The sequence below is a fragment of the Nicotiana tabacum genome, chromosome 5 (assembly GCF_000715075.1).
Source record: "Nicotiana tabacum cultivar K326 chromosome 5, ASM71507v2, whole genome shotgun sequence".
Lineage (NCBI taxonomy): Eukaryota > Viridiplantae > Streptophyta > Magnoliopsida > Solanales > Solanaceae > Nicotiana > Nicotiana tabacum.
Window position 1 is genome coordinate 159,489,932 of NC_134084.1, and position 72,089 is coordinate 159,562,020.

The 72,089-nt window shown below is 36.7% G+C and overlaps 5 protein-coding genes across 8 annotated transcripts; 2 read left to right on the forward strand and 3 right to left on the reverse strand.

Annotated features, from left to right (window-relative positions):
• Window positions 1-2,734: 2,734 nt before the first annotated feature.
• On the forward strand, window positions 2,735-7,461 carry LOC107785445 (polyadenylate-binding protein RBP47). The gene is given in 7 exon segments (XM_016606755.2): window positions 2,735-3,170; window positions 3,985-4,498; window positions 4,889-4,971; window positions 5,049-5,179; window positions 6,013-6,109; window positions 7,121-7,171; window positions 7,174-7,461. Coding segments are annotated over 7 exon segments (1,311 nt in total). The 5' UTR covers window positions 2,735-2,852; the 3' UTR covers window positions 7,291-7,461.
• A 1,330-nt stretch (window positions 7,462-8,791) lies between these two features.
• LOC107785452 (uncharacterized) lies at window positions 8,792-15,303 on the reverse strand. The gene is made up of 17 exons (XM_016606767.2): window positions 14,737-15,303; window positions 13,680-13,784; window positions 13,484-13,555; window positions 13,231-13,378; window positions 12,956-13,038; window positions 12,791-12,846; window positions 12,567-12,703; window positions 12,362-12,452; window positions 12,214-12,279; window positions 11,903-12,125; window positions 11,046-11,147; window positions 10,717-10,802; window positions 10,503-10,625; window positions 9,989-10,058; window positions 9,811-9,902; window positions 9,448-9,552; window positions 8,792-9,228 (listed from the first exon to the last, which is right to left on the reverse strand). Exons 1-17 carry the CDS (start codon window positions 15,041-15,043, stop codon window positions 9,115-9,117), a joined length of 1,980 nt encoding a protein of 659 aa, XP_016462253.1. The 5' UTR covers window positions 15,044-15,303; the 3' UTR covers window positions 8,792-9,114.
• Window positions 15,304-22,784: 7,481 nt separating this feature from the next.
• LOC107822946 (uncharacterized) lies at window positions 22,785-26,473 on the reverse strand. 4 transcript variants are annotated; one of them, XR_012709957.1, is made up of 5 exons: window positions 26,114-26,473; window positions 23,866-24,306; window positions 23,576-23,640; window positions 23,404-23,475; window positions 22,785-23,211 (listed from the first exon to the last, which is right to left on the reverse strand). XR_012709957.1 is itself a non-coding variant. In XM_016649536.2 (4 exons), the coding sequence occupies exons 1-3, from the start codon at window positions 26,288-26,290 to the stop codon at window positions 23,593-23,595; spliced, it is 666 nt and encodes a 221-aa protein (XP_016505022.1). In that variant the 5' UTR covers window positions 26,291-26,473; the 3' UTR covers window positions 22,785-23,475; window positions 23,576-23,592. The 4 variants fall into 4 exon arrangements, 1 of the variants encoding a protein (XP_016505022.1); XR_012709955.1 differs by having other exon boundaries at window positions 22,785-23,285; XR_012709956.1 differs by having other exon boundaries at window positions 22,785-23,288.
• Window positions 26,474-28,376: 1,903 nt separating this feature from the next.
• Window positions 28,377-30,293, forward strand: LOC142181282 (delta(24)-sterol reductase-like). Its single transcript, XM_075254248.1, has one exon. The coding sequence runs from the start codon at window positions 28,438-28,440 to the stop codon at window positions 30,139-30,141; it is 1,704 nt and encodes a 567-aa protein (XP_075110349.1). The 5' UTR covers window positions 28,377-28,437; the 3' UTR covers window positions 30,142-30,293.
• A 97-nt stretch (window positions 30,294-30,390) lies between these two features.
• On the reverse strand, window positions 30,391-32,371 carry LOC107822938 (uncharacterized). Its single transcript, XM_016649528.2, has 2 exons — window positions 32,032-32,371; window positions 30,391-30,842 (listed from the first exon to the last, which is right to left on the reverse strand). Exons 1-2 carry the CDS (start codon window positions 32,285-32,287, stop codon window positions 30,577-30,579), a joined length of 522 nt encoding a protein of 173 aa, XP_016505014.1. The 5' UTR covers window positions 32,288-32,371; the 3' UTR covers window positions 30,391-30,576.
• Between the last annotated feature and the right edge of the window lie 39,718 nt (window positions 32,372-72,089).

Below are 72,089 nucleotides of genomic sequence, written 5' to 3' on the forward strand. Positions count from 1 at the left end.
GACCCTCGAACACGATCCCGGCTTAATCCTTTGGGCTTTTACTCGAACTTCAAAGCTCCAAATATCTCGAATCTACATAATTCGGAACCACTTTTACAAGACATAAAACACATACTAAGTGCAAAACACTAACAATTAAAACTCAAGCACAATTAAAGTATAGTAAATTAGAATGCAATAAGCGACTAAAACACGAGACAATAGCCTACCATCGTAAGCCGAATTCGTGACCCAAAATTCATGTTCGGGTGAGATTCTAAAAGTAGCTAACACGATTAATTCAATTTTTTCGAAGAAAATTATTAGAGTAAGATACTTTCTATCAAAATACTATGACTTAATTATCATATCGAGACCTCTTTCTAGGTAAAAATAGCACGGTATAGTCAGTTTTTGGATTGGTCATTCAAAAATAGCCAGCGTTTACGAAGTCAATGAATATTTTACTGCAAAAAAGGCCGGTCCAGAATAATATACTGGAGTTCGGTGCACCTGTGTATGAACTCCAGCATATTATGCTGGACTCGGTATACTTTGCTGACTCCTGTATAATATACTGGAGACTAGAGCATCGGTGCTCGAAACTCCAGTATATTATACTGGACAATTATACTTGCTGGAACTCCAGTATATTATGCTGGAGTTCTAGTGTACTTATGTTGGAACTCCATCATATTATGCTGGAGTTCCAACATACTTATCCTGAAACTCTAGTATAATACGCTGGAGTTCAAGCATACTTATGCTGGAACTCCAGTATAATATACTGGCGTATTTTTCGGGTTTTGAACAGTATTTTTGCTCAGATTTATCTTTACATGAAAAGTGGCTAAATTTCGATTACTTTTGAAACTGAGCTATTTTTGAACGACCAGTTGTAAATCTGGCTATTTTTGAATTTCTCCCCTTTCTAGGAAATATCTCACGGATTGCAGCAATAGTCACTTTTAAGTTTGTTGTTTAAAATATATCAACAATTTATAATTCATTCAAACTTTAGGACTAAGAGTTGTTAATTTGAAATTCAGGACTAAGTGTTATGAATTTCTGAACTACTAATTTTAAAATTCAAGACATAGGTTTCGAACTTCTAGACACAATTTTTGAACTTTAGGACACGATGTCCCGAAATTTTAACTTTGAGGTAGCTGGTGCCATTTCCACAAATATATCACACCCTCCAATGGATCGTCTATGTTTGACCTCAAAGGTAAGTTTTCGAGAAAACTACCCTCTGTAGCCCTTAAAAATTTTATTAGCCCATGTTTTCCCACATGGACCCGAAATAGCCCTTAGGCCCAATGTATTGACAAGTTATAGCCACTATTTCCAATACACTTTCACTCTCTTTCAGCCGCCTGCTTTCCCTCCCTCTCTCTTCTCATCTTCTCCGATCTTTAATCTTCCAACTTTTCCTTTCTTCTTATCTTTCCCTTCTTCACTCCCTCCTTTTTTTCTTTTTTCTTTTCTTCTCCTACAGTGACATCAACACACGTTTTTTTAATTTTCTCTTTTTTCTTTGCGATCTCCTCCTCTTTTACTTAGATACAGAAATATCTATCTTCTTTGAGTAATTTCTAGCAAAAGTCTGGCGGAGGTTGTCGCTTTCTTCCCTTTCTGTCCACTTTCAGATCTAGTATTGTGTGATATTTTTTCGGATGACTTTTGCAAGAAGATGTAAAATGGAGAAAATAAAATAGACGCTGCCAGAGAAAAGCTTTTTCTGGCCAAGTTTAGTGTCCTCCATTATCGTTAACACTCCTTTATGTATACGTTGTGTAATCAGTGTATAATAATTGTATAATATAGTGTATAATTGTTGTGTATACATTATACACTAATGATACACTTATTATACATTTATTATACATGTATTATACAAAACTGGACGTGAAAGATTACGGTGATTATGGTGAGTGTTGAAAATATTGTATATAATATGTATATATAATGTACCAACATGTATATGAAAGGTGTATCTACACTGATATAATGCATATACACTTTTTAAACAAATTCAATGTTCATATAATTTTGTACATATTTTGTATATAAAGTATATATATATTGTTCGACGATGTACAAAAAGTGTATATACACTTTATACTAGTGTATAATGTGTACAGTACGTGTAAAACCTATACATCACCTTTTTCCTATTCTTATATCATGGGTATTTTTGCTTATGCAATGTCATATTTTTCTAGATTGGATCGCTAAAAATTTATTTTTTTTGTAAAAGATATAAAGGGGATTTTGGAGGTTATGGAGAAGACGGTTGGGTTTAATGAAATTTTTCGGCTGAAAGTGTGGATTTGACGTGGATTTCACTAGGTTTGAAGGATTTTTGGGGTGATTTGGCAGGATTTTAAATATTTTGACTACTAATATTAAGTGTAAAAGAAGGTTGCGTTGAGGAGCCAGAGTCTCTGCTGGTTTCTTGGGTTTCACTTGCTAGCCCTTATAATTGGTTTGGAGCTATAAATTGTATGCCTTATTTTATGGCTATCGGTTGTCATTAATTTTCACCGAAGGGCTATAAATGATTTTTGCTCTAAGTTTTCTGAAGAGACAAATAAGGGACCCATATATCCACCACCCCCTATCAGCAGTCCAACTCGATATCGTCATCAAACTCCAAATCAACGGCTATCGTAAAACCCTTTGAATATCAATCCACGGTCTAAATTCGCACATCGTTGCACACGAAGACTGACCCTAGATTCCCTGTAGAATCTTTCTCCATTTAGCTCGTAAGCCGATTTCTCTCCATTTTCTCTCTCTTCCCCTTCCTCTTTTTCTCTCTCTAAAAAACCATAGCCATACTAGAGGAAGGGGTTAAATTTTGAAATATGAATGGAGATATGAACCAACAACAACAACAGCAATTGCAGCAACAGCAGCAGCAACAATGGCTGGCGATGCAGCAGTATCAGCAGCAGTGGATGGCGATGCAGCAGCAGCAGTATTCACCAATGGTAATGCAGCAGCAGCAGCAACAGATGATGTACGGTCAACAATACATGCCGTACTACCATCAGAAGCAGCATCAGCAGATTCAGATTCAGCAGAACGGCTCAAGCGAAGATAATAAGACGATCTGGATTGGTGATCTCCAGCACTGGATGGATGAAACTTATCTTCATTCTTGCTTCTCTCAATCTGGCGAGGTTTGCCTTCTCTCTCTCTCTCATTTGCTTATTTAGATTTTGTTAAGACTTATATACTTTTTGTGGAATGAAATTAACCTGAATAGAGCATGGATATAGGATTCATAAAGTGGATCCTGACTAGTTTGAGATTGAGATGTAGTTTCTAACATGGTTCTCGGGATTGTGATAGACCCGAATAGAGTAACAGCTTGTTTGGATGATTGTTATGTATCGTTTCATAATGTATGAGTATTGTATTGTATTGTACTGTATCGTTTTGATGTATACAATGTTTGGATAGATTGTATTGTTTTTCGTCGTTTCATATGTCATTAGTTTGAAATTGAGGATTCATAAAGTCTGCCATTAGTTTGAGATTGAGGTGTAGTTACTTTCATATTTCAAGGGGACTGGAATAGGGTGGAATGAACAAAGGATTCATAAAGTTGATCCTTACTAGATTGAGAAGTGAGATGTAGTATCTTACGTATGAAGTGGACTTGAATAAAGTAGAATGAATAAGGATTCATAAATCGTTACTGACTAGTTCTCGATTTCCCCTTCCCCTATAAGTAAAACAGTGAATCCTGGTTATCATGACAATACAAGCGTGGATTATGGTGTTAACCAGCTAGTGTGCGTGTTACTTAAGCATGTGTCTGTGTCATGCTCTTGGTTGACCAACATCAACAACAACATCGTACCAGTGTGGTGATCCCACAAGTGGGGTCTGGGGAGGTTAGTGTGTATGCAGACCTTACCCCTATCTTGTGAAGGTAGAGAGGTAGTTTCCAATATGCTCTTGGTTGACCACATATCATAAAACATGCAGGTTATTTCTGTGAAGGTCATTCGAAATAAGCAGACTGGTCAATCTGAGCGTTATGGATTTGTTGAGTTCAATACCCATGAAGCAGCAGAAAAAGTTCTACAGAGCTACAATGGCACTATGATGCCAAATGCAGAGCAACCCTTCCGCCTAAACTGGTCAGCTTTTAACGCTGGTGAAAAGCGTGCAGATGCTGGTGCTGGTGCTGGTGCTGGTGCTGGTTCTGGTTCTGGTTCTGACTTATCGATTTTTGTAGGAGATTTGGCTCCTGATGTTACTGACGCAATGTTGCGTGACACATTCGCCAGTAGATATACATCTGTTAAAGGTGCAAAAGTAGTAATAGATTCAAACACGGGTCGTTCAAAAGGCTATGGCTTTGTTAGGTTTGGTGATGAAAATGAGAGGTCTCAGGCCATGACTGAAATGAATGGTATATATTGCTCTAGCAGGCCTATGCGTATTGGTGTTGCTACTCCAAAGAAACCATCAACACTGCAACAATATTCTTCACAAGGTATGAGATATTGTATCCTGTTTTGCTGCAAGTCATTTACTACACTGAGTATAGTGTATACTGAATCTGATTACCATATCTTTCTGTAGTTTATAGTCCCTCATTGAGCTGCTTTCAACAGGGTCATTCTTAATAATTTTTTTACTAAGTCGACATTTCTATGTCTTACTGTTCTTCAGTTATAGTTCGTATATCTCAGTTTTACTCGTTTACTTTTTTCCATTCACTCTGAAATTTTTCAACTTGAGTAATGATCAACGTAGCAGGACATTTAAGTAGGCCAGATATTTCATACCAATGTGCCTGCAATTTATGTTTGCCGTCAAAAATTTGGATGTTATTCTTGTATTTTCTTCCTGAGGTGTTGAACTAGTGAAGCTCTTTTTCCAGCTGTGATATTAGCGGGAGGACATGCATCAAATGGTGCTGCAACCCAAACTTCCCACTCTGATAGTGATTTGTCAAATACAACAGTGGGTGCTTCTCCCTTTTGTCAAGATTGGTCCTAGCTAGTTACTCAATTAGCTCTCTAACTTTTGATCTACTGTAGGTTTTTGTTGGAGGACTTGACTCTGATGTTACCGACGATGAACTCAGGCAGTCATTTAACCAGTGTGGCAATGTGGTCTCTGTGAAAATACCAGCCGGGAAAGGATGTGGCTTTGTACAGTTTTCGGACAGGTAATGAGTGATATTGCTAAACATGATGTTAGATAGTTCATGTTTAACTGAGGAAATTAGTATAATGTATGGGTGTATAAGGCAATGAGGAGAAGTGACTCTCACGACTGAGGAATAATGGGGATAGATTGATGAAGTTCAAGAGTTATTTTTTTGGTACCTACTAAACTATCAATGAGTTAAAACGGTTGGAGCTTTTAGGTCAGTTATTAGTTTAGCATATTTGTTATTTGGTTTGGTTTTGTTTTGTTTGTGATACTAGAGAATCTGCAACCAGATTTATCAGGAGGAATGTACTGATCATAACAACTGATTTGAAAGAAAATGTTTTACCTGTTAACTAGCAACTGAATACCTGAGAAAGAAGAAAAGGTCCATGGACTCACTCATCTGCCAGGTTATAGGTTCACAGTTTGATATAGAATTTTATCTTGGTTACTAAATGTGAATTTTATCTTTTGTGGTTGAATGAAAAGGAAAACATTGTTTTTGGATCCATAAGAACTCTTTCCTTGGGCAGAGTTTAAAACCTTGCGCCATGCTCTCGGGGATTTCTCGGTTATGAAAAAGATTTCTTTTTTGGTTATGAAATGGTCCTATAGTAGAATATATCATTCATAACCTACTTGAAATCACTAGAATAGGTAATCATGTTATCAAACCTAACCAACAGTAGTAAAATGAACTTGCTGCTTGAACTCACTGATAAACTGAAGCGATTACGAGTGTATATATAGCGCATTTTTGGTTATTACTATTGTTTCAGTGGATGTTTACTTGAAACTTTAAATTGCTAAACGTTGCATAACTTACTTGCCTCTTATGTTCCATAGGAGTGAAGCAGAGGATGCGATACAAAAATTAAATGGAGCAGTTATCGGGAAGCAGACGGTTCGTCTTTCCTGGGGTCGAAATCCAGCAAACAAGCAGGTATTTACCAAAATGTTAAATGTGATTTCTGAAAAGCTTTTACTTCATATATTAAGTATCTTGTGCCAACATCTGTTTCGTGGAGTCTGCATATTTGCTGTAAAGTTTTCAGAAGTTCTGTATTTTGAGCAAAATGAGAAGAAGGGCAACAATGCTTCCCAGAAAATCCTACTAGTGTTCTGCTTTTGTATGCTGATGAAAGCCCCCTTGCATCGTGTATCTCTAATAAGCCACTTGCCAAGAAAGCAAAATGCTGAAAAGTTGACATATCTATGCTTTTTGTTCATGTGTGGTTCCCATAATATTTATTTACATACTCAGTTTGCAGAAATATGTAATCCAATTGATAACTGTTGCAGCAACTACACATATTACTAGGCTGATGTTTCAATAGCCCTGGAACTTTAAGCAATTAATTTTCTGTGTTACTTTCATTATTGATTACATTGGATGCTTTCTTCTACAATCTTTCTCACTGGTTCTGGAGGACCTTCTGTAAAATAACATATTTATATTACTATTTGGGGTCGTGTGGTTGCATTACTAAGATGTGATAATACCTGTATAAAACTCTACATTAGTAATACGATGTCTGGTTACCTTTTGAAACTTGCATAAGATTCAGCATTATATAATACTAAACATTGTTTGGTTGGCTTTTTTGTTGCCTGCTAAACTAACACCACACCTGCATAAGTTATGCAGAAATCTATGTATTATTAATTTCTGCATTACAATCCCAGCATATGAATCCTTGCATTACTAATCCCTATATTTTAATTCATGCACTATTAATCTCTGCATAACTTGTCTCAAAACCAAGTTGGCCCCTTTCTTTTTTTTTATTTTACCCACTATTATGTAATTGGAACTTTTAGAGCTTAAAAGTGACAATTTATGCATCTTATGCTCTTTATTAATAGTTGGCCTATATTTTTGGATTTTAGATTCCATGAAGGTTCTTCATAAAACGTCTGTATATTCAACTTATATTTACTCTCTTTTTTGCAGTTGAGAACCGACTCTGGTAGTCAATGGAATGGGGTTATTATGGAAGGCAAAATTATGGGGGGTACGGATATGGTGCATCGCAAAGTCAAGATTCTAGCATGTATGCTGCTGGAGCAGCTTATGGGGCATCTTCTAATGGCTATGGCAATCACCAGCAGCCAGTTAGCTAGCTGAACTATAGTCTGAGTGTGCTATTTAGTTAGAGTTTGGCCAACTTTTTGTTTTCTTATAATTTTTATTTCTGGTGTGTTATTTAAATTGATTTACAGGTTATAGTGTTTGATGAGGATTTGTAGCTGTAATTGCCTTTATGATTTGATGAGTGGTGAACTTATTCGTCATCTGTTTCTCTTTCCTTCTCTCTTATGTGTCTCTGTCCAGCATTTTATCTTTAATTGGCTTCATAAAATTTACAGGGTAGGATCAAACAATGAATAATGGCAAACACAAATTTTAACACACAGGTGGCTTTTGTTTCGAAAGTAGTTGAAATTTTTTTCCAGCTGTTGGAAGTTATGTTATTAATGCCTTTGCCATGGATATTGAACTCAAGCTGCAATTCTCTTTTTTTTGGATACACCAATGACCTCCCTGAACACGACTAATCATTCCATCTCTGTTTTTTTTTCTTTCTAAATTGAATTTAAAAAAATGATTTTTTCAAGTCCTGGCGGTAGTTTCAGCTTATATAATGACATTTATCATTGAAGAAGATGATTCCTCAGAAAATTTACTGAGGAGAATTCCGTACATGGTAAGTGGTAAGATAAAATCTTTTTCATATGGACTTTGGTTGGTTATAGTTGTCTTTAGTTGGGAGTCTTGGAGGGGAGAAATTCAAAAATAGCCAGATTTATAACTGGTCATTCAAAAATAGCCCAGTTTCAAAAGTAATCGAAATTTAGACACTTTTTATGTAAAGATAAATCTTAGCGAAAACACTGTTCAAAACCCGGAAAATACGTCAGTATATTATACTGGAGTTCCAACATAAGTATGCTTGAACTCCAGCATATTATACTGGAGTTTCAGGATAAGTATGCTGGAACTCCAGCATAATATGATGGAATTCCAGCAAGTATAATTGTCCAGTATAATATACTGGATTTTGGAGCACCGGTGCTCCAGTCTCCAGTATATTATACTGGAGTTAGCAAAGTATACCGGTCCAGCATAATATGCTGGAGTTCATACACAGGTGCACTGAACTCCAGTATATTATGCTGGACCGATCTCTATTGCAGCAAAATAGTGGCTATTTTTCATTGACTTCGTAAACGCGGGCTATTTTTGAATGACCAGTCCGAAAACTGGCTATACCGTGCTATTTTTACGTCTCGGAGAGAACAAACTTTAGCGGCAATACACTATAATTAGGAAGAAAAAGTTAAGAGAAAGTAAATAGAGGTCCAACTATAACTAGAAATTTTCTGTTATCTCCAAAAGGAAAATTAAGCAAACAGTATTACCAAACTATCCAGACGGCTGATTCCATTTACCAAGCTATATATAGTTCTAGACATTTATCTAAACTATTGTTCTTATTAACTTGTTAATTCTTATATTTTATACTTGGTTCCTTCGACTATAAATATTTTTATGAGATTTTCAGAATCTACGTAGATTTAGTTATATTTGACAACAACAAGCAACTCGAGGAGAATAAGAAAATACTAACCAAAATAGTAAGCAGTTACTTTTATATGACTAGCCTGAGTATCTCTTTTGTAAATTATAACTACAAGCCCTTTATTTGAGTTGCATAATCCAAGATTTGATGGAAATGGTAATTGCTGCTACTAAGACTTAAAAGTAAGCTTGCCAAACAAGATCTTCCACGTAAAAGTAAGCTTTTCTCCAAGCCCAGCATTACGAAACAGCCACTGCTCTCTTTTCAGTTGAGATTCTAAGTCCGTTAAATGATTGATTAGCATGCAGCTTTTCAGTTAGAAAAACTGCAGGCAAATTGTTGGGATACAGGATACTGGTTGTACTTAATCAAAGTTGTCGATGTGCACGGGAGTTATGTCATCAGCCACTGCAAAATGTCCAACTGTTCGAGCAAAGAACAGCATTTGTTGCTCAAGAGTGAATTTTATGCTCTCCGCCTGTGAAAAAAATCTTGTTGGTTAGGAACTCTCAGAATTCCATGCTTCAATTTCATCATGGTAACGCAGACACTCATTTGATTGCTTTGGACACGGTAAAGCCACATTAAAAAGTAGCATCATATAATGTTTTATCAGTATGGAGAAATGGTAGAAGTAAACAGTCAATAAACACCCTAGACATAATCCATATACATGTGATAAATACTTAGTTCTCACCTTCCGAAATCCATGAGATTCTCCTTCATATTCCACATGAGCTACAGGTAACCCCTTTTTCTTCAAGGCCTGGTAGATTTTTCGAGCCTGCTCTGGCTGGACAACCTGTTTAACAAATATTTCTGTTTTCCTTACAACTTAAATAATTGTAAAGTTGCTCATCACGAGATACTAGCTTTTCATCGCAAAATGAAAACTGAAAATTTTTAAGCTCTGTCGAGATACAAAATGTAACAACGGGGTTCGATTTTCTTGAAAGGAGTCAGTTTCCCACCAAGCCTTGACTTACCCAACAATGGCAGTTTCCTACTGTTAATAATGCAGGGAAAAATGGAAAGAAAAGCACAAGTAGCAGCAGCATACCGTGTCTTCTAATCCTTGGAACAATATAATGGGGCAAGAGAAATGGTCAACAAAGTTGATAGGGGACCGTTCATATAAAGCAGTTTCGTCACCTGTATCAGGAAAAGAAAGTTAAGTTGTGCCCCCCCAACATAGATGTAACTATTTAGTAAGTTGTGAATCAGCGTCAAATAATTACCAGCAAGATTAAGGATATAATGGGATTCAAATTTGTGCATCTTATCACTCAATGACTTCAAATCAGCAATCTGTTAAAATAGCAGAAAACATGTTACCTCATGACTGGATTCAATCAAAACCTGCTTACCAACCCCCCCAAGTCTAATAGAGAAGTAGAGAGGAGGGACAAGTTTGTAACATTATAGAGAGCTGATACGTGGAGCATAATGTAAGCGGTGCATTCCATATAAGCTTTTCCTTATATTCAAAACAAGATGCAGACATAAAACATAAAATAAATGCAATTAAATTGAGCATATGATTAATCATCACTTAAACTTCTAATTACACCATCTCATTATCCTTTTATCTAGTTTTTACCCTCCGCATATGCTCACGTGATGGCTCAGGGCGAGAACAGGCAAGGATTTGCAGCAATAAGCATTTTACTTCGGCTGAGCCTAACACTGATCATACCATAATAAAAACCATTTCCCTCCTTGATTCCAAATTGATGTTACATATTGACTTACTCCAAATAAAGAAGCTCCAGTTCTAAATGTATCTCTGAATGCAAGAGAAGCTAATGTTGTGTAACCACCAGCAGAACAACCAGTTATGCAAAGGCGCTTTTCATCAACCTTCCCCTCATCCACCTTAATAAACAAAGTATCCTTGTTAAACCTCTAGAGTAAAGAAAAGAGAAAAATAACAAATAAGGTAGGGGATGCAGTTAATTCAACTAACCAAATATTTAGCACAAGAGCAACAATCATTAACATCAACAATTCCCCACTTCCCCAGAAGACGTTCTCGGTACGCCCTGCCATAACCTTGAATTGGAATTTGTGAAGATTTAATTATGTGATGTATAGAGAGGGACAAGTAACCTCTAAAAACTTAGTGGAGTGTAATGTATCAGAACCTAACAGACTGAAATATAGGATTAGAAAGTTTTTAGTAAATCAGATACAGTTGAATTTGACAACCATTAAATAATAAATAAAAAAATTGTCTGAATCTAAGAAGTATGGAAGTTAGATGGAAAATAAATTGCTCAAACTCTGATAACATACCCGAACTTCCTCCATAGTTAACATCCACGAATGCCCATCCTCGACTAGTCCAATATTGGATGCTAAGATTTAAGGTTCCATGTGCCTCATCGGTTGGCCCTCCTGTAACATACATGAGCAACAGTTCAAAATCAGTTAAGTTCTCGCATACTCAGAATGAAAAAGAAGATTAGTGAAGCATGGTGAAAACAAGGCAATTAATAGTGTCGGAACAGGAAAATAGAAGTCTAACAGAATAATGTCACACCATGGGAATTTAGAATCTTATATTAGATTTTAACCTTTGCAGGTTGTTTTAATATGTTAGAAGTTGCAGCAAAAGTGAACCTTAAAAGAGGGTTAAGTTTTACTGTTGCTGTTTTTTTTTTTCTTTATTTAAAAATAAACCATAGCTTAACTGACGAGAAAAGAGTTTTTCTAATCATTTCTTTACCTGTTTTACTTCCAGATAGTTGTGTAGCTATATATATATATATATATATACACTTACACAGACACGCACATACACTTATCTGGATAGCCCTGTATTTAACATACACGTGCATGCCCGTCTCAATGGTTGGTAGACTTGTAGAAAGGTCAGTGATTGGAATTTGTTGTTGTTATTACTAACAGAAAGCAGCTAAGAAGACGACAAATGCTTTGCCTATACAATAACTATTGAAAGCTCCATTCACGACTCTCATATTTTGACGATGTGAAACTGGCCAACAAAACTGCCATGTAACAAGCTTTTTCTTCAGCAACTTAATTGTTAAAATATAAAATGCTTAGTATCTTAATTTTTCAACGCTTTAATCAATGTCACAGAAAACAAAATTAGTACTCAGTGCATAATGAATATACAAATTATTTACCATGGCTTTCTAGCAACAGTGGAGGCTTTTCGTCTGCACTGCCCTTATAATCTGGATTACATGGAGGATAGAAATATGCATAGGCATTCTGACCAGCCACATCTGTTGGAAATTCAATAAGCTCAGGCAAGCTAAAATATGATATGTACTTGTCACTGTCTGAAGAAGATGACCACATGATACTGAAATCAACAACCTTTGACATATGATCATCTAGTATGACCTGTTGCAAAGCATGGAATTCATGAAGTTAAACTGCGGAAAATAATTATTTGAAAAAGCGACCGTTACAGAAAAGAACAAGACATAACCTTTGCTAAAGAAGTAGGAAGAACGGAAGATGCACCCTCAATGTAAAGGATCTGCCCACTTGCAAGCTAAACAACATTTAAGCAGGCTGTTAAAATTTCTGAATGTTGCACCAATTAGACAATTTCAACAATATAAGCTGCAACTTACAATATTTGCTATGTAAGTGAATGGAATATCAACGGAACAGAAAGAGTTCTTAGCTTGATTTATAACACCAAGATATGACTTTCCATGTTGCCTGCAACTCATAATGGATAAACCAAATTTATTAGAAGTGTCAACAGAAGACTCCAAGAGAGGCAGGGAAAATAACGCAAAAGAACTGGGATAGCATTTAAACGGAGAGAGAGACCTGTAGCTGCAGGCAATAATGGTTGATCCGTCTTTTCCCTCAATGATGTCATAACATCGGTTTCCAAAAACCCAAAAAGGTCTTGTGAACTCAGCATCCAAAGAATAAATCGCAAGGACCTCATTTTGATCTTCAATCTGATGTAGAAGCAATAAAAAGTGATGAACTATCACCAATACTACAAAGTGCAGAATTTGCAAAACTCTTAGGTTTAATGTATTTACCCATTTGTATATGTTCCAAAACCCTGTATTCCTATCTGTTATGAAAAACAATTCCCCTGCAATAATCCGAGGATGTTGCTTCAATATTCAACATCATAAGACTAGCAGTTATTCTGCTTTTAGAATGGGAGTAAACAGCAGAATACTGCTTAAAACTTATCCTGCCTTTGGACGACCACAGAGGCTCAGTTGGCGATTCCACGGCAGAAGGACAGGCACCAGCAACTACAACTCGCTTGTCAATGTCTCTATATTTGATTAATTCAACCAATTGTTAAACATTTACAGCAAAATTGGATCAATGTGCATGAACAAAAGGGAAAAAGTCATCTTTTTCAGTAAAATTTGAAGCGTCTTGCAGTGTGGACACATCTAATAAAGAGAGAATGTAAGAAGACTTTTTTTTATTCAGTAGAGAGAATGTAAGAAGACTTACTCACCCGTTCTCAGATATATACCCGACCCAAAGTTCTGCTTTATCCCAATGCATGTTAGGGTGGCTCCATTCGATCCAGGCCAAACGTTCTCCCTTTGGATCCACCCGCGGGAATGCATAGAAGTCATTCCCACTAATCAACACTTTTGGTTCTGAAATTCATGAATAAAAGCAGACGCAGCAAATCAAGCATTCTCCATTTTAACATCATAGATCAATCGATTCACAATACTTCAAAGTCGTTGCCACTTACATACCTTCAGTGTTGTTATCATTAAGGGAAACACTCACAATCTCTGTAGTTGGCTGTGCATCAACCCCGCGATGATCTATTCATAGATAATAAAGAGCAAAAATATACAGTTACAACAAATAAGACTCTAGAGAAAAAAATCCTAATCCAAAAACTATAACAATAATACATGTAGTGATTATAAGTAGAGATATATGTACCTTCTCTTACAGCAATGTAACGGTTGAAACGACCATCAAAAACCCCATCAGCATACCTCACAACAGGTCCCCCATAATCTGGAGTTATCGGCACTGGTCTGGAATCTATGATTAACAAATTATCAATTTAATCTGCTCCACGGCTATAACTTCCACGAAAAAATAAATAAACTTGCTATTTATTCTGTCCTATCTATATGATACAATACTTATTTGGAGAACTAAATCATTTTCCTTTTATTACAATCTTTGTCAAACATTTTTTAAATCTTCTTAATTATAAAAAGAATAGTGACTTATAGAACTCCTTATCACAAATTTTTGACACTATTTGACTGAACACGAGATTTAAGAAAAAAAGAAAGATTTTTCACGCTATCAGCTAACAACAACAACGACGACGACCCAGTAAAATCCCAATAGTGGGGTCTGGGGAGGGTAGTGTGTACGCAGACCTTACCCCTTCCTGAGGAGTAGAGAGGTTGTTTCCGAAAGACCCTTGGCTCAAGAAGACGAGACCAAAAGAAAAGAGACAATATCAATACCACCAACAGATACCATAAGAAAAAATAACAACATCATGAAGCCAGAAAATAGGTGCAAAGCAAAAGTGATAACTATTAAATAGACTCGGCTCTATGAAAAACGAAAGAGTAGTAAGACACAACATTGCCACTCGCTGTCTCAGACAAAAACCCTACCAAACTAGCCTCACAAAGTTACGAACTAAGGAAAGACTCAGGTGCCTCCTAACCTACAACCTTAATACTCGACCTCCACAATTTCCTATCCGCTAAGTATCCCTAAAATACTACTATTGCACCAAAAAAATATTTTTTTCTACCACAAGTTTGTGTCAATGCCAAAATGAAAATGCAAAATTAACCAATTTCCAAACATATGAAGGTGAGACATCTTTTTGGAAAATGAAAAAAATCTCAAACAAATTAGGAAAACGTTGTATCTCTTTATGCAATATATAAACTTTATTTCAAAAGATTGCAAAATAATCTGAAATGGAACCTAAATAAGAATATTAATTGGATCCAGGCCAGACCTGGAGAAGCGAGAAGCTGCTTGTACAATCTCTGATCATCAAAATTGGAGAAAACAAGTAAATCCCCAGAAACACCAAAAGAGCCACCACCATATTCTTGAACAGTGGTCCGACCATTGAAGTCTTTAGGTGTAATATCTTCCCCATCTTCTTTAACAAGCACTGCTCGTCCTGACTCAGCTGGCCGAGTTTCTAGCCACATTAAGTGGCCATTTGAGTCAACAGTGAAACCTTCTAGACGCTTCTCTGAACCCGAGACTATATCTGCTGAGATTGGTGACTTCCATGATCCATATGCTGCACTCATTTTCAGTACTTTTGAGTTAACTGTATCTGCTTTTTGCTTGTATATTGAGAATCTTGAATTTGAATAATAAACCTAAGGTTGATATAGTGAAGCAGTTCAATTTAAGGTTGTTTGGGATCAAGTAGAAGAGTTTGAGAATCTGGCCAGTAGCTCAGAAGTACTGTAGTGGTTAGAGCAGAACAAATCTCAAGGTGGTTTGAAAGGTCAACTTGGCTTTGTTACAGGGAAAAGGATGATTGTGTATGCCCACAAAAATAATAGCGCAAAAATATATAAAATTTATATATATTCGATATGTTATATACAAAAATTATAATAGTGTCTGACGCGAGCTAAAAATTATAATAACCTAAGAGTTAGGCCCACATCCTTTTACAAATATCTTAATAATAATTGGAAAAATCTCACTTTATACTCATTAAGCTAAAACTTTTTACCATTTAATACGCAAGCCTAAACTATTTATTTTTTCTATCTATGCAGCCCAAACTATTTACTCCACCCACTCATTAGCTATTTGTCATTCTCATTTGAAGTACAGAATGTTAAAAACATCCGGCTTCATTTTTGCAAGCTTACCTGGTTGTGGACTTTAATGGATCTACTTCTTCTCTGCCAGATCGATCTTCGTTAAGAGGGTCAATCCAAGCTATTGTTCTACCTCATTTCCTTATGATTTTTGTGTGTGTACGAAGACCCACCATTGTTGAGCTTGAAGCTCCTGAGTTTGAAAATTTATTTTGAAGATTTATTGTTTGATTTGATATGGGTGCTATAAAATATTGCTTATAGTACCTTCGAGTAAGATTCCCAAAACTGAATTTTTATGTGTGTTTGAATATCCACCATTGTTGGTAGGGGTGTACATAGGATGGGTTGGTTCGGATTTTACAATTACCAAACTAAACCGGTTGTGTCAGATTATTAAATCTAAAGACCAAACCAAACCAATAAAACTCGGATTTTTCACTCTCGATTTTTCTCGGGTTTTCGAGTTATTCGAATTTTTTCCCAGTAAAATCTTCGTAGAACAAAACATATAGATTATGCTCAAAATATTTCTTTAGTCCTAGTAAGATACAACTATATAAAGTATTTTTCAAGAAAATAATACAAAATATGAGATATGTCATGGCATTATCCTAAAATATTCAATAATAAAGACAATAAAATTATGTAATATAAATATTGCTAATTAAAAAGCCATAATAAAAATAAACATAATCTAAAAGTAATAAGTCATGCTAAAATAAGTAGACTAATAAGGGAGTATTAAATACATGACTAAATGCTAAAGAAAAAATAAAAATAGATTATGCATTTTTATCTAAATTATTGCAAAAAAATAGATATTTAATTTCTCGTTCGTAGTATTGAATTAAATGTCTTTTGCTAGCATTAATATTGATTTGATTTTGGTTTGGGCTTTTGTTAGCACTATTTAATTTACTAATATTAATGGCTATAAAACTTATTGGAACATTCAAAAGTTCTAAGTCCAGCCTTGAAATAATATCTCAAAAGATAAAATTATAAAATCTTTTAAGAAATATTTATAAATTATATTACAATAAGTATATTTATATATTAAATATATCTAAAATTTCTATATATGTAATGTCGGGTTGGTTTGGTTTCGGTTTGACTTTCTTTAGTTAAAACCAAACTAAACCAATTATGGTCGATCGTTTTTTTTTCCAACACCAAACCAAATCAAACCAACCCATAGTCGGGGTTTTTTTCTCGGTTTGACTCGGATTATCGGGTTGGTGCGGTTTGTCGGTTTTCTTTGTACACCCCTAATTGTTGGTGTCACACCTCCTTTTTCCGCCCCCGCGAGGGTACAAGGAGTTTTTCCAATTAAAGGACAATCGAAACGGGATTTATTTATTTCAGAGTCGCCACTTGGGAGATTTAAGGTGTCCCAAGTCACCAATTTAATCCCGAATCGAGGAAAAGAATGACTCTGTATTACAGTCTGCGAACCAGAAATCCGGATAAGGAATTCTGTTAACCCGGGAGAAGGTGTTAGGCATTCCCGAGTTCCGTGGTTCTAGCACGGTTGCTCAACTGTTATATTCGGCTTGATTATCTGATTTTATACAAATATGAACTTATGTGCAAATTTTATCTTTTTACTGCTTTCATAATTGTTATTATTATTTTTACAAGAATGTGAACATCGTTTAAAAACATGTCTTTGGATTGCGTCACATAAAATGCACCCGCGATCCGGAATATATTTTTATTCAATGTTTTAGGATTTGGATTTGGGTCGCATAAATGCGCACCCATGTTTAAGAATGTATTATTATTAAATCGTGCCTAAAGCGATTAGCGTATTATTATTTATGGGTAAGACTGTGGAATTCACTAAACAGTCCATCCCGAATTCTAAATACTCAATTAAATATTTATTGAGGGCCCCGCAATTAGTGCATTTTATTGGACGAGGCTCCTCTCATTTTATTTTTAAAAGGACAGTCCTAAAATGCCTACATTTTTATTGAAATTTGTCTCTACAAAATAAAGGAGAAATATCTTAATTTATTTACATGTTATTACCTAGTTACATTATACTAGGCATGTTCTCAGTTTGTCAAATTAAAAAAAACATAACAATTCTAATTTTAATCCTAGACCATTTACGTGCTGCAATTAACCAATATTATTTAACTAAATAAATTTCTACCAACTTCCTACTAGATGGCCTATTCGTTTGATTTTTGATTCGACGGAATTACTACACCATTTATTTATTTTTAGGCAATAGATGTAGATAGTTCATTTGTTAAGCTATCGTCGAATGTTCCACTATATGTATTAAATATCTACATGATTCTGATTTTTTGCAAACTACATAATTTATACATACAAATAAAATTCAGAATATAATTAAATATAATTCAAAATTTCAACTCTTCATTTTTTCGTATTCATGCTTCATATTTCGGATTACAATAACCAGCGTGTCAGTTGTGTACCTGATATTGGAAGCAAAAGAAAATGAAGATGAGAATCAGCAGCAGCAATAAAATCAGTACAACCCAGCAACAATAGCCCAGCAACAGTAACAATCCAGTAACAGACCGGTGGAGTAGTAATCCAAAAAAACAAAAGCTTCAGCTTTTATGAAACAACAATCAATTCTGATTTCAAACAACAAAAGAAAACAGAATATTTTTTTTTAGTTTTTTTTTTATTTGAAAGCTTCAATAATTTTCGGAATTTTCTATCTCTCAAATGTTCAGCCCTTTTCTCTCTCTTATTTTCAGATTTGTTTCTCTCTCCCGTTTTTTTTCGTATCTGTCTGTATATTTTTTCTTGTCTCCTCCCTTTTTATTCTCATTTCAAGACTTCTTATAACCCATCTCATAAAATCTTTCCATTAATTAAAATCAACCCATTTTCTCTACCAAACCCATTATCTTCCCACTCATTCCCATTACATTAAATAACATATCACACCACCCCATTTCATTTTGTCCCCCATGCTTTATTTAAAATAATGCAAGATTCCTCTTTAAATTAAATCTTGTCCCCCTTTATATTAAATAATCATATCACAACCCACCCCATTTCATTTTGTCCCACATGCTTCAAATAAACAATTACAAAATGTACAATTCATAAACTACCCCTTCCGACCTTACTGAAATTACCAAACTACCCCTGAACGTATTACAAATTTACCAAACTATCCATCAGCTATAACACATCAATTAATCAAACTTAACCAAAATATAGACAATATGATCAATTTCTTACAATGTTCAAACAACAATATGAACACGGATGAACATCATAACAACAATATCACATGAACATGATTTTAACAACATTTCAACAACAAATCACATGAACACAAATTGAACAACCAAGAACAACTAAAATTTGATTGAACAATATTTTAGCAACAAACAATCCTATTTTCGGATTCAACAACAACAACAAACAAAGTATGAAGATTTCTAAATTCAATCATGTTGAACTTAAAATCAACTCTAACAACATTACAACAAACAATTCTTATATTAAACTTTAAACAAGATTATGAGAACAATTCAAGCAATAATCATAAATGGTAAACAAGAAATCAAACTATACAAAATTCGGATTCAAGATCATCCAAACAAAGTATGAACATGAATGAATCTATTTTAAGACAACAAACATGATGGATTAAACGATTAAAACAATATATTCCTTTAATACAACTAAATTCTTTAAACAAATAACAAGATCGACGAAGAAACAATTATGAACTTAAACTTGAACTTAACAATATTAACAATTTCTAACAATACATAAACACATGAAACAAATTGAAGAAATAGTTGATTAAATTTCAATTTGAATCTAACAAACATCAAACTAACAAATACTTACTTAAACAATAATACAAACATGAAATAAACATGAAAACAACTAATTAAACTTCTATTTTGAAATCTGAAAATTAATTTAACGAAACATATGAACAAACTAAAATTATTTCAACTACGGACAAACAAAACAAACATTGAATCATTTATCGATTTTGAATCCGAAAAACAACGAACAACAAAAAAATATGGACGAAATTTGAAAACATAAACCAACTAACCGATTCGAAACAACGACGAATAAACGAAGAAGATGGAGAGGAAGGAGCAGCAGTCCGCAGCTGGGGACGACTGGACGTCGAGCAGCTGCTCGACGAGGAGGAAAGCTATGGCGGACAGCAGTAGCTCGGGGGACTGCCGGACTGGTTTGGGTGGTGTTCGCGTGGGTTCGACGGGCAGTAACAGCTGTTCGTCGAGGAGAAGGAAGGTGGTCGACGCAGCAAGCAGAAAACTCGAGCTTGAAGCAGCGTTAATGGCAACCATGGCAGCAGCAGTCCGCAACACGTTTGGACTGGAAGATGAAGCAGCTCGATGAAGCTTTGGTCGCTTAGGTTCTTGAGGTCGTTCGTGGGAGGTCAGCTTGGATGTGTTTGGTGAGTGTGTGTGTGAGTGTGATGTGGGGATGAAGGGAACGGGAGAGGGGCAGCCATGGTTGGAAGGGATGTGAGCTTGAGGAAGAAGAAGAAGATAGGAGGGGGGGGGGGCGGATGGTTTAGATTTTTAGGGTTTTCTTCTCTTCTTTTTTTTTTGTTTTGTTTTTGTTTTGTAAAAATGAAAGACAAATGGGGTTTAAGTCTTTTGGGTTATGGACTGGGTCGACCCAGTTCGAAATGGACTGGGTCGTAGGGAAGATTGGGCCAATTTTTGGGCCTGTGGCTTGAAATTGAAGAAGAGGCCTAATTCCGACTTTCTTTATATTTTTGCTTTCTTTTCTTCTTTTATTTCTCTAAAACTAAATTATAAAAATACTTAAACTATTATTAAGAATTAAATTAAGTTATAAAAGTGCAAATTAACTCCCAATAACAATTAACGCACAATTAAGTATTAATTAAGCATAAAATTGTATATTTGGACATTAAATGCTAAAAATGCAAACGATGCTTATTTTTGTAATTTTTTAATTTTTGTAAAACAAATTTAATTACTAACAACTATAGAATTAAATCCTACATGCAAAATGCGACATATTTTTGTATTTTTTATTAATTTATCAAATAAACACGCACAGACAAATACAAATAATTATTCAAAATATCACAAAATATCACAAAATTGCACACCAAAGAAAATCATTTTATTTTTGGATTTTTTGGGAGTAATTCTCATATAGGGCAAAAATCACGTGCTTACAGTTGGCCTGAAGCTCAATTTTTATTTTTGAAGATTTCTTGTTTGATTCAAAGCGGGTGTTATCAAATATTGCTTATAATACCTTCTGGAAGTTCATACTGAAATTTAATCACATTTGAAGTTGATTTGAGGTGATTGAGATCAAATCTTCCAGCTGAAAATCGAAAAAGAACACAATTACCTAATAGTACGATATACAATATGTTGTAAGAGTATATAGCTATATTGCAATAATATACTATTATAGTATACAATATACTGCAACGGTATACTATAATAATCGAAGAAGAACACAGTTACCTAACAGTATACCATTACGGTATACAATATACTGTAGGAGTATATAGCTATAATGCAACTGTATACTATTATAGTATATAATATACTGTAACAATATATTATAATAATGTGCAGTATACTGCAATAGTATGCTGTAATAGTATATAATATACCATAATAGTATATTATTTTAATATAATAGTATAATGTTTAATGAAGAATATAAAATATTATTTTCATATATTGTATGCTATTTTGGTGTATAATATATAATTCAATAGTATATAGTTTACTACAATAAAATATTATTATAATATACAATATGATGTTATAATTGGGTCATTTCTTAGTTTTTTAAATTTTTTAACTGGATCCTTTTTAAATATTTTAACAAAGTTATCATGTTTTTTACCATTTTATTCTTATTAAAAGAGGTGTTAGATGGAATTCCATGGAGATACTATTTATTGTATTAGAAGTAGATGATGAAAATAATAATTACCTCTCTCTTCTCGATAATTAGTTTTTATGGGATTTCACCTCTTGTTGGCTTTCTACGGTTCTCGCTTCCCTCCTCCTTATGTAATGCGTCAAGAATAAATTATGGACACAATTTAATTTCATGGTTTAACAATAACTTCTTATGACTTTTCATTTAACTTTATGAAAGCATAGTCGCAATCACGATTCCCTTAGCTCCTTTCAGGCTTTTACTAATAATATTACCCACAAAAATTGCAATGGGCAGAAAAGATAATTAGTTTGGTGGATAAAAAAACTAATGAATAGATAAAGACAATTAATTTAGTTTTTGTGGGTAAAGCTATAAAACTCCCATACTAATTTGGAATTCAGTTGTTTCTTGCCTTGAAACTCTTTTTCTAGTAAAAGCTACAAATGCTATTTTAATGAAGAGATCTACTATAAATAAAATATAAAAATCCTCCTAGGATCATATTTTATTCTTGTAAATGAAATGAACGTAAGATATCTTTTTCTCTTGGAGGTCTTGGTTCAATGCTCCATTAAATAACCTTGAAAAGAGAACTTTCTTTTTTCAATTAGCCAGTATTTGTTTTGTAGTGGTCAATTTCAAGAGGTTGGTTCCATGTCCATAAAATAATCTTCAAACGAGAATCTTTTTTCATTGGCCAGTATTTTGTTTTGTAGTGGTCAATTTCACCCTTCGAACAATGAATATGTCATTTTACCTTTTTTCCTGTTAAATAACAGGCTTAATTTATTGAAAGATTAATAGCTTGTTTGATTAAACTTTTTTGAGGTCAAAAGTGCTTATTTTTAGCCAAAGTGCTTTTGATTTTTTTTTTTTTTGAGAAACAAAAAAAGTAAATTCTCTTCAAAGCACTTTTCTGAAAAGCTCTTTTGAGAAAAACACACTTAAAAATAATTTTTAAAAGCTTGGTCAAACACTAATTACTATTCAAAAATGTTTCAAATTAATTAGCCAAACACAAACTACTTATCACCAAAAATACTTTTTTAAAAGGTACTTTTGAGAAAAGCATTTTTCAAAATAAGCTGATTTTAGAAGCCTAGCCAAACGGGCTATAAAACTCGATTCATTACAGAGTAAGCAAAAACTAAAAGAAAATACTGCAAACTTTGTTTTTGGAACTTTCAAACAAACGCTATACATTTCTTTGCTAGTTCTAACTTCTATGCATAATTTGAGTTCTTGCTTGCTGCTTTTCATAACTAGAATATCGACAAAGACAGCCTCAGTAATCAACAACTATTGAAGCCGGAGATGGTTACCTTTCTCTAGACTTGTGTAACACATGAGGAAATTGAGACTTCTTCTCTTTAATTTTTTTCTATTACATTGGGAGATCAGAGAATGGGAAGGAGGGAAGTGAGAATTGCTCAACTATTGTGTGGGAGACTTCCACAAATACCACTATACTGTAAGCCTCGGTAATTTTACACCTATTTTGAGGAAAGACGGATTAGATGCCAAGAATGAAGGCCAAATAATTCACTTCCCACTCGCTTCACCGTGCAGGTTTTGTGGCTAAGACAAATTGAGGATTCAAAGGAGAAAGTAGCAGAAACAGAGACCCTTAAGTACCGTCACCTCAGCTGCTCAATCAGTTCCAGCAGAGCACTGCATTCCAGCTCAAGTGCACAAACCTATCTCATTCAAAGCATCATATTCACCATTCATATCCAACAGAAACCAAAGCATCATATTCAGAGACGCATTCCTGCTAAATTGAAAAACTTCTGCGTTGTAACTTTCTCATGCTTATTGATAATGATAACTTGTAGCATGAGCAAGCATCATAACGATGAATTGCTTGGACTTTCAGACGTTGAATGTACCTGGTTATCCTTGAAGTTGACCTGACTAGTATTCAACTCCCTATGAGGAAAGTGATGTGCAGCGATGGATGCCTGTAAAAGAGTTAGTTTTGGCATCCAATCAAGTAGAATGTCATGATTCGATATAAAGCACAACTGAAAGGGAAAGGATTAAATAGGCATAGAATCTTACTTTTTTCCAACCAACAGTCATGGAAGAGAGAGATTAGGATCTTCTTCATCTGAGTCAAACTCAACCTGGAAACAAGTAAACAGTGCAACCCAAATTAGTTTTACATGGAGCTTATCAAACCTTCATTCAACTTAAAGCCATATACTTAAATAAAGAGAATTGATGAAACACCAATCAAAGTGATAGACTTCTAGTTATAATTTAGCAGTATGAGAAACAATGTTGCTTCGTTTTATGAAATGCAAGAGAAAAAGTTCATCGCAGTTTCGTGCTTCAAATGAAAAACTCACATTTTCATCCTTATACCACTTCCCATGGCCATCACGCTTCCAGCCAGCAGATGTGAACTTAAGCTCCTTCTCTTGTCGTTCCCGGTCGTACACATGAGGCATGATAATTTGATTTGTTGTGACTCCTATTTGAACAGATTGACTATTCCTTTTATTAGTTAGGCAACTTGTACTGTCACCCTTGTTGCATTTGATCTCATCCACTCGAGAAGCAGTACTTTGCTCCAACTTTTGATGAAGTATGTCAGAAGCAGCTTTCCTTGCGCGGTCAATTAATGGTTTGCTTGCTGATCTACACAATTGGCTGGGTGTCAAGGTGCTCGAGGTGGCAGTACCACATTCTGACAAGGCTATTCTCTTGTTTATCTCATCTTGCCTACCTAATTCTATTTCCTCAAGTCTTGACTCTGCTGCTCGATGATGAGACCCTTTAATATGTGCCTACAAATGTTCTCTATAATCATGAAATTATCACATAAGAAGATGGTAGGAGAACTAGCATAACAAAAGTCGAGTATTATAACATGACAAATGTCCTAATGCATCTTTCAATGTGAACATAGATACATACATATTCATCCACATACTAAAAAATTGTAAATATGCATGCCGGTATGTCTGTAGAGTTTGTGCTTAATTAATCACAGAACGTCACCAATTGGCAATATTGGGTCCAAAGAAGTAGAGGTTCTTCATCAACTGCAAACAGTGTCAATCTGAACTGAACCTTTCATCTTCCTTCTTTGCGTGCGAGCAGGAAGCACCTCATTAGTGTGCATCACATGATTAAGACAATCATACTTTACCTCCCTTACATGTCTCACTTGGACCAATTAAAAATATTTTGTCCAAAAAAGTAAAGCTCCTTCTGATAATGAGGGATTATCACAGAAGATGGTAAGAGAACTAGCAACCCCCATGAGAATTTTCCTAATACATCTATCAATGCATACATAAATAAAATACGTGCTGCATCCACACGTTAAAAAATTGTAATATGAATGTACAGTATGTCTGTACGGTTTGTCTACCAATTAACCACAGAACTTCAACAATTAAAAATAGCCGGTCCGAAGAAACAGAAAGAATTGTTTGGCTGGCTGAAGATGCTTTTCCTTTAATTAATTTTTTTGGTTTGGGTGGAGTTGTTATCCACTCATACATACTCTTCTACCATTGACAATTAAAAGAAAAGGATTTTGACATGCTAGTAATCAAGCATTTCCGGATGTATCAATCAATCAACCTTCCCTCAATTCTAAATTACTTGGAGTCGGCTGTGTGAATCCTCTGTAACTAGTCTACTTTATTTTGACCTATTTCCTTCCAGTACTAAATAATATATCTTCTAAGACAATTACTGGCTTCAACTAAAGATCTAAAATTAACATATAAGTCCTTGACCAGAATAGAAAGGTTCCTCACAGGATCTAATGTAACTATGTAAGTGTAATAACGACAACTAAGCATTGATTCCAACTAGGCGGTATCACCAGAATGGATCATTTGCTTCCATTGTGTTATATTCTTAGCTAAGCAAGCATTTGTTTCGAGAGATTGTTAGTCTTTGAAGTACCTCCTCTCCATGTAATATTATATTCAAGCATTGCTTTGCCGCACCTATGAATTGATATGTATTGATGTCTCCGTAGGACGTCGCATAACAATCTCAAGCAACACTTTTTCATTTAGCTTTTGTTTGCTATTTGCACTCATAAGTGATCATTTATAATCTTGTCCAATCTCAAATCATCCACTTTTAATATCTCCACTCTTGTGAAATTAATATTGTGAATATGCTGGGTCTTCTAGACCAAAAATTCAATCTCATACAACCTTGTTAGTCTAACAATTATATAGGATTTCTATTCGCAATTCTTAGTTAGCCATATCAAATTATCATGAATCTGGACCATGTTGAAGCCTCCAATTTTTCTTCCGATAGAGATGCTATAAAGGAATAGTCAACTCCAAAACTTTTGAAGCTAACTTCGCTATTCGCTCAATGATAGACTTTAAAACTTGCTTTACTCTTTAGGGACTTACTCTTTTACTTAAAATTCGTAGCCAAGCTGAATGACATGTTAAGATTTTGTTGTTCATTGGGAAATGAAGATGGAAGAACTATGAAGCAAACTTTTCAAGATCAAAATTTTAGTTTTAAAGGATATGAAAATCAAATAACCAAAAATATTAAAAAGAGACCAAAGGAGCAAAATTAGGGTCTATGTTTTTAGTATGTACGTACAGAGAGCATGAGATGGGTGTCGAGGACGGGACTGTGAGGGCAAACGAGACAGGCGAATTTGCCGCTGGACAACTTCTTATAAGCTGAAGAACTGATGTTTTCCGCCATCAATTCATCGATTCTTCTCTTCCTGTTCTGCGCTTCCCTCGCCCAGCTATCTCCTCCGAATACACTCATACTTTCCTTATACTTTTGTCTCCACTCGACTTCTCTAGGATTAGCTAATTGCTTAGAACAACTCTTTTCACCAGAAATTGTGAACGGCGAATATTCGTCGGTGCCGGAATCGAATCGGCGCTGGGGATAAATTTGAATTGAAAATGTCAGACCCGAAAGACCGCAGGCTACAGATTTGGAGAGGGGTATAGACAAAAGACATACTGTATAAAAATTGTGTTTGCTCGGGGAATTACAACTGTCCGTTTTTTCCCTTTCTTGTTTTTTGTGCCTTATATAGCAGCAAAATAATTGGGTAGGGGATCCGATTTCTTTTTGATAAAGGGAAGCCAAGCAATTTAAAATGAGGTAATATTTACCGAGTATTATCACTTTTAACTCGCGTCAGAAATTATTTATATTTGATAGTCGAAAAAATATATAAAATTTATATAATTTTTATATATAACATATAGAATGTATATATATACAAAATATGTATACAGTGTCATTTTCTCTTTCTTCAATTGACAAGCGGGAGAATAACACAAATGAAATTTTATGCCACGGTTGATTTTTTTTTATCCCGGTAAGATCACCAGAATTTCATCAAGTTATAATTGTTAGAATTTGTGCCAAAATCTGGATAATCACCGAAACTTTCAGTCACAATGTTGGAAAAATATGGTGACCCTTAGGATTTTGCCATAATTCCTGACGAATTACTAGAATTTTTTAAGCATTGTGGCTAAATTTTTTGCGCTTCAAAATTTTGACGATTGCCAAGACCATTTCCCAAAATTCTGACTGGCGTGCTTTAAAATTCTGGCGAGAGGCTATTTCCCAAAAAATTTCTTAACGAGATCAAAATTTGAACGGCGATCCTACAAAAGTTTGATCCAACCTAATTTTTAGGCGACACACAATTTTGGTGGGATTTTATATATTCATCTGCTATTTTTAATTTAAGCCATTAAGTAAACAACTATTTAGGTTAATTCTCCCATTCTTTTGAAATTTACGCTTCCTAGGACCAAAACACAGTGTCTTGGGAGTTAAAAGAATCAACTTTTATAGGAGGTAATTTCACTTATGGTCATTCAACTATCTTTCAATTTCATTAAAGTCACTCAATTATTTTTTGTCATTTAAAAATAACTAAACTTTATCATTATCACTTAAAAGTCATTTTAACTCAAAATCCTACCATAAATATGACATGACATAAACTTTAATGAGAAAAATCCAAAAATAAATACCACATAAGCTTAAATGGATCATACCTACTTTAGATCAATTTCTTTCATAATGTGATTTGACTCATAACCCAAATGCTTTCAATAAAAAAAATATCACATTAGTTTAAAATGGTTATCCTATACTACAAAATTGTTGCCTTTTTTGTTACATAATACCCATTTATAGTTATTCTACACTAAAAAAATTCTTATCTTGTTTGTATGCCCCATCTGAGTCGTTTTATAACACTACCGAAGTTAAAATACTATTTATCCAACTCAGATAACATATTTATAATTTTTAGTGAAATTGAAATAGTATTGTATTCATCTCACATAACATATTAATGTATAGTAAGCATACAAGAATAATAATAAGGCTAATAAGAATCTATTTTCACAATGAACATGCAAATACAGACAACCTATTGCAATTGTTAGACAAAAGAAAGATTGTATTTGTACGATAGAAACCCCACAAAAAACACAAGACCTAATTTTATTAGGGATGTGTGTTTTGTCCCCCTTTGAAACCCATTTGGGTTATGGGTCAAATCACACTAAGGAAGAAATAGATCTAAAGTGGGTATGATCCATTTAAACTTACGTGTCATTTATTTTTAGATTTTTCTCATTAAAGTTTATGCCATATCATATATATGATAGGGTTTTGAACCAAAATGATTTTTAAGTGATAATAATAAAGTTTAGTTATATTTAAGTGACAAAAAAATAGTTGAATGACTTTAGTGAAATTGAAGATAGTTGAATGATCATAGAAATAAGCCACTTTTATAGGGTAGCCACTCTGATTATGGATACAGAGAAATAAAAAGTGAAAAGAGCAGTTGCAAGTAGTGTGGATATCATTTTGGGTTCTTCCCGGTGCTAGTCCATCTGTCAGCTCTGTTTGGCACCTCTTCTTCCAAAATGTCGGATCTTGAGGTTCCCCTTCGTCCCAAGAGGAAGAAGAATTTGGTGGACTATCTTGTCCAATTCAGATGGATCATCGTTATCTTCTTCGTCCTTCCTCTCTCCTTCCTGTATTACTTCTCCATATATTTAGGGGATGTTAGGTCTGACTGCAAATCTTTCAAGAAGCGGCAGAAGGAGCATGACGATAATGTTAAGAAGGTTGTGAAGCGTCTAAAAGAGAGGAATGCATCTAAGGATGGTCTTGTCTGCATTGCTAGGAAGCCTTGGGTTGCTGTTGGAATGAGAAATGTGGACTACAAACGTGCTCGTCATTTTGAAGTTGATCTTTCTCCATTTAGAAACGTCCTTGACATCGACAAGGAGCGAATGGTTGCCAGAGTTGAGCCTCTAGTCAATATGGGCCAAATATCTAGAGTTACTGTCCCTATGAATCTCTCCCTTGCAGTTGTCGCTGAGCTTGATGATCTAACTGTTGGCGGTCTGATCAACGGCTACGGGATTGAAGGAAGCTCTCACATTTATGGACTGTTCTCCGACACTGTTGTGTCATATGAGATTATTCTAGCGGATGGGCAGGTAGTTAGAGCTACAAAGGACAATGAATATTCTGTTCTTTTCTATGCTATACCATGGTCTCAAGGGACATTGGGGGTTCTCGTTTCAGCTGAGATCAAGCTCATTCCTATCAAGGAATACATGAAACTTACTTACAAACCAGTAGTTGGTAATCTGCAAGAGATTGCACAGGCTTATATAGATTCTTTTGCACCTAGAGACGGAGATCAGGATAATCCTGACAAGGTTCCAGATTTTGTAGAAACCATGGTGTACAATCCCACAGAAGCTGTTTGCATGACCGGTAGATATGCTTCGAAAGAAGAGGCCAAGCAGAAGGGCAATGTGATCAACAGTGTCGATTGGTGGTTCAAACCATGGTTTTACCAGCATGCTCAAACTGCACTGAAGAGAGGGGAATTTGTAGAGTATATTCCAACTAGGGAATACTACCACAGGCACACAAGGTGCTTGTATTGGGAAGGGAAACTTATCCTTCCATTTGGCGATCAGTGGTGGTTTAGGTATCTTCTAGGATGGCTCATGCCGCCCAAGGTTTCTCTACTTAAAGCCACTCAAGGTGAGGCCATTAGGAACTATTACCATGACATGCATGTCATTCAGGATTTGCTTGTTCCTCTTTACAAGGTTGGAGATGCTCTCGAGTGGGTCCACCGTGAGATGGAGGTGTATCCCATCTGGCTCTGCCCACACCGACTCTACAGGCTGCCATTGAAAACCATGGTGTATCCTGAACCAGGGTTTGAGCTGCACCGCAGGCAAGGTGACACACCATATGCTCAAATGTACACCGATGTTGGTGTCTACTATGCTCTCGGACCTGTTTTGAGGGGTGAGGTCTATGATGGTGCAGAGGCAGTCCGTCAGTTGGAGAATTGGTTGATCGAAAACCATGGATTTCAGCCACAATATGCTGTCTCCGAGCTGACAGAGAAGAACTTCTGGAGGATGTTTGATGGCAGCCTATATGAGCACTGCAGGAAAAAGTACAGAGCCATCGGAACATTCATGAGCGTGTACTATAAGTCCAAGAAAGGAAAGAAGACGGAGAAGGAGGTGCAAGATGCTGAGCAAGAAACAGCTGAACTTGAGACCCCAGAAGTTGATGAGACCGCGGATTGAATTTAGATTTGTTTTCTTGGACTTCTCTCTGCTTTGCTGAGTTCTGTTGTTGTGCATTGTCTGAATTATCTATCTGTTAGTTCCCTTTGTCTGTTTGTCTGTAATGGCAGCTTTGACTTTCCTTTTAATCAGCTGGACTGGATTTAGTTAAAGTTAAACTATTGATTAGTGTGGATATAGTGTAAAAAGGTATGCACAAAGTGGACACAATATACATAACATGAAAATATGGAAAATTAACACAACGTATTAAAAACCACAATGTAATTGATCCAAAACTGATATTACATTTTAGTCGAAATGAAAAATATACTAAAGTCAGGTCAAAGTTCTTTCTCTTTATTCAATCAAAACACAAAAAAGCATTTTAAAAGTGTAATCAGTATGCATCTTCCAAATTCCAAGCCACAGCACAGTCTGCAACTCTCTTTTAATTCAGAAACGCCAATGTTTGAGTGGCATCACAGCAAATTTCATATTCCCAGTCTTGCAATGGATGCCTTGGTGCTCTCCACAAGCAAAATAATAAGTCTGCATTTTCTTCAACACAAACTCAAATCCTTCACCAGCACCTTGAGTTGGATCTGCTATCCTTTTAGCCCTCCTGAAATCGCACTTGTTGAAGCTCCTATAGTTTGGTAGTAAGTAAACACTGTGTGGAAATCCGGTACCATTTGCGTTTGGTGGATCGAACTTGAACACTGTCATATACCACAGAAGCGGATCCAAAATTTTAAGTCAGTAAATATATAACATTCTGCATATCCACTATTAATATATTCCTTTGTTGTTAATAGGTTAAAATATACTTGAACCATGACACTTTATGCTACATCTGACCATGCATAGATAATAGAAACTAATTTACTAGTAGTATGTATGTTCAGGGTGGAGTTAGTCCGGCGGCAGGGAATTCAGCCGAACCTCCTTCGCTTGAAAATATAATTACACTGGGTCAATTTTTTTTTTTTTTTTTTTTTTATATATAAGATGGTGAATTCCCATAACTTCTTCGTGTGTTTACTTATTTTTTTTTGAATTCCTTTGGTAAAAATCATGCTTCCACCACGGTATATATTGATGCATCTTGCATTACTTACTAATTTATGCAGTGGCAGAGGCAATATTTTCCGTGAGGGAATTAAAAAGAAGTAAAATGTCATGCATGTTTACGAGTCAAACTCATAACCTAAAATATTTTTTGAAAATCCTTTGGTATTAATAGCATGTTTGGCTTAACTTCTCCAAAATCAAAAGCATGCTTCTTTTTTTTCTAAAGTTGAAGTGTTTGACCAAGCTTTTAAAAGAAAAAAGTATTCCTGAGTAGAAGTAAAACCAGTTTTGGAGACGCAGAAAAAAATAATTTTTTTCCAAAAGAACTTTTGAGAAAAATACACTTAAAAGCACTTTCTAAAATCTTGACCAAATACTAATTATTGCTGAGAAGTGCTTTTCAAATTAAATAGTCAAACACAAACGGTTTCTCACCAAAAGTACTTTTGGAAAAAAATATTTTTGAGTAAATAAGTTGATTTTTGAAACTTGGCCAAACATGCGATAAACTGAAAGCTTCCCATGTGAGGGGATGCAACATTAATCCATGCATATATATATATATTATACATAATTTTTCAGTCAAAAAGTTTTAGTCAAACCCTTGAGTTATGTAAAAGAAATGACATGCACATGTACTAAATTAAAAGAGGAACTTAAAAGAAATATATACCTAAGGTGTCATTGACAATGCATGCATATACATCAAAAAAAATTAATTACCTATATACACAGTATAATTTTTTGGCAAAGACAATTCAGTGCTCCGCCTTAAATTTATTTTTAAGAAATGATAAGCACATGCACAAAAAGAAGAAACTTGAAAGAAATGTATACCTAAGGTGTCATTAACAAAGAAAGGAGCACTCATTCGAGCCCAATCCATGTAGTTGAAGCCATAATGCCAATTTTCTGAACCTCCAACAATGAATCTATTGGAAGTTTGAGTAGCATTTGGTGGATGAGTATAAGGGCAATCGGTTTTGTTCCAGTTTCTAGGACCCCAGTTGAAGTCATAGTTGGCTAAACCAATAGCAAACATGCATGAGAATACTGCAAGTAAGAGAAATGCTTGTGCCTTAACAAATGCCATTTCAGCTCCGATCCCTAAAACTCGAAAAATTTGCTAATGAGAAGAAGAAAAGTTGAAGTGCTGGGGATGATGAGTGAGCCAACTGATATGGAATATTTATAGCAAAAGTATATGGTCAAAATGAAGACTAATTAGGAAACGAGTAAGAAATCAGTTGGTCATTTTCCTGAATTAGTTGGTTGGTGAGACAGGAAAATTAGTGCAAAAATATAATTCTAGTTTTTCCCCACTGTTTATATCTTTTCAAGCGAGACTGAGTAAACTATGTTCAGTACTTCCACCACTAACTATTAGTTTCCCATGTGGAGTAACATATTATATAAATCAAGTCTTATTCTATATGTTAACGGAAATACACTTAAACTTGCCGTAATATATTGAGCATTTATCTTTTTTGAAGTTGGAATGTAACCTTATTATCTTTTTTATTATTATTATTATTAATTATCAATCTTGCTTGGAAGTTTTTTGCCTTAGTTAGGAATCCATTAAAAGGCAGCCAACTTGGAAGACCTTACAAAAGTCAGATTAACTGTTCATTTTTACTTTCCCAATTAATGGGTTGCTGGTCAAAAAGAGGTTATAATCCATCATTAGGTGCGATAATAACGGGCAAAATATTGCTTCCGGAACTGAATAAAATAAACGAAGTCAACGGAGCAAATGGACTTGAGGCGGAGTTAGAATTTTTAGTTCATGGGGCTTGCACCATAATCCTTTTTACTTACTTACTGGTTTAGACTTTAGATACTCCCTTCATCCCAAAAAGCATGATACTTTTCGGATTTCAAGAGTCAAGTAAGTTGTTCTTTCACCATAACTTTTTCGTATACCTTTTAAATATTTTTAAATATGTTGAACTATTAATTATTATAACTTATTGTAAACTTATAATACTTTTATATAGTTTTCAAATATATAAATTTTATTTTAAAAAGCTAAAAAATTCCATGTAAAAATTTATGGTCAAAATTAAGAAATTTGATTCTCAAAATCTGAAAAGTATCATCATTTTTGGGACGGAGGGAGTAATTATTAATATATATTTAACAAAATATTCAATATAAATATATCCTAAAGTTATTGGGTTCTACCGAATTTATAGTTATAAGGCTGCCTTTGCCCCTACTTAGCACCACTTAATCTTCAAGAATGGTGGGTTGATGTAATAATGACATCAGTTAAAATATTTATAAAAATTAAGTAGTCGAACTAATGACAAACTTCTTTAGTTCAAGCTTATAATGCGTTCTTTCATATAAGTCAGTGCTAATGTGCAATTATTGGCAAGAATGGCTAAATTCATTTCTAGGTTCTTATATATATTAGAGGTGGAATGTGAAGACGACTCAATTAAGCGTCATTCTCCATGTAATTAGATGAAATATTGTAGTGGTAGCTTTGTTTACCCCTAGAACGGTAGAGTTAAATTTATACTTGGTTTATAGACAAGTGAATTGATTTGACCCATAAATAATAGATGAATTAAACAAAAATACAAGACTTAGCCTTGAAATTGAAATAAACGACAGATATCTTTAGTCTCGTGCGCAGAGCTTCAGGGGGCAGAAAACAGTGTATGCTTGTCAGAAAATTCGCCCCCTCTACAATGATGGTAGAACTCATTATTTATAATTACGCCTAGGGAACAAGGTTCTAGGATCAAACACATTTTAAATGACAATTATGAGGGACATTGAAGAAATGAAGTTTTTTCCTGATCCTCCGGGATCATCTTGATTTGGTTGTACCCGGAGTAAGAATTGAGGACACTCATCAACTCGTGCCCCAGCCGTCGCATCAATAATTTGATCAATGTTTGGTAATAAGAACGAGTCTTTTGGGTATGCCTTATTTAAGTCCTTATAGTCTAGGCACATGCGAAATTTATTATTCTTCTTCAGAATTACTACTATGCTAGCTAGCCAGTCAGGATTCTTTACCTCTAGAATTGAACCAATATCAAGCAAGCGAGTTACCTATTCCTTGAATAATTTATTCCTGACCTCAGCAATAGGACATTTTTTCTTTCTTACTAGAGGGATATTGGGATCCAAGCTTAGCTTGTGTACAAACACTTCTAGCGGGATACCTGTCATATCCGCATGCGACCATGCAAAACAATCTACATTAAATATAAGAAATTCAATAGATCCAGACCTGAGTTCGGGGTGCAATCCTATCCCCAAGTGGAACTTCCTCTCCAGAAACTTTTCAAACAATGCGACTTGTTCAAGTTCTTCCAATATGGACTTTGTTGCATCCTTGTCTTCTGGTACCTGGAAATACCTCGACACCTGAGAGGATTCTGACGACTCCTCCCCCTAGTTGACTTCACTCGGCTCGGTAGCAAGCATCGGTTCCTGTAATTGCTATGGCGCATGATCCTTCCCTCTGCTACTGGAAACTGAGAGTGAATTCATTTCTCTCGTTGCCGGTTGGTCGCCTCTTATTTGTCTAACTCCCTCGGGAGTTGGGAATTTCAAAAACTGATGATATGTTGATGACACAACCTTCATCTCGTGAAACCATGATCTCCCCAGGATGATTTTATAACCCATATCGCCGTCTACCACCTCAAAAAGGGTTGTCTTCATTACCCATTCGGCATTCTTAGGCAACATGATCTCTCCTTGGGTTGTCGCACTTGCTAGGTTGAACCCGACTAGGCGTTTTGTGGCCGGAATGATACTTCCGGTGAGATTGTCTTGCTCCAACACCCTCCATTGTATGATGTTGGTCGAACTTCCTAGGTCCACCAAAATATGGTTAATTTTGAAAGCTAAGACACTTAAAGAAATTACCAACGCATCGTTGTGCGGTAGCAATAATCCATCTACATCTTCCTCCGTTAAAGTAATTTCATCTTCAGTGACTTCCCGGAGTCTTTTGTTGTGGGTCATTGACACCTTCATCTTTTTTGCCTCCGAGAATGTAACCCCGTTAATCTCGTTCCCCCTGAAAATCATGTTGATCGTCAGGCGCGGGGGATCTTCTCCTGCTTTTGAAGGTTCTACATTATCACAATTGCGACTGCAGTTGTTTTTAGCCCGATAACTTAAAAATTTATTGAGATGGCCGTTTTTCAGCAATGTGTCCATATCTTCACATAGATGCCAGCAGTCCCCATTCCAATGACCATTTGTCCCGTGGTATTCACACCATAATTTAGGATCCCTTTGGCTGGCATCAGATCTCATTAGCTTCGGGAATCGTGCTTCTTTAATTTTCCTCATAGCTGACACCAACTCCAATACGCTGACGTTGAAGTTGTATTCGGAAATCCTATGGTAGGAAGAATTTTGAGAACCTGACGTTTCCTTGTTCTGCAACGACCTGTTATTTCGGCCGTTATCAATTCTCCTATCGGTGGTGAATCTATCCGCCGACTGGAAACCTCTGTCGCGTCCTTCGACCCATTCATAGGGTAAACATTGTCCACTTGAAGACTTTCGATCTAAATCAAAATCATCTCTTGACTTCTCTCTATTCTTCTCTCGATCTCGACCCTTGGTTGATGCCAGAAAACCGATTTGATCATCTTCGATTCTTATTTGTGATTCGTACCGGTTGTGATCATCTGCCCATGTTGTCGCCTGGAACTCGAGCAAGCTTTATTTCAAAATCCGGGAAGCATTAGAACTTCTTGGATTCAAACCTTTGGTAAATGCTTCTGTCGCCCATTCGTCCTGTACAGATGGTAGCAACATCCTTTCATTTTGGAATTCTGTCACAAACTCCTATAGCAACTCAGACTCTCCTTGTGCAATCCTTAATATGTCAGCATTATGGGCCTTTACCTTTTTGGCCCCGGCATGGGCCTTGATTGTCACGACCCGGATTTCACACCTTCGAGAGCCGTGATGGCGCCTACTGGTGAAAGCTAGGCAAGCCAAATTATCCTAATTACTTAACCTTTTCCAGTTTAAACTATTATCAGTGATGAGTAGATATCATGCAAATAGCAAAAATAATTAAGCGGAAGACAAAATCTGACAACTTATCTTAATACAAAACTGCGGAAGTCTAAATACAACTCTACCCAAAATTTGGTGTCACAGCTTCACAGACGGTCTAAGAATACTACATATAAAGTCTGAAAGATAAAATGAACACTGTTTCTAAAATGAGTAAAGGAAACATGATAAAGGAAAAGATAGGAGGTGACGCCAAGGCCCGCGGACGTCTGCAAGACTACCTCGTGTCGCCTGTGTGGGCTGAAGACAGCACCCTCACTGCGGTCCAAGCACTCCGGTATCAGTATCTGAACATAGTGCAGAGTGTAGTATCAGCACAACCGACCCCATGTGCTGGTAAGTGCCTAGCCTAACCTCGGCGAAGTAGTGCCGAGGCTAGGACCAGACTACCAAATAAACTTGTGCAATATAGCATACAAAAATAATAGGAAGCAGATAACAATGATGGCAACAATGATCAACCAGTGATATAAATAGCATGCAACAAGAACACCATAAATGTTTCTCAACAAATAATAGATACAAGTGCAATCAATTTATCAAGTCCTTAAAATATAAATCTTTCGCCTATGAATCCTTCAAGTAATAATCTCTAAGATAATATGCTTTTCAATGAATATATTTCGAATATATTTCCTTTAAATAAATATCTTTCAAATAAACATCTTTCGAATATAATTCTTTCGAGTAAAGGTCACTTTGTGACGCCTCATTCATTTAACATAAAGTAGAGTACAACTTCCAACCCAATTAGGAAATCAACAAGAAAAGATGAAGTTATTTTTAGAAATAACTTGATAAAGAAGATACCCTTTTCAATTAAAGTACAATATCAAATGAATCATTACCTTTAATACGAGAAATCAATAAATCAAAACATTGTATTCCTTTTTAGGTAAAGTACAACCTCAAATGGTTTAAGGAAAATTTAGTTGAGAAATCAATTGAGTTAAAAATGTAACAATTGTTGAAATTTGGAGTATTGACCATAGAAAAAAAAGGGTAAAAACAGAATATTAAGAGAATTATAAAGAAATCAAAATCCAATCACTAACAAGAATAAAGAAAACAAAGGCAGATTTCACTTTCTTTTCACATCTTGTTGCAGGCATGCAACAAGATCCCATTTCCTGTATCTCGTGGCAGGCGTGCCACCCGCTCTTATTTCATGTATCTCGTGGTAGGCGTACCACCCGCTCCCATTTCATTATATCTTGTGGTAGGCGTACCACCCACTCCCATTTCATTATATCTTGTGGTAGGCGTACCACCCGCTCCCATTTCATTATATCTTGTGGTAGGCGTACCACCCGCTCCCATTTCATTATATCTTGTGGTAGGCGTACCACCCGCTCCCATTTCATTATATCTTGTGGTAGGCGTACCACCCGCTCCCATTTACAAGCCAACAATAATCACAAGGAATCCTGTCAAGGGAAAAAAGAGCAATATAACAACTTCCTGGCAAGGGAACAATGATATTTCAACAATATCCCAGCAAGGGAACAATACTATCAAACAAACATCCCGACAAGGAAAAAATAATATCAAACAAACATCCCGACAAGGGAACAATGGTGATAATAACATATGAAGCGCAATAAACCACAACAGAGTCATAACAATTATAATACAAGACTCACGGGCATGCTTGACACCAACGTATAGATACTCGTCACCATGCCTATACGTCATACTCCACAATTAACATGTAGCAAATAAGACACAACTCCTAATCCCTCAAGCTAAGGTTAGACCAAACACTTACCTCGCTTTGCAACCAATTCAAAATTCCAATAAGTCTTTGCCTCGCGAATTCGTGCCCGAAATTCTCAAATCTAGTCATAAACAATTCGATTTAGTCAATAAAAATTATAGGAATTAATTCCATATGAAATTCTATATTTTCCATTAAAAATCCGAAATTGCACTAAAAATTCGTTCGTGGGGCCCATGTCTCGTACCCCGACAAAAATTACGGAATATGAAACCTCATCCAACCACGAGTCCAACCATACCAATTTTACTAAAATCCGACATCAACTCGACCCTCAAATCTTCAAATTAAACCAAGAGAGTTTTCAAGATTTTCCCAATTAAAATCATCAATTAAATGCCAAAACTAGTAATAGATTCGGGTAATCTTACCAAAATTAAGTTAAGAACACTTACCCTATTGTTTTCTCTGAAAATCTCCCGAAAATCGCCTCTTCCCGAGCTCCAATTCGCTAAAAATGGACTTAATGTTCTGTCCAGAAAAATTCTGGGTACTGTTCACGTGTTCACACTGTTCACGACTGTTCACGGGGTACTGTACACCGCACTGTTCATGGGGTACTGTACACGGTACTGTTCACGGGGTACTGTACATGATGCTGTAAAAAAAAGACAGCAGCTTCCCAAAGAGAATTTCAGCAACGTTTTCTACCTGTTGACCTTCCGAAATCCACCCGAGGCCCTCGGGACTTCAACAAAATACACCAACAAGTCCTAAAATATGATACGGACTTAGTCGAAACCTCAAATCGCATCAAATAATACTAAAACCGTGAATCACATCCCCATTCAAGCCTAATGAAACTAAGAACGTCCAACTTCTATATTCGATGCAAAAACCTATCAAATCAAGTCCGATTGACTTCAAATTTTGCACACAAGTCATAAATGACATAACGAAGCTATAAAAATTTTCAGAACTAGATTTCAATCCTGATATCAAAAAGTCAGCTCTCCGGTCAAACCTAAAAAATCTTTAGCCTTAGATTTCTAGATTCCGTTAATGACGATAATTTGATCTAGGGACCTCCGAATTCGATTTTGATTATATGACCAAGTCCCAAATCACGATACGGAACTACCGAATTGGTAAATTTTTTTATCCGGGTTCGTTTGCTCAAAATATTGACCGAAGTCAACTCAGTTGAGTTTTAAAGCTCTAGTTCACAATTTAATATATTTTTTACATAGTTCACAATCTATTCACGGGGTACTGTACATGATGCTGTAAAAAAAAAAGACAGCAGCTTCCCAAAGAGAATTTCAGCAGCTTTTTCTACCCGTTGACCTTCTGAAATCCACCTGAGGCCCTCGAGACTTCAACAAAATACACCAACAAGTCCTAAAATATGATACGCACTTAGTCGGAACCTCAAATCGCATCAAATAATGCTAAAATCGTGAATCACATCCCCATTCAAGCCTAATGAAACTAAGAACGTCCAACTTCTATATTCGATGCAAAAACCTATCACTTCAAGTCCGATTGACTTTAAATTTTGCACACAAGTCATAAATGACATAACGAAGCTATAAAAATTTCTAGAACTAGATTTCGACCTCGATATCAAAAAGTCAACCCTCCGGTCAAACCTAAGAAATCTTTAGCCTTAGATTTCTAGATTCCGTTAAATGACGATAATTTGATCTAGGGACCTCCGAATTCGATTTCGGTTATATGACCAAGTCCCAAATCACGATACAGAACTACCGAAATGGTAAAAACTTTTATCCGGATTCGTTTGCTCAAAATGTTGACTGAAGTCAACCCAGTTGAGTTTTAAAGCTCTAGTTCACAATTTAATCCATTTTTCACATAAAAACCTTCCGGAAAATTATACGGACTGCGCACGCAAGTCGAAAAATTATTGATACCGCTTTTCAAGGTCTTAAAATATCGAGATGATTATTTAATTTAAATATGACATTTTGGGTCATCACATTGATGAAAGAGTCCACGAGCATCTCGAAGGAGTCTATGAAGTGCTCGAGCAAGAACGAATACCATGTTAAGCTCCCTTCATTAGGGTCTCCCTGAATTTCTTCAATAAAACTGACTCAATCTCGTGGGGAGCAAAATCGTTCTCCTTCATCGCCGTTGAATAAGTGGTAATATGCTCTTGAAGATTTGAAGTCCTATCATACTTCGTCACGTCTGGCATTTTAAACCACTTCGAGATCAACTATGGTGCTGCGCTCGGTTTAAACGGTAACTGGTATACTTCTTTGAATCTGGCCTTTTCAGTACTGGTGGTGCACCCAAAATTTGATCCATTCGGGAATTTATTTCCCTTATAAATCGCATAAGTTTGGTTTTAAGGGGATCATTTTCATCGTTGTTACCGGGTCTGCCACCGTTACCCCCGACCCAATCAAAACTGACTTCGCCCTCGGGGTGTTGTTATCGACCCTCCGCATTGTTTGATTTGCGGGAGCAGCCGAAGGAGCTGCACCTTGTCCATTCCCATTGTTGGAGGCACCTAACAACGCATGTTTTAATTCTGCCAGGACATGATCCTGCCGTGTGAGATGGCCTATAATGGTCTCTTGTTTCTCCTTCAAGATCCTTACCGCTTTGACGACATGCTAATCTTCAGCATCATTACGAAATGCCTCTCGAACATGTTGCGAATATCGACCGTCGTGGACCGGTGTGGTCTCATTCCTCTCGTCGCGGGTAATCTTCGTGCTGAGGCTGACTTCTTTAAGCGTCAACATTGTGTGTGTTATTAACACCATTATCTGCCATTTTTAATAATTTTTGTTAAGAACAAAAAATCAAACAAGTTAATAATAGATGCGGGGATCAATTCAATTATACAACTGTCTATGCCCCATAGTTGGCGCCAAACTGTTTACCTGTAAACTGGTACAATTGAATTTATACGTGGTGTATAGACAAGTGAATCGATTTGACCCATAAATAATAGATGAATTAGACAAAAATGTAAGACCTAGCCTTGAGATTGAAATAAAACGGCAGATATCTTTAGTCCCAGGCGCAGAGCTTCGGGGGCAGTGAGAATAATATTAAGCAAGAAAATAAAATGATATTGAGTTCCTGATAGAATACAGTGTATGCTTGTCGGAAAATTTGCCACTTTTACAATGATGGTAGAGCTCACTATTTATAATTACGCCTAGGGAACATTATCCTAGGATCAATCCCTTCTTAAATGATAATTATGAGGGCCATTGAAGAATGTGTAACTGTAGGCAGTGAATGTCATATTCGCTATAACATATCACGCGCTTAATATTGTAGAATATTTTTCATCGAATGCTACCGGATGACAGACATTTATTTTATCTTTATAAATATCATTCTCTCCGATGACAAACGAGATAATTGCCTTCGGGTTCGACTGTCTTCTGTCTTCGGCTCCACGTGTCGCTTTCTCATGCGATCATTAAATATGAACATATTTTATCCCATACAAGATTTTGGTTTCACTGATTAAAAGTAGCTATAGCATTAAGTATTGAAAGTGATTTTTTTAATTAAGTAATTACATATTTTGTAAAAATAGTTATAGTAAGAGGTTCCCTCTGAAATGAGGGATGTAAGGGAGCCACTACGAAGAAGTTTCGGGAGTTACGAAGGAAGCTTCGAGCTGATATTGGTCTTGGATTGAGAACGAGAATTGAACTTTATCTAATATACTTGGTGAAAAAGCACCGATTAAAATGACTGTTGAAATGCTTTAGATATATTCACAAAAGATAAAATTTAAAAGTATCTTTACATGGAAAAAGATAAATGACAAAAATGAAACGGGGAGGAAATGGTAAGTTTTGTTTTGGGAAAAGTATTTTGGAGAATATAACAAATATCAGGAAAAGTAAAATTTACTATTAAACCAAAAATAGGTATTGTTAACCAACATATGACTTTTAGTTGACTTCCGCTTATAAATATTTTTTGTATTTATCAAATATAAAACAAAACGTGCTTTTAAATTGCAGATTGACCAGCTTATCGGCTTACTCACACACCTAGGGGTGTACAAAGGAAACCGATAAATCGCACCAACCCGATAATCCGAGTCAAACCAAGAAAAAAAACCCGACTATGGTTTGGTTTGATTTGGTTTGGTGTTGGAAAAAACCCCCGACCATAATTGGTTTGGTTTGGTTTTAACTAAAGAAAGTCAAACCGAAAACCAAACCAACCCGACATTACATATATAGAAATTTTAAATATATTTATTGTGATGTAATTTATAAATATTTCTTAAAAAAATTCATAATTTTATCTTTTAAGGTATTATTTCAAGGTTGGACTTAGAACTTTTGAGTGCTCCAATAAGTTTTATAGCCATTAATATTAGTAAATTAAATAATGCTAACAAAAGCCCAAACAAAAATTAAATCAATACAAATGCTAACAAAAGACATTCAATTCAATATTACGAACGGGAATATATTGAATATCTTTTTTTTTTGCAATAATTTAGATAAAAATGCATAACTTATTTTTTGTTTTTCTTTAACGTTTAGTCATGTAATTAATGTTCACTTATTAGTCTATTTATTTTAGCATGACTTAGTACTTTTAGATTATGTTTATTTTATTATAGCTTTTTAATTAGCAATATTTATATTACATAATTTTATTGTCTTTATTGTTGAATATTTTAGGATAATGCCATGACACATCTCATATTTATATTATTTTCTTGGAAAATACTTTATATAGTTGTATCTTACTAGGATTAAATAAATATTTTGAGCATACGTTATATGTTTTATTCTACGAAGATTTTACCGTAAAAAATCCGAAAAAACCCGAATAACCCGAAAAATCGAGAAAACCCGAGATTGAAAAACCCGAATTTTATTGGTTTGGTTTGATATTTAGATTTAATAACTCGACACAATTGGTTTGGTTTGATAATTATAAAATCCGAACCAACCCGACCGATGTACACCCCTACACACACCCTCTTAGTTTTCTTCTACTTGGCTTTTTTCACAGTGTTAGAATTTTCATTAGGTGCGTGTAGGTGTGAAATGGAATATAAGGAAATATATACAAGAGGAGAAGCGCAGGGAACTTGCCCCTTAGTCTTGAAATAGGTGGATTCATGATTTGAACTTTATTGGTTCAGATTCGTATCTATCGCATATCATCCAATTTAATGGGTTTAAAATTTATTATTTGACACGAGAAACCATGGCTCTGATACTACTGAAGGATTGCGTATAGGTGTTCGTAACACGCAGCGGAAGACAATAACAATCCTAGGCAGATCTTTTCGTGTTTAAACTTTATTTATATGTCAATAGATCGGATCTAAGACGTACCTGGTGTAGAGAGTCTCGTTTCAAAATTTCTTCGATAGTGCGAAGATTCTATGCGTATCCACACCGAAACTGATCCTTGCTATCAACTCTTTGATCAACGAAACCCGCGAACAAAATTGAACGAAATATTGTGTTGAAATTTTTCTCAAAAATCTCAACTCAATGTTATAAGAAGAACAAGAAACACTTTTCTTGTAATTGTATTTTCTCTCTTGGCTTGTGTTGCACTCTCACTTTCACAAAGTGATTTTTCTTCTCAAGAAATTAGTTTTTTTTTTCATCACCCTTTATATAGCATCACCTAAAACCTTTTCCTATTGGTTGAGGTAATGATTTACTTAGGGTAAAAGTTTATTCCAAAAATAAACTTTGTAAACTTTTTTCCATAGAAGTTCGAATCTCATTCAAATAGGTTTATGACTGCCGAAGACTTGTTCACGTGATTATTCCAACTCAAAGTTGGAATCTGTTACTTGTAAACCTTTCATAATTAATAAAAGATTAATCCCATTCCAAATGGGATGAAATTGACGACAAGTTCCTTTTGTGAACTTTACACGTGATTTAATCCAATTCCAAATTGGAATTACTAACAAGCCTTTTATTAATGTTATATTTTATATAACATCTTTTATATAAAATAAGTGTTAATTATATATATCATTATATATATTTTAACCAAGAGATATAATTTAATTTTCTATTCCAAATAGAAAACTTCAACTTGTTCACAATATTAATTATATCTTCTGCGCTAGCAAAAAAATATAATTAATATTTCATTTAGACTAACTAACTAAATTTATTTGACTAATTAAATTCTTTAATTTAATTAACAAATAATAAAGTAATCAATCCTTTAGCAAAGATCATAACACTCGTTAGTGTGCGACTCCATAGGTTCAATACTAAACCGGTAGTAAATTGACCACATCAATATACTAATCAAGGGTGGCATCTAGCAACACTCCTTAACGACCGGATAACATGAAGTATACAATTTACTCTCAAGAACCAGTAGAAGAATAATGTAGTAATTCCTCCTGTCCTTATAGCTTTGGATCACCCTAGGATATGGTTCAACTGTCAAATCCTAATAGGCGACCAACTATGTGCTCATGTCAAATATAATCGACCATTGAATGACCTAAGAAACTCATTTCTTCTTTCATTCAATTGCCCTGGCCAAGGTCCTAATTTGGCCGTTTATAATTCATGACAACATGGAGCTTAAACTCATTACAACGAGTTGATAGATTCTATCTTGAACAATCACTAATTCTACAAGCATTTAATCATACCCAATATCCTTTCAACTATCGCCCTAGGGTCATAGGTGTCTAGTATCAAAGCACAATAAATAACTTGTCAATTACTATGACGATCTCAGGTCAAAGGAAACAGTTACATCACATTCTTCAAGAGAATATCCTATTGACAGTTTATGGTAATTCTAACCATTAGGAATTATCCAATGAGTCGGTTCAATGATCATATCTCTATATGCATCATCTATCTATGTAATTTAGTTAATGAGATCAACTAATCTTTATCCCATAAAGACGATCACATAAATATTGATCTAACCGGATTACTAATGTCCAAATTAATAATCCTACGATCAAGAACAAATTTAGATTAAATTATAAGAAACTTTACTCTCATTATCATGATCTCCATCACAATGTCAAGTCTCAAAATTTAATCAAGGACCTTATCAAATTAATCAAGCAATTAATAACAATGATAAAAGAATATCAAATGCCATATATATTTTATAAAAATATGTTCAAAACATCAAATATGATATTGGATCTAGGGCATATCTACTATATCCCTAACAAATACATGAGCGAAAGCTATGTGTTCAAATGAACCCACAGTTTCTATACTGGATATGCCTCGGAGTCTTGACATTCTACGTATGATAGGTTGACCTTTCACCAAGTGAAATAATTTTAAGCAATAAAAGGTATATCACATATTACAAAACTTCTACTATTACATTTTAGTCGAAATGAAAAATATACTAAAGTCAGGTCAAAGTTCTTTCTCTTTATTCAATCAAAACACAAAAAAGCATTTTAAAAGTGTAATCAGTATGCATCTTCCAAATTCCAAGCCACAGCACAGTCTGCAACTCTCTTTTAATTCAGAAACGCCAATGTTTGAGTGGCATCACAGCAAATTTCATATTCCCAGTCTTGCAATGGATGCCTTGGTGCTCTCCACAAGCAAAATAATAAGTCTGCATTTTCTTCAACACAAACTCAAATCCTTCACCAGCACCTTGAGTTGGATCTGCTATCCTTTTAGCCCTCCTGAAATCGCACTTGTTGAAGCTCCTATAGTTTGGTAGTAAGTAAACACTGTGTGGAAATCCGGTACCATTTGCGTTTGGTGGATCATACTTGAACACTGTCGTATACCACAGAAGCGGATCCAAAATTTTAAGTTAGAGAATATAGAATACTATTGAACTATTCCTTTTGTGATAGCGATTCAGATATTAGTATGACTACATACATATAGAACTCGAACGTAAGACTATTTATGCTGCATCTGCCCATGCATACGCAATTAGAAAAAGATAGAATTTTCACCAAGGAAATTTTAAAAAATACAAGCATTATATTTTGTAGTCAAACTCGCAATTTAAAGCATATTTAGTGGAGTATCTTCTGGCTCTAGTAGGGAGTGTCCCTTGTGAGGAGATTCGACATTGCATGCATATACATTTAAATAAAATTAAGCTATATACACAATATAATTTTTGATAATTTCAATGCTCCGTCATTGAGTTTATTTTTAAAGAAATGATAAGCGCATGTACTAAAACAAGAAACATAAAAGAAGTATATACCTAAGGTGTCATTAACAAAGAAAGGAACAGTCATTCGAGCCCAATCCATGTAGTTGAAACCATAATGCCAATTTTCTGAACCTCCAACAATGAATCTATTGGAAGTTTGAGTAGCATTTGGTGGATGAGTATAAGGGCAATCGGTTTTGTTCCAGTTTCTAGGACCCCAGTTGAAGTCATAGTTGGCTAAACCAATAGCAAACATGCATGAGAATACTGCAAGTAAGAGAATTGTTTGGGGATTAACAAGTGGCATTTTTACAAGAATGATCAATTTCCTAAAACTCACAAGTTTGCTAATGAGGAAGAGAAGTTGAATTGTTTGGGATGATGAGTGAGCCAAATGAAATGGACTATATATAATATAGCAAAAGTATGGTCAAAATTATGAGAGACGAAAGTTGGTTGGCGAGACAGGAAAATTAGGGCAAAACACACTTTGTTGTTTTTCCAATGTTTCTTTCTTTCTAAGAGAGACCGGGTAATTAAGGAATTTACTATTCCGAAGTCCACCACTGAAAAGCAAATATTCTTCCACTTAGGCTGCATTTTTTTATAGTACTATATAAGAATTTCAACATGCTGACTCGCCTAAATTAATCCGTGTTTCTACACAATAAAAGTTTATGCACAACTTGCCTAGCTGCTTCTACACTATAAGTATTGTGAGCAAACATGTTTTTTGCCCGATTGACGTACCCCAATATTTATACACATATGTACACCGTAGTTAAGTGATATATTAATATGGTTTGATTGTATACACTGCGAGTACGTTGCTATCGACTAACTTAACCCACCCTCAAGAAGATTTTTCCATAGTCAGAGATTTAGTCCCTTTTTTTTTTTTTGGTAATTGCATATGTTATATAGGTTTTTTAATTTGAGAGAGACCTAATTTTATGCTCTTTATTGAGAGTAAACTCTCTCGTTGGAATTTAAGCATATTGGAGATTTGTACGTTTCGTTTGCTCTCAATTTAATACTGTTTACGTACCCTAAAAATCGGATAACAATTGAATTTGTTAGTAATTTTAAGGATACGCGAGGTGAGTTGATACAAAGTGATAAATTGAATAGTAATTACAGCGAACAATGATAAAGTAAATTCAAACCGTACAATTTGAATAGTTATAGCCTTAAAAAGCAAGTCTCACTTGAATTGGATGCAATTCAAACAATATCGGATACAGAAGAACAGTAGCTTATGGAAAGAAAATAATATTATATTACCTTGGGATGTGTGTCACAACGTACTTTACAAATAATCAGACCCCTTTACATAGTAGGGGAGTCCTACTTTAGGTATAAGTCTATAAAAGGTAAAAACCCCCATGATTTGCTAATTAACCGGTTTCTTATTGATATGTGCCGAGATTTCCGTCGTGATACCCAACCGGTTACGGATATTTTGCCTTATGTTATTCAGTCTGGCAATGTTTTCTCGAGTTCATTCGGGGTCAGGGTTGACTCCAGGGTCATGGACTCGATGTTCTCGAGGACGGGCATTCTGACTTCGTATCTTGGTTTGATGGAACCCGGGGTCAATCTTCAACCCATCACGTTTAAATCCCGATCTGTCGTGCAATAGACGAGCCCGATTTCGACCGTATACAAATAGTTCCCTCATTTTTTGAAGAGTAAACAATGAGAAACGATATGAGCCCCCGATTTTTGCCTCAATACTCTACATCAGAAACAACAAAATGAACGAAACGTCTCGTCAGTCACGTCTTAAGGGCATTAAATGCTCGTCAGTTGCTGGTCGGTCACTCCTGGTTTTGAACCATCATTCGAAAGAACTAAAGATTCCCCCTTCTTCATTCATTCAAACTTTACATCCAAACTTTATCTACTCTTGTTCTTAAAAATCTTTGTGTTTCATAGCACTTGTACCCAGATTTCTTGAGGTATTTGTAAGAACTATAACTCCAAATCATTAAATGTACTCTTTTCACTTCCTCTCCTTCATATTTTACCCTTTATTTAAAAAAAATGGCGAAGACTTCTAAAACAGTTCCTCAAAAAGAAACTGCTTCTTCATCACGGACGACCGGTGAGGAACCAGCGACGGAACCTCCTCTTGACGCGTTTATTCCTGGCGAGTGCTCGGTGACCGCTGACTTCAAAGTTGAAAAACCTTCACCCGTTCCGGGCTGGGGTGAGAAAGTATCGAGGTATATTTTCTCGATCACCGAAGAAACCCTCCATACAATTATAAAGGACTGCAATTAGTCCGGAAAAGATGTGGGGGTTCCTGGGCCCGAAGAAGATATCACTACCCACGTTAAGGGATATTTAAATGTTTAGATATCTCTTTACGTTGGGCCATTTGGACCTGGTGATCATCCAATTCTGTAAAAGGTAAGAGGTATGCCTTGGTTAGATCCATCCCTCGTTCTGGAGGATACTCATTCTTCTTCGATTATTGTGAGCAAGATTGACGAATGCCCATTCACCATTGACCATCTGATGCGCCTATACCGTCCCTAATTTTTTCGGGAGGGGAGGCTGATTAAACTTGTGCACTGGGCCACTAAACCCCTATTCTCGAGCATCCATAAAGATCGAGACCGAGGTTGGCTGGGCTGATTTGTCCCAGTGAGGACCTTGGACCTGATCTCGGCCAAGGACATGTCGTTCCCAAAGGAGTGGAATACAAACGTAAGTAAAGTTTTGTTCTTCCTAGAATTTTACTTTTACTCTCTCTTTCTCCTCTCTTATTGATGTTTTGTGTCGATGCAGTTATTCCTCGGGTTCCAGATGTAGTCCCTCGACTCAAAGAGTGGGTCAAGGACATTGTCTCACAGAAACCATATTCCGAGCGTGCATGGCGCAGACTTTCAAAGGTCCGGTAGGAGGCCCGTTCTCATGGTGAGAATGCTTTCTTGAGTGAACAACACTTGGGTTTCCTCGTGCTACTGACTTCTTATTTATTTTTTTTCTTTGTAGGACTTCCCATGGATGTCTCCATGAGGCCTCCATCTGGTGACGAGGATAGCCCCGTCGATTCCCCTACTCCAAGGCAGGAGAAGAAGAGAAAAAAGGGCTGTGAGTTCTCTGAACTCGAAGAAGAAAAACCAAAAAGGAGGGTGGTGCACAAATCTAAAGAAAGCTCCAATGCCCGAGAGCTCCTATCAGACTCAATCCACCGGCTGAGGGATGAGTCTGAAGAAGAAGAAGATGCTTCCCAACTAGTGGCATATGTGCGAGGCAACATCGAACTACCTCAAACCAGGGGGGCCGATGAAGAGGCAGTGACCGAGGCCTCCGAACCAAAGAGGGGCGAGGCTGATTTTCCCCAAGCTGGGGAGGCCGATAAAGATATTGTGACTGATGCTCCTCGGGCAGAGGATAATGCCCCAAAGGATGCACTTGGAGTGATAGATCTCTCTGAGTCGCCCTCATTTAATGACTCCATGATCCACGACGCCCAAAGGCTAAAAGGACACCCAAATGAGGGGCCGCAAGGGGTGGTAGACCCCTTCCACAACTTCTTTAAAGGTTTAGACTCTACCACTTAGGAAGATGTCACCAGGTTGGATGAATTACCAGTACCAAAGAAGAGTGCGTCTTCGATAACCAGCGAGCCTTCTTCGAGCCCGAAACAAGTAAACTAGTTCCTAGCTCCGAGTGCAGATCCGGAAAGGAAGCGGTCGATTATTATGTCTATTTCGGAGGATGCCCAGGTCCTCTCTGCCCCCGTGAGGGTTGATCTCATCCAAGTCACACTTCAATTCAAGGTTATGAAACGGACGATTGCAATAGTAATACCCAACAAGGAGTCAGGGTCGATTTTCCATAGAGAGCTATGAATGCGAGTTAAGAGTATATATTGTAGTGTATGAGCTTGAACTATCTCAATTTACACTTCCACAATTTGGGGTTTTTTCTATGTCTATTTTAATTAGATTGCAAAATTAAGAAATGAAACTAGGAAGATATTTTTGTTGTTTTTCAAGTTTTGCAAAAAGCCTAAACCTATGACCATCACCTAGGTGTTTGCCTAATGAGATATAAATCTTAATGCTTATTTTGTTGGTCGAGGTATATTATAGATATCAACATTTAATTACCCACTCAATACCTCTCGGTTAGAGAATGATTTTTCCTAATTTGGCTTTCTCAAGTCCAAATGGGTATTGCACAAAACGGTTGATAAAAGCTCAAGTCGCGTTATTACTATCTCTAGGTTGAACCCTTTAATTGGGATTATCAATCTCTTGATTGACCCAATTTCTTATTAGCCAAGTTTCCTAAACTAAGTCTCTCTTTCTCAAGTAGAGACTATGTCAAATAGGCATAAACTAATATTTACAACCATTAATTCTACAAATTAAAGCATAAACAAGGCTAAATAATAAATACCCAACCATAAACAAGCACTAAATCAAATAACCATAAGATTTACACACTAGGGTTAGGTCACAACCCTAGTAAAAAGTCTAGCTACTCATGCTTGAAATCGACGAAATAGAAGAAGAGATGTTAATTAAACTCATATTGCAAAATCAAATAATAAAATCTATGTTAAATAACCCAAAATATTAAAAATTACTAAAAAAAGTAAAGAGAAACGGCTACTGTAGCTGTTGATGTCAAAAGTTAACCTAAAAATGTAAAACTCATCTATTTATACAAGACTAAAAATTTCGGACAAAAATGCCCTTCAGGAGGTTCTGCGGCCGCACAATTTCATGTGCAGTCTGCAGAATTCTTCAACTTGTTAGGATTAGAAGTCTGCGGCAGCATTATTCTGATCTACGTCCACAATGCAATCTTTTGGTAGTCCACACAATTGTAACTGCGGCCACATCTTGCTCTTCTACGGTCTGCACTTTTACATCTGTGGCCGCATAGCTCTTCTTCTGGGCCCACACAATTCTTATGTGGTCCGCACTTCTAGGGGACTTAGGATGCACATTCTATGAACTTTTGTTCCTAGCCTTCGCTTGCGGCTGCACAATTCATGTGCGGGCCGCACTTTGCACCTATCTCTGCTGACCTTTCCTTCATACGTTGGGATTGCAGATGATATTCTGCGGTCCGCACTTCTAAGCTTTTGTGCCTTATGTGTCCTCGAGTTCAAATTACCACTTCTTGAGTTTGATTTCATCTTGGGAGTTCACCTTCTAATATTCTTTCAATTGAACACATTTCATCAGTTTTCAGGAACACAATTAAATATTTTTAGACTAAAATAAAAGATAAAAGACGCTAATAAATAGTCAAAATCCCCACTTATCAGGGGTTGCAAGTTATCTTTGGTTCCTGGTGACCAAAGAGGATCAAGCAAAGATGAACGAGGTGGAAGCACCCTGCCTGTTCAACGAAGCCCAATATGTGTTAAACCGGTTAACTTCAAATGCCTCTTGACGACTTTTGTTATGTACTTAGATTAAGTCATAAAAGATTGTAACTCTTTCCTTTGTGTTTTTAGGCCTCGGTGCTTCATCACGAGACTTTTCTCCAATATCGAGAAGAGTTAAACCAACATGAGTCTGAGACCCAAGAGCTCAGTGAGGGGAAGGTCAAGAAACTTCAATCTGAGCTGGAGTAAGCTCGAAAGGAGCATGCCGACCTGGTCGAGCAGGTAAGAAGAGTATTTGAGGTCAGTGATGATAAGTCATATACAGTGGCTAATAATTCGAACCCGCAGGTCTAATAGAAGCTTGACCATATCGGACAGCTCCAGTCAGAGGTGGATGCGGTGAAGGCTGAAGTCGAAGAATGGAAAAAGAACATGGACCTTCTGGCCTCAGAAAAGGAGACCTCCCGGGCACAATTGGCTTCGGCTAAGGTCCAACTTCGAGCTGTAAAGGAGAAGTCCTTGGTGTAGGCCAAGAAACTCGCGGAGCTACAGTCCCAATTGAATTTGGCTGTCTCTGATCGAGAAAATCTGGCTAAGGAGCTTGAAACAGTCAAGTCAGAGGCCAGAGTAATTAAAGTTGATGTTGAAGAGATGGTGGATGTTTATAAGGTTAATGCCGAGGTGGCTCAGGTTCGAGCAAAATACATCGTCGAGCACGCTAAGTGGCAATCACGAAGGGAGGCCCTTGAGGATATTCATGCTCGGGGTTTCGACTTATCAATTAAGATTGAGAGTGCCAAAGAGCTTGAAGCCATTGCCGTAAAGCTGGCCTATCCCGAAGACGACGAGGAGTCTGAAGATTTGGGCGAGTCCGAGGGTGGCGGAGATCCCGATGGTGACAAGGCCGCCCCCGGCGAAGATTAGGTCACTTAGGCTCTTTGTAAATGTTTCTTGTTTTTTACTTTTCATTTTACCCTTTGGTTGAGGCCGTTTGGCCTCTGTAAAGAATATGTATGGAGGTCGTTTTGGCCCTTGTAAGATATTTTTGATATGTATATAAAGCCTTTTTTCCCTTTAGCAATTTCTAAAGTCTTTGCTTTGTCATTTATATTTGCAAAGATTAAAATGCCTTAGCATGAAATAGTTAGGTTATGCTCGGGGTTTCGAACAAACCTTACCTTCAATATTATTTTGTTTTTAAGGCATCCTGGGGTTTTGGCATGACCGAAAATTGTTCCCCAAAGTACTTATACTTTTTTAGATTATAGTTTGTCGAGGGTAACTTTTAGAACCGATTAAGAAATTTTAAGGCCTAGTCATTTTTGTTACGGGTCTCAGACGTCTACGAGACATTTTAATTTGGCCGACCTTTTTAGTTCGGGTATCGCCTAGTGGGCAGGTCACCCCCAAGTTATCCAAGCTTGCCGAGGATAACACTCTCCGAGTGGAGATAGCCGTGGCCTTTAAGATTTGGGTGTTGCCTGATAGTTTTTATGACCCCGAACTCCACTATCCCGAACCATTCGAGTTTGTTTTCAAACGGTAGTCCCCGAGTGAGAGTGATTGTTCGGAATCGGATTAAGGTGGCCGATACCTTTAGGGGATCGGATTTATGAAGTTCCTTGAAAAATGCAAGAAAAAGTTTTATGTCACGACCCAGATTTCCCACCCTCGGGAGTCGTGATGGCGCCTACTAATGGGAGCTAGGCAAGCCAAACTTTAACTACTTGCTACACTTTCATTTTTGCCTCTTTTAACAAACACGAGCCAAAAGCGGAATTTTGGATAAATAAGCGAAAGTCAACAATTTTATATCTTAAGGCTACGTCTATTACAACTTTTAAAACCTCAAATACCCCAAAACCTAGTATCACAGACTGTCTAAGAGTTACTACATACAAGGTCTGAAGAAAATACAATACACTGTTTCTGAACAAAGGAAATGAAACAGGAAATAGAGATAGAGGGAGACGTCAGGGCCTGCGGACGCCTGCAGGTCTACCTTGGGTCTCCGAGTGGACTGAAGGAAGCCCTCCAACTATTGTTCGAAAGCTGCTACTAGATCTGCACACAGTGCAGAGTGTAGTATCAGCACAACCGACCCCATGTCACATCGGCGAAGTAGTGACGAGGCTAGGACCAGACTACCAAATAAACCTGTGCAGTTCATATATATATATATATATATACAGCGGAAAAGAAATATAGAAATAACCAGTCAATGTGGGAGGAGGAAACATGCTGTGGGAGAGATAATAGTTCCGAATAGAAAGACATCAAGTAAGGAAAGAAACAACATAACTAGAATATCAACAAGGAAGCAGAAATCAACAATTTGCACGGCATCACCCTTCGTGCTTTTACTCTCGTTCTCACCAAAATAATACACGGCATCACCCTTCGTGCGTTACGCTCTTTCCTCACCATATAATCAATAAAATCGGCACGGAATGGTACATCGTGCGGCACGACATTACCTTTCGTGCTTTAACTCTCTTCCTCACCCAAACAATAATCACAAACAATAGGGTAAGGAAATAAAGAAAATTTTGCAATAAGAATCCCGGCAAGGGAACAACAAGTCACCAATTAAATCCCGGCAAGAGAACAACAATTAAACAATTAAATCCCGGCAAGGGAACAACAAATAAATAAATAATAGCCCAACAAGGGTGACAACATAATGATTTCTTCTCTTTCTCAATTTTACTTCACAATCACTTCACAACTCGAGCAATGCTCTAGAGGTTCGATTATCACTTATACTTTCACAACTCGAGCCAAAGCTCTAAAAGTTCAATTGTCACTTATACTTTCACAATTTCGCTATACAACCTGAGCCAACGCTCCTCAAGGTTCATAGGTCACAATTCTTTCCACAAACTTTATACAACAATTGGAAATCTTCACCAAGACATGAATAATACAATGAAATCATGAAAATCACAATATAAGACCCACGGTCATGCTTGACACTCAACGTATAGATACTCGTCACCATGCCTATACGTCGTACTCGACAAGAAGCAAATAGCAAATAGGACACAACTCCTAATTCCTCAAGCTAAGGTTAGACCAAACACTTACCTTGATGCAACGAACACAATTCAAGCCTCAACTACTGCTTTACCTCTTGTTTCTACCACCAACTCGCTTGTATCTAGCCACAATTTGCTTAACGATATCAATAAATGCTAAATGAATCAATTCTAATGCATGAAAATAGGTTTTATAAATATTTCCCCAAAAAGTCAAAAATCGACCCCGGGCCCGCTTGGTCCAAACCCGAAATTCGGACCAAAATTCGATTACCCATTTACCCCCGAGCCCGAATATATAATTGGTTTTGGAATTCGACCTCAATTTGAGGTCTAAATCCCCAAATTTCAATATTCTTTGGTTTTACCCAAAATTCCCAATTCCACCATGAAAATAATTGATTTGAAGTTAAAATCATGTTAAAAGATGTTAATGATTGAAGAAAACTAGTTAAAAATGACTTACAATTGATTTGGAGAAGAAATGTTATTTGAAAAACTGTCTCTTATGTTTTTGGGGTTTTGTAAAGTGAAAAATATCTGAAAAGTCCGTTTAAATATACTCCTCTTAGACCCTTTCCGCGGACCGCATAAAAAGGACTGCGGTCGCGGAGCTCCATCGCGGACCACAAGAAATCGAGCGTGGCCGCGAAGGCTTGGCCTTGCTCACCGCAGACCGCACAAATCCCACCACGGTCGCGAAGTCCCCACTGCGGCCGCGAAGTTTCCACCGCGGACCGCGAGACTTGGCTTCAGAGACCTACAACTTCTCTGAATCTGCAACTTTTTCCTAAGTTCGAAACTTGCTGAAACACATCCGAAACACACTCGAGCCCTCGAGGCTCCTAACCAAACACACGTATTAACTCAACAACATCATACGAACTTATCCGTGCGATAAAATCGCCAAAATAACCTCAATAACAATGAATCAAACCTCAAAATCAAGAACTTTTTCTTAAACTTCATCAAGTATCAAATTCAGCAATTTAGGTCCGAATCATGTCAAACGACGTCCGTTTTCAACCAAACTTTACAGAAATGACTTAAATCATATATAAGACATGTACCGGGCACTGGAACCAAAAATACGGGCCCGATACCATCTCTTTCTAATCAACTTCATTTCAAATTTCCTTAAAAATTTTTAGAAAACAATTTCCTTTAAAAATTTACTTCTTGGGCTCGGGACCTTAGAATTTGATTTCGGGTATACGCCCAAGTTCTATATTTTCCTACGGACCCTCGGGACCGTCAAATTACGGATCCGGGTTCATTTACCCAAAATATTGATCGAAGTCAAATTTATTCATTTTACAGTCAAAATTTATCATTTTTCACAAAATTCATATTTAAGCTTTTCGGCTACGTATGCACGCAAATCAAGGTGATTCTAAATGAGGTTTTCAAGGCCTCAGAACATGGAAGTTTCGTTTTAAAACAAGTGATGACCTTTTGGGTCATCACATTTTAAAAGGACATGATATTTATCCGTAAGGAAGAGACTTCCTTTTTTTCTTGTGTAATATAGTTATACATGCATGCATGCATGCTTTGTGCCAGCTCGAGGAGTCTATGCGGGCATGGTTCATTTTATCGTTTGGCCCTTACAATAAATCCTATCTATCGAGACCCTTCAATCACGAAGTGTCTTTCCTTGCTAAAGTCGATATCCGAGGGTAATGCCCCCCGGTATTCAAGGTTGATCATAGAGAGAAGACTCGGATACTGTTGATGCGATCTTTGACACTGGTTCATGACCACTCTTCTATTCTAAGTTAGCACGATCCACTGTTGCCTTGCTAAAAACCTTGCCAAAAACCCATTCGTGAATAAATCGGTTCAAGGGAAAAAGAGTGCAACGTGTGCTTTCAGACCTAAATATCTGTACCACTTCTTGGTGGCTACCTGAAAGTGTTAGTTCAAAAATAAGTAAAAAGGGAATAAATGGGGTCGTACCTTAGCAATAGTATCGCTTCAAGTGAGTCATATTATAGTTATTCGGTAGCTGTTCACTGTTCATTGCCCCGAGTTTGTACGATCCTTTTTTGGTGATCTCGAGAATTTGGTATGGCCCTTCCCAGTTCGGCCCCAAGTTCCCTTCGTTTGGGTTTTGGGTGTTCAGTGTGACCTTCCTTAGTACTAAGTCCCTGATATTGAAGTGTCGAAGGTTGGCCCTTCAATTGTAATCCATCTCGATCCGCTGTTTTTGGGCGGCCAACCGGATGAGGGCGGCTTCGCGCCTTTCATCTAATAGCTCTAGGCTTGTACTCATGGCCTCGTCATTTGATTCCTTTATTGCATATCGGAATCTGATACTTGGTTCACCGACTTCAACCGGTATTAGAGCTTCGGTGCTATAAACTAGCAAGAACAGGGTGGCCCCAGTGCTGGATTTCGAGGTCATACAGTATGCCCATAGGACTTCGGGTAGGATTTTCTTCCACTTTACTTTGGCATCGGTTAACCTCATTTTGAGGTTTTGGAGTATGGTTTTGTTGGTCGATTCTTCTTGTCCGTTCCTACTAGGGTGATAAGGTGTTTATAGGATCCTTTTGATCTTATTTCTCCGAGAATGGTCACTTCGTTGCCGATAAATTATTTCATGTTGTTGCATACAATTTTGGACGGCATTCCGAACCAGCATATGATGTAGTCCCAAATAAAGTCGATGACTTCCTTCTCTCTGACCTTCTTGTATGTTTGGGCTTCAACCCACTTAGAAAAATAGTTAGTCATAAACAATATGAATTGAGCCTTATCGGGTGCCCTTGGAAGGGGCCAACGATGTCCATTCCCCACTTCATGAATGACCATAGTGACAAAACCAAATGTAGCAGTTCTCCAGGTTGATGTATCACCAGAGCATGTCATTGACATTCATCACATTCTCGTATGAACTCCTTTGTGTCCTTTTCTATATCTATCCAGTAGTAGCCAACTCTGATTACCTTTCGAACCAATGATTCGGTGCCTGAATGATTTCTGCAGGTGCCCTTGTGAATTTCCCTTAGAACATACTCAGTATCTGCTGGTCCTATACATATTGCTAGTGGACCATCGAAAGTTCTCCTAAACAAGGTTCCGTCCTCATACAAGCTAAATCGGGTTGCCTTTGTATGCAGGATCCTTGATTCTTTTGGGTGTGATGGCAGTTTTCTAGTCTTCAAATATTCTACATATTTGTTTCTCCAATCCCAAGTCAAGCTTGTAAAGTTTATTTCGGCGTGACCTTCTTCCACTGCCAATCTCATGAGTTGTACGACTGCCCCTCGAGTTGAGCTCGTCATCCTCGACCGATGATCCTAAGTTTGCAAGGGCATCGATCTTGCTATTTTAATCTTGAGGTACGTGTTGCAAAGTCCACTCCTTGAACTGATGTAATGTTACCTACAACTTATCTAGGTACCTTTACATTCGTAATTCTCTAACCTCAAATGTCCCATTAACTTGGTCCACTATAAGGAGGGAGTCGCACTTAGCATCGATCACCTCCGGCCCTAAGCTTTTGGCTAGTTCGAAACCTGCAATCATGGCCTCATATTCGGCCTTGTTGTTAGTCAATTTTAGAGTTATATTAGATTGTCTAACTACATTATTTGTGGGTGGCTTCAATATGATTCCAAGTCCAAACCCTTTTGCGTTCAAGGCATCGTCCGTAAAGAGGGTCCAGATCCTTGAAGATGTCCCCGAGTTTACCAACAACTTTTTTCGACCTCGGGTATTAGGTCCAAAGTAAAGTCAGCCATAAAATCTACTAAAATTTGAGATTTAATGGTTGTCCGGGGTCGATACTCAATATCGTACCCGCTGATTTCCACGACCTATTTGGCCAATCGTCCCGAGAGTTTGGGTTTATGCATTATATTTTGCAATGGGTAAGTAGTCACAACACATAAAGGATGGCACTAAAAATATGGCTTCAGTTTCCTAGAGGCACTTAGCAAGGCGAGTACCAGTTTTTTCTAGGTGAGGTTTAGTTTCGGCCTCACCTAGAGTCCTACTAACATAGTAGATTAGAAATTGTGTACCTTGCTCTTCCCAGACCAGGACTCCACTTACCGCTATCTCTGATACTGCCAAGTATAGGTATAGTTGTTCATCTGTCTTCAATGTGTGAAGTAGCAGTGGGCTCAATAGATATCGTTTGAGTTCCTCCAAGGCTCGTTGACATTTCGGGGTCCATGCAAAGTTGTTCTTTTTCTTCAGTAGCAAGAAACATTGGTAGCCCTTTTCGGAAGACCTCAAGGTGAATCGTTCCAGGGCGGCAATGTGCCCGGTTAACCTTTGTACCGCCATTCACATTGTCCACCACCGTGATATCCTCGATGGCCTTGATTTTGTCGGGGTTGATCTCCATTCCCCGGTTGGATACTATGAACCTGAGGAATTTACCTGATCCGACTCCAAACGCACATTTCTCAGGGTTCAACTTCATATTGTATTTCTTCAATATGCAAAAGGTTTCCTGCAAATTCTTTAAATGGTCCTCTTCGCAGGGATTTTAACCAATATATCGTCAACGTAAACTTCCAATAATTTTCCTATTTGTTATTCGAACATACAATTTACTAGAAATTGATAACTGGAACTGGCATTTTTTAATCCGAATGGCATTATGTTATAGTAGTATGTGCCGTACTTAGTGATAAAGAGGTTTTTTCCTAATCATCCGGGTTCATCCATATTTAGTTGTACACGAAATAGGCATCGATAAAACTGAGGATCTCATGGCCGGCCGTGGCATCGATCATGCGATCGATATTAGGCAAAGGGAAAGATTCCTTAGGACACACCTTATTCAAATCCTTATAGTCTACATACATGCTTAATTTGTTTCTCTTTTTAGGGACTACAACTATGTTTGCTAACCAATCCGGGTATTTTGCCTCCCGAATGGACCCTATTTTAGAGAGTTTAGATACCTCGTCCTTGATGAAAGCATGTTTGATTTCGGACTGGGTCTCCTTTTCTGCTTGACCGGGTGGAATTTTGGGTTCAGGATTAGCTTATAAATGGTTATCTCCAGTAGGATCCCAATCATATCAAGATGGGTCCAAGCGAAACAATCTATGTTAGCTATAAGAAATTGAATGAGTTTTTTCTTGAGCTCGGGTTAACCTCGTGCCCAGGTATACCTTTCGATCGGGTGTACGTTCGATCAATGTGACATATTCCAGCTCCTCGATCGTTGATTTGGTGGCGTCAGAATCATCAGGTACTGTAAAAGATCTGAGAACCCCGTAATCATCGTCTTCATCAGTCCTCTGTTTATCCGATTGGTCGATAATTGCTATTTAGCCTCTTATTTTTTATCCGAACATGGTTCCTTTGATGTTGCCAGTATTGACACCGCGATCACTTCTTTGACTACAAATGTTTCCTTTGTGGTCGGTTGCTCCCCGTAGATTGTTTTGATCCTTCACGGCGTTGGGACTTTTAATACTTGTTGAAGAGTCGAGGGTACTGCCTTCATGTTGTGGATCCATGGCCTTCTGAATACGGCGTTGTACCTCATATTTCCTTCTATCACATAAAACTTGGTTTCCTGGATGGTCTTGGGGGTATTCACCGGCAATGTTATCTCTCCCTTAGTGGTTTCGCATGCCATGTTGAATCCGTTTAGAACTCAGACTATAGACACGATTTGATCTTGTAGGCTGAGCTATTCTACGACCCTCGATTGGATGATGTTGACCGAGCAACCTGGATCAATTAACACACGCTTAAATTGAAATTTATTTATGAGTATAGATATTACCAGTGCATCATCGTGGGGCTATACTATCCCTCCTGTGCCCTCGTCGTTGAAAGAAAAGGTTCCTTCTGGTATGTAATCTCGAGTCTATTTTTCCCTTGTAATGGACGCACTTTGGTGTGCTTCAATATTGGCCCTTGAGGAGCATCGACTCTTGTGATGATCAGGTTAATGACGTGTTGAGGTTCTTCTAGTTTGGTCTATTTATTGGAATCCCTGTTTTTGAAATGATTCTTGGCTCGGTCACTCAGAAATTCTCGAAGGTGCCCGTTATTGAACAACCAAGCTATTTCCTCTCTTAACTGTCGGCAATCCTCTGTTCTATGGCCATGAGTGCCATGATATTTTCGTATTTGGTTAGGATCCCTTTGGGCTGGATCGGATTGTAAAGGTCGAGGCCATTTGGTATCTTTGGTGCGTCCGATAGCTGATACGATGGCAGCCGTATCAATATTAAAGTTATATTCCTTATAAACATGGTGCTTCATTAGGCCCGATAGGCCTGCCGAAGCCGTTCTTGATCATGAGTCCTCGAGTGCTCTGACCTCAATCATTTCTCCTTTCATTCCGCATAGAATTTCACCCAGACCCACTGTTTCTCCGATCATTATTAACGGCCGATACCGATCTCTGTTTGACCTTGATTCACGATCGGTATCTCTCTTGATTCCGTCAACGGGTCTGACAGGATAAACGGACCCGAAAGGAGCCCCAAGTTGATCATCTTCGACTCTAATTTTTTATTGATATCGGTTATGCACATCGGCCCAAGTAACAGACGGGTACTCTATCAGATTCTGCTTCTACTGTTGTAAAGCCACCAAGCTTCGAACATTGAGTTCTTGGGTGAAAGATTGAATGACCCAATCATCAGCGACCAATGGCAGGTCCATTCGTTCCATTTGAAACCGGGACACGAACTCTCTGAGCATCTCATGATCCTTTTGTCTTACTTTGAAGAGGTCTGACTTCCTGGTCTCGACCTTGATAGCCCCAGCGTGTGCTTTCACAAACAAGTCTGCAAGCATAGCAAATGAGTCGATAGAATTATGAGGTAAGTTGTGATACCATATCAGAGCTCCCTTTGACATGGTCTCTCCGAATTTCTTCAACAAAGCAGACTCGATCTCATCATCCTCCAAGTCATTCCTTTTGATGGCGCATGTGTAGGAAGATACATGCTCGTTTGGTTCGGTCGTCCCGTTATACTTAGGAATCTCGGGCCTACGAAATTTTTTGGGAATCAGTTTCAGGGCTGCACTCGGAGGGATAGGTTTTTGCACGAACTTCTTGGAATCCAAGCCTTTCAGTACCGATGGTGCTCCCGGGATCTGGCCGACTCTGGAATTGTAGGTTTCCACCTTTTTGTTATTTGCCTCAATTTTCTTTTCCCTTGATTTCTATTTGTTTTGTTAGCTCCTCTAGCATTCTTATGATCTCAAGGTTAGTCCCCGACTCATCTCCATTTGATCTCTCCGCAACCAGTTCTTCTCTGCGGGTGATTTCCCAGGACGGATCGAGTTTAATTCTGCTCGGTGTGCGGCTTTGGTTATGTAACTGAGCTATTGCTGCCTGTTGAGCTTGTAACATTTCAAAGATCATCCGTAGATTGATCCCGTCTCCTCCATTATTTTGAGTATTCTGTGCTGTCGATCTAGCTCCACCACGGATACTATTTTTGGGGTCGGTAGGCAGGTTTGTGTCGATAGCCACATGCGAGTTAGCATACAACAGGTCCGCGACTAGAATTCCGATAGGATCACCGGGTGGTACCTCGTTACTGGATGCTATGTTGTTATTTTCACCGTGGTGATCGGACTCATTGTCAGCAGGTAGGGGTGCCAATTATGACTTTGACATTTTGAGTTTTAACCTGAAATTAGAGACACTTCAAAGAACAAATGTAAAATAGTGTGTGTTATGGAAATTTGTATCAAATAACCGCTATTATCGTAGCCCCACAGTGAGCGCCAAACTGTTTACTCTCAAAATCGGATAACAATTGAATTTGTAAGTGGCATTAAGGATACATGAGTTAAATTGATACAAAGCGATAAATTGAATTGTAATTCAATCGAACAATGAGAAAGTAAATTCAAACCGTACAACTTGAACAGTTATAGCCTTGAAAAGTAAGCCTAACTTGAACTGGATGTAATTCAAACAATATCGGGTACAGAAGAACAGTAGCTTACAGAAAGAAAATAATATTATATTGCCTTGGGATGCATGTTACAATATGTTTTACAAATAATCAAGACCCCCTTTATATAGTAAGGGAGTCCTACTTTAGGTACAATTCTATAAAAGGTAAAAAACTCATGATTTGCTAATTAGCCGGTTTCTCATTGATACGTGCCGAGATTCCCGCCGTGATACCTGACTAGTTACGGCTATTTCACCTTTTGTTATTCGGTCTGGCAATGTTTCCTCGAGCTTTGTGCTGACCCAAAGGGTCATCTCTTATTCAGTATCTGAATCCAGGTTCTGAGGCCTTGAAAAGCTCATTTCCTTTCTCCTCGATTTGCGTGCACGGTCCGGGCGCATTTCCGAAAAGCTTTTATATAAAATTTAAGAAAAATATAATATTTAGCCTTTAAAATTTATTAAAGTTAACTTTGGTCAACGTTTTGGGTAAACGAACCCGGACCCGTGATTCGACAGTCCGGTAGATGGGACTTGGGCGCATGCCCGGAATCGAATTCCGAGGTCCCTGGCCCGAGAAAATTTTTTTAAAGAAAATTATTTACTGGAAAATCTAAGAACTTTTGGAAATGGAATGATGTGTGATCTTGATGGTATCGGGCCCGTATTTAGTTCCAGAGCCCGGTACAGATTTAATATAATAATTAAGTCGTATTTGTGAAATATGGTAAGAATCGAAGTTGATTTGATGTGATTCGGACGTCCGGTGGTGAAAATAGTAAATTTGAAGTGTTCTTGAGGAAAATCATGAGTTTGAGGTTAAATTCGTATTTGTTGATGTTATTTTGGCGATTTGATCGCACAAACAAGTCCGTATGATATTTTTAGACTTCTGTACATATTTGGTTTAGATCCCCGAGGGCTCGGATGATTTACGGATAGGCTTCAGGGTGTATGGACTTAGGAAAAAAACCTCTGCTGCATAATTCCAGAAAATTGTAGGTCTCTGAACCTAGGGTCTCGCGGTCCGCGTTGAAATTTCGTTGCCGCGTTAGGGATTTCGCTGCCGCGGTGGGATTTCGCGGTCAGCGGTGGGCAAGGCCAAAGTTTCCGCGGCCGCACCAGTTATTTCGCTATCAGCGTGAGTTTCGCGGCTGCGGCCCTTTCTTCGCGATCAGCGTTTTGAGGATCTATGAGGGCTATATAAACAGGATTTTTCATCAAATTTCATTTTTTCAAAATCCTGAGGCATAAAAGGCGATTTTTCAAATACTCCTTCTTCCCTAACTCATATGTAAGCGATTTTAAACTCATTTCTTTCACTCTTTAACTTCGTTTTACAAGATTTCATCCTAGAATCTAGGATTTTCATTGTAGAATTGGGAATTTTGGGTAGAACTTAGGAATATTGAAATTTAGGGATTTAGACCTCGAATTGAGGTCGAATTCCAAAACCAATGGTATATCCGGGCTCGGGGGTGAATGGGTAATCGTGTTTTGGTCCGAATTTCGGGTTTGGACCAAGCAGACCCGGGGTTGATTTTTGACTTTTTGGGGAAAACATTGGAAAATCTATATTCATGCATTGGAGTTGAATATTATTTAGCATTTATTGATGTTATTAAACTAATTATGGCTAGATACGAGTAAATTGGTGATGAAATCAAGAGGTAAAGAGGTGATTGAGTGTTGAATTACCCGTTGGCTTGAGGTGAGTGTTTGATCTAACCTTGAATTGAGGGAATAGGAATCCCCGACGTATTTGCTATGTGAAATCCCATGTGTGTTGCGTATAGGTGTGGTGATGAGTACCTATGAGCCACCAAATTACCATTTTTAGCTTGTTCCCTTCGCCATTTCCTGTTAAACTATTCCATGTCTTAATTGATACTTGTTCATAATTGTTTCCATGTCTTAACTGCTACTTGTTCATAACTGTTTCCATGTCTAATCACTTCATATTAACTGATGCTCTTTTTATTGAAGTATTCAATTGTTTCCTGGTTTCGTTTTATTACTCTGTTGGTCTTTATTGGTTTATGGGTGCCTTATGGTACACCTTGTTGTCTTGCTGAGTAGTATACACTGGTGAAGTTTCATACTCGTAGTGATATTCTGTTGTGTGGGTTGAGGTATAAGTATATTGGAGGATTTGAATTAATCTGTGAAACACTTGTCTTTATTTTCGTAATTGGTGTTTATAATATATATATATATATATATATATATATATATATATATATATATATATATATATATATATATATATATATATATGGTTGCACGTCGCAACAGGAGGAATAAGGGAGAATGTGATTGTCTGCTGGGATCGGGTTGCACGCCGCAACAAGGAGTAATAAGGGTTGGACATGTAGGATCGGGTTGCACGCTACAATAGGAGGAGTAAGGGCAAAATGTGTTGAGGAGTAATAAGGGTGGACAAGTGGGATCGGGTTGCCTGCCGCAACATGTAGGAATAATGGTGAATATTGATAATGTTGTTTTTTATATGATGGGAGCGGGATGCGCGCCGCATCAGTTGTTGTTATGTGTTCATATCTATTGACGTCCGTTATTGTAATGTTGAAACACCCTTAAGGATTAGTTATAGCTGAAAACTAGTAGAACGGTTGGGTTCCGAATTTATTTAATGCTAGTTATTGCTTTATTACAATCTGTATTTCCTTTCTGTTTAGCATAAACTGTTGCAGGTTGTATATGTTGTATGCCCCGCCGTAGCCTCGTCACTACTTCGTCGAGGTTAGGCTCGACATTTACCAGTACATGGGGTCAGTTGTACTGATGCTGCACTCTGCACTTTCTGCGCAGATTTTGGAGCTAGTGGCTGATCGTGAGGTTGGTTGCTATTACTGTGTACCGGAGACCCAAGGTAGTCTTGCAGGCGTCCGCAGGCCCTGACGTCCCATTCTATCCCATTTCATTTTCTGTTTTATATACTTTCAAGACACATGTAAACTTTTCGTTCAAAGTAGTAATCTTAGACCGTTCGTGAGTTGTGGCACCAGTTCTGGGTGAATGTTATTTCGATTTTCGTTATTGCATAAAGTTAAGCTTTTAAACTGTTTTTCTTCCGCATTTATTTCCGCTCGTTTATTTTGTTAAGTCTTAAATATTTGAAAGATAAAGGAAAAAGGTAGGATATTCCGAAACATTGGCTTGCCTAGCGGGTACAATGTTAGGCGTCATTACGGTTCCGACGGTAAAAAATTCGGGTCGTGACAAGCTCACTTGGGGTCAGGGTTGATTTTGGGATCATGGACTCGATGTTCTTGAGGACGGGCATTCTAACCTCGTATTCTGGTTCGATGGAACCCGAGATTAATTTTCAACCCATCACGCTTCAATCCCGATCTATCATGCAATAGACGAGCCCGATTTCGATCTTATACAAATTCTGTTACAGAAACTCTATAGAGTGAAAAGGAGAAATTTAGATCTGTTTAAAGAATTTAGGCTGTTCCAGACTTCCAGTCCACACCTGAATGCGAATTTTTCAATTCTACGGCCAATATATGTGTAAGTCAGTTCATATGGGAAGCTAATGGTTAAAACCACTTTATCTACATTTTTACACTATCATAGGATCAATTACTCCATCCGTTTCAATTTAGAAGATGTAGTTATTGACTTGACATAAAGTTTAAGGGAGAAAAGAATTTTTTTTGAAATATGTGGTCCTAAAAGCTTAAAGGGCAAAAGCTTTGTATGACTATGTCATTTGTGTTGCTGTAAGAGCTTCTCATTAATCATAAGGTGAGTAAAATAAAAAGTTTAAAGTTAAGATGTTTCCAAATGTAGAATGTATCATTCTTTTTTAAACGGACCAATAAGGAAAGTACTCCATTTAAATTGAAACGGAGAGATTATAATAGATTATTTTATCATGTACTATATCATGCTCGTGATGAATTGTATAACTCCCTCAGTTCTAATCTATGTGAACATATTTAACTGGACATGTAATTTAAGAAAAAATAAAGAGTTTGAAATTTGTGGTCCTAAATAAGTCAAAAAGGAGTCCACAGTATTTGTGTGGTTATAAAAGCTTTTCATTAAAGATAGAATTGTAAGTTTAAGCTAAGTTTTTTCCAAATTTAAAAAATGATCATTCTTTTTGGACATATGAAAAAAAGTTATAGATTGTCGGTACATAGAATATATTTTCAATAAAGTCCTTGCCCTTTTCTGCTAACAATCCACGAAAACATACAGTTGCAAGTTGCAAGACTTACAAAAAGTCAGATTAACTGTAACTGTTCTTTTTTTTTTGGTTATTGGGAAGTTGGCCAAAAGGGGTTATAATCCACCATTTTGTGCGATAATAACGGAAAGAATTGCTTTTGAAGTTGAAACTTATCAAAATTACCAGAAGCAAGCAGAGAAACTGGATATAAGGAGTACCAATTAAATTTTCAAGAACGGTGGATTGATGGAATAATGACATCAATTATAAAGAACGTGAAAGAAAAATGAGAGTAAATAGAACTAACAATCAACCTCTTAATTCAAGATTTTGATACGTTCCTTGGTCATAATTTAGTACCTTCGTTACACTTTATTTTGTACTATTTATGTTGGAAAAATTGGTTTGGAAGAATTCAACAAGCTCTTTCAGTTATTAAACTGGAAACAAAACTAGCAGAAAACTTAAGAAAGAAACACAGCATATAGGAGCAAAAGGTGATTCAGAAAGTTGTATTAGAAAGTGAATTTAGCTCTCTAAAGACCATGTTTATATAGGCGTTGCTCCAATGGCTAGTTAATGATTTATTTATTTTGGTGATTCAAGAACTACTCAAGTTCTTAAAACGGAAAATTTCTTTTTGAACTCATTTCTGGAAAATATTGGCATTAGTTGGGTGAATGTTGAATAATGACTGATCTTTCTTCATGCAACTATGACTTATTTATTTGAGATCAAACTTTGTTGGAAATAATAATTATTTGTGGAGTGACACTAAGTCATCACATATTCCTCAATGTACAAGAGGATTCGAGAGAGAAATGATAATCCTGCAAAGTCAAAAATAAATTTGAGTATGCGGATGATATAATTGTTGTGGTCATTGCTCTAAGCGAATCTTATGGCTAATGCAAGAGAGTGGATATTAGACTCTTCTGCTACTAAGCAAATTTGTGGTAACAAAGTTAATTTTTTGTCCTATACCCAAACTGGGTGAAATATCCTTAAGATTGTTGGAAAAATTGGTTATGGAGACTAGGGGTGTTAATGGTTCGGTTCGGACGGTTATTTCATAAAATTTGTACCATACCATTTTTTCGGTTATTCTATTATGTATAACCAAAATTAGACTTTTCGAAACCGTCCCAATCATGTCGGTTTCTCTTCGGTATCGGTACGGTTCGGTTAATTTTCGGTATTTTTTTAAATATCATGTAAAATTTACTAGTAGAAGTAGAATGCAATAACATACGTTTTTATAGGATTTAACAAAATTCTCTAGACATTTTTACTGTTTAAAGGGTGATGAATTAAAAAATAAAAGATGGCTAGAATATAGATCCATCAACTATTCTACAATAACGTAAAAGAAATCAAACAAAGGCAAGGAAAATATAAATCACACGAGTTGAAAGATATACCAAGATGGGACTAAAAAATAAAGTCTATAGAAGATAAAATATTCAAAAAGATAAATCTAAATTATATGAAAGGAAACATATTCAATACATTGTAGTTTGCTACTCATAATCGATAAAATACTTTGTGTCTTGCTAATAAAGATACTTGAAATAACTTAGTTTAAGTAGAAGTAGCATAATAGGTTTTAGGAATTAGTATTTTGAGTTTAATTACTTGTTGGCTCGTAATAGTTTTCATAATTCCAAGGCCAAAGAAAATTTAGTGCATTATTATTTTTAAACTTACCAAATAAATATATTTTCCACATGTAAAATTTATTCGGTACGGTTCGATATTTTTTCGGTTTATTTTTATAAAATAAAAAACCTACCCTAATTATTGGTGCGGTTATAGATTTATATAAAAACCTACGGTTTCTTAAAAGGAAACCTAAAAATTGGTTCGGTGCGGTACAGTTCGGTCGGTTTAGTCGGTTTTCGAATATCCATTTACACCCCTAATGGAGACTAAGCATTAGCTTGAGACATGTCAAAGAAACTGTCTTTAAGGATATTGCGCTCACACCATGATGAATAAAATTAGACGTATTTTTTTTTGAGTTTTCAGCTAGTTCTGTTCCTAGTTTAATAACTGGAAGAGCTTGTTGAATCCTGGAGGATACACCTAATTTTATTTATCACTGTGTAGGAGAAATATCCTTAAAGATAGTATTTTTGATACGCCTCAAGCTTTGAAGAATTCCCTACAAGTTTCGTGATCAAATATTTTTCGTAAAATTTACAACAATTTAAAAACATGAAAAGAACATCATAAATAGAACTAACAATCACTCTCTTTGTTTACCCAAAAAAATGAGTTTGTATGCGGTTTAAATGATACGTGGTTGGCGAAACAAACGGTCAAATCAATCACAATGCAATGATCAAGCCTGATCTCAGATTGAATAGTTAAGCTCGTCCTCGATCGGACCCTTAGTACAAGCTCGGTCACGCGTGCAGAAAAGAACAAGTGAGTAGTGCCTTGAACAATAGCTACAAGACAAACATAAACTCTTATTGGATTAAATTACGTGTTACAATGTGTCAGGATAAAGAACAACTTCCCTTTTATATAATATAAGAATTTCAGTCGTAGTACAAGTCTAAAAAGGTAAAATTCTCGTTCTCTAGTAATTGTTGAACCATAATTGGTACCGAACGAGATTCGTGCCGTAAAATCTGGTTGAGGGCGAATATTACAACCCCATATTCGTCATGCATAACCGTTTACTGCATCTTCCAAGGTCCAAAAATTGTACTTGGTCCAGGGTATGTCGACTTGCCGTGTCCGATCTCATATACATTGTTCGTTCTTCCTGGGTCTCGATACGAGGAGTTCCTGGCCTGGTTATAACTATGACGAGTCGTGCTCCCCCTTCATTCTTTTATCGGAAAATCAAAAAAAAATTCTACCCTCTGATTTTACCCATACACACTCTTAATCCAAGATTTTGATTTAGACCCGCTCATCACACGTTATGGACGAAAAGTTGGAGTCTATTAATTAGTCCTGGTGCTTTATAATTGATAGTTACAACAAATTATGTGCCAAAGAAAATTTAATTGCTCCGATTTATATTTATAAAAGAAAGGAGTTATGGTGAGGTTAAATTCCTTTGCTCTAATTTGATTGATTAACCTAAATCATACACAATATATATTGGAGCAGTGAAAAGGCCACACGTGATTGGTCAAACATGTCACTTGTATACATGTCACATTCTCGTTAGCCTTTTTTATTTGACTTAGCTTGTGTCACACCTCCTTTTTACCACCCGAAAGGAGATATAAGAGAGTTTTTCCAATTAAAGTGACATTAATCGAAATAAAATTATTTTATTTAATTTTTTAGAGTCGCCACTTGGAATAATTATTATGGTGTCCTAAGTCACCGGTTTATTTTAAAATTCCAAATCGAGAAAATATTTATTTTTTAAAGTCTGCGAACCAGAAATTCTAGATAAGGAATTCTGTTAACCCGGGAGAAGGTGTTAGGCATTCCCGGGTTCCGTGGTTCTAGCACGGTCGCTTAGTGATTACTACTTGGCTTAAATTGTTTAACTACTCATTTTTAGGACCTATGTGCATTTATCTTTTTACCGCTTTTAAATCACTTGAATTATGCGTAATTAAAGAATTGAGTTACGCATACATATACTCTTTTCTTTTGGCGTGTCAAAATCATGTCACACGAACGTGTCCACGATTAATAACGTTTTTGTTGATTTATTAAGAAAGTTTGGTTGAAGTTGCGCGAATGCACCCCTCGAGTCTTTTTAGAGTTAAATTTGTAATCATATTACGCGAACGTATATATAATCGCAATACTAATCTAAATCGGGCCTAGAGCAAACTACGATGGTTCAAATTAATAAGAGATTTGCGAGGGCCATGGAAAATTTAATAATGGCACACCTCGATCTTAAAGAGTTATTACTATTTATACGAGGGCCATGGACTTAGGGGTTTTGTTAATCATGGCACACCTCAAATTCACAAATCTTAATTAAGGTTATAAGGGCCATATGTTATGGGTTTTAAAATATGGCACACCTCAAATTGTTTTGGAAGAAAAAACTTATTAATTAAGGCCATCTAGAATATTCCTATTTGAAATTACTTAAGCTTAAAAAGGGCTAACTGATTATGAAAGGTTTTAAAAAGTTTTGGGACAAGGGAAAATGGGCCAGCAACAGCCTGCTATTGAATCAGCTTCGAAAGCTGAAATTTGGGCTCACAATTGGCCCAGAAGTTAGAAGCCTAGAAATACAATTGTTGATCTGGAGACAAACAACCCACGTTGAGCTTAAATTCTAGGCAGGCCCAGTTGTGCATTGGCACCGACTACCTATCCACCTCTTTGCATTTTTAAAACTTTAACCAAAATTGACAAAGAAAAGAAAAGCAAGGAACACGGTTCACTTTAATTAAAAAAAACGAAACTTCAGAAAATACGAAATTCAAATTCAAAGATTCGTCATACTACTATGATTTGCAAAAGAAAAATAACAAAGGCATACATTTATATCACAATTCAGGAGAGACATTTTACAACTTATTAGACTACTGGGCTGAAAGCCCAAGCTCAATAGCCTAAACCCTCGATTTTGCTCAAATGGATCCCAACTTGGGCCTGACTGTAAGCCTGGCCCAGTCACAGCTATAAAACGTGTTCATCAAATGAAACAATGAGTCTTAACTGTAATGGCCCAATGCTAAACAAGCCAAGAAAATAGAAAACTGAATTTTAAAAGTTATAGAAATCCATTTACAATACGGAAAGTCCAAAATATACAAAAATCATATTTTACAACTTATCATGCTACTGCCTAAAAATGCTCAAAATTACTCCTCATTCTAACTTCTGATTACCTTTTTCCCTCAAGTCTTCTCTTATAATGTGTGTATTTGCGAGAGAACAGCTATGGAACTGTCCCTCACAAATTCACATTTCCAGCTTCAACCTTGAAATCACTTGGCCTTATGGCCATATCACATGCCAACACAAACAAATGGCAGTGATAATACAACCATTAGTTCATATAAAAGCCCTGAATCAGTGTAACCTTAACATTAACTAAAAGAACAATAAAAGCTATTTCAGTGTCTAGGAATTCAGGTTGAAACATTCTGCATTCTTTCAAACATAAAAGAACTTAAGCTAAGTAAAGTATTCAAACATGCTAGTGGAGTAATAACTTAATACATTTGATGAATTATGACCATAAGGCATGAATAAGATGAAAACAGTAAAAGACACTCAGCAAGTGAAAGTTTTGCGTTCAAACATCAAAACACAGATTACATAAAACGAAAGACCCTAGGTCAAGCATGTGAGTCCCAAATGTGTACCTTTTCAGAAAAATAAAAAAGTAAAGACAGGTCTCTCTGAACAAATTGGATTTCAGCAGCAAGAAACAACAACAACAACAACACCAAAATGACCCAGAGATTCAAATCAGA

Excerpts from the sequence above, each read along its gene's own strand:
- LOC107785452 (XM_016606767.2), bottom strand. The coding sequence starts at position 15,043 with ATGAGTGCAGCATATGGATCATGGAAGTCACCAATCTCAGCAGATATA. Across the intron at positions 13,785-14,736 it reads GCAGCTTCTCGCTTCTCCAG|ATTCCAGACCAGTGCCGATA; the intron begins GTCTGGCCTGGA and ends TGTTAATCATAG. Across the intron at positions 13,039-13,230 it reads GGGTATATATCTGAGAACGG|AGACATTGACAAGCGAGTTG; the intron begins GTGAGTAAGTCT and ends AATCAAATATAG.
- LOC107822946 (XM_016649536.2), bottom strand. The coding sequence starts at position 26,290 with ATGAGTGTATTCGGAGGAGATAGCTGGGCGAGGGAAGCGCAGAACAGG. Across the intron at positions 24,307-26,113 it reads ACACCCATCTCATGCTCTCT|GCACATATTAAAGGGTCTCA; the intron begins GTACGTACATAC and ends GAACATTTGTAG. Across the intron at positions 23,641-23,865 it reads AGTGGTATAAGGATGAAAAT|GTTGAGTTTGACTCAGATGA; the intron begins GTGAGTTTTTCA and ends ACTTGTTTCCAG.
- LOC142181282 (XM_075254248.1), top strand. The coding sequence starts at position 28,438 with ATGTCGGATCTTGAGGTTCCCCTTCGTCCCAAGAGGAAGAAGAATTTG.
- LOC107822938 (XM_016649528.2), bottom strand. The coding sequence starts at position 32,287 with ATGGCATTTGTTAAGGCACAAGCATTTCTCTTACTTGCAGTATTCTCA. Across the intron at positions 30,843-32,031 it reads CTTTGTTAATGACACCTTAG|TGTTCAAGTTCGATCCACCA; the intron begins GTATACATTTCT and ends GGTATATGACAG.